This window comes from Musa acuminata, chromosome BXJ2-1 (assembly GCF_036884655.1).
Source record: "Musa acuminata AAA Group cultivar baxijiao chromosome BXJ2-1, Cavendish_Baxijiao_AAA, whole genome shotgun sequence".
Classification (NCBI taxonomy): domain Eukaryota; kingdom Viridiplantae; phylum Streptophyta; class Magnoliopsida; order Zingiberales; family Musaceae; genus Musa; species Musa acuminata.
In genome coordinates this window covers 23686318-23750000 of record NC_088338.1, presented here as the reverse complement: position 1 = coordinate 23750000, position 63683 = coordinate 23686318, and the positions used below count along the sequence as shown (strand labels likewise).

Sequence of the window (63683 nt, the reverse complement as noted above, 5' to 3'; positions counted from 1 at the left end):
AATATGCTCAAACCTTTTTCGCTCATATGACCCAAACGCATATGTCATAATTTGGTGATGTCAGAATCAGACAATGATGATGATGAGACTGCAACCGAGCCTGTGATAGTAGTTCCCTGCATAATATATAAGCTACCATACCTACAAGCTTTCATAACAACAAGAGCACTTCTAGAAACTTTCATAACTCCACCTTCAGCTGTGTATTTACACCCAAGGGCCTCTAGGGTACCTAAAGAGATGAGATTCTTTTTTAAATCAGGAACATGTCTAACATCAGTGAGCGTCCTCACAATACTATCATGCATTTTAATTCGGATTGTTCCTCTACCAACAACATCACATGCTGCATTATTGCCCATCAAAACAATTCCACCATTACAAGATTCATACGTGGAAAACAAATCCCTATTGGGACACATGTGATAAGAACAACCCGAATCTAAAATTCATTCATTTTTAGACATCGTCCTGTCATCAATAGCAAAGAAAATATTTTCAACATTCTCATCAAATGCTACACTAGCTTCAGCGGACTTAGTAGTTTCTCAACAAGTTTTCCCTTTTGCTTTAATTTATTTTTTAATTTAAAGCAATCAGTCTTAATGTGCCCCATTTTATGACAATATCTGCATTCCAAATTTCTATGTCTGGATTTAGATCTAGATTTAGATCTACTACTGTCAAATTCTCTTTTATCCATTCTCCCCCTAACAACCAGACCTTCAGTCTGATTCCCTCTACTTTCCCCAGTGATATTCCTGTCTATCTGCTCCTTAGATTTCAGTGTAGATTTAATTTCTTGATACGAAACTGTTTCTTTTCCATAAATCAAAGTATCACGGAAATGCTTAAAAGATTGGGGAAGAGAACACAAGAGTAATAGGGCCTTATCCTCGTCATTAATTTTTGCATCTATATTCTCCAAATCCATAATAAAGGAATCAAATTTATCAAGATGCGAGAGTATAGATGTACCTTCAATCATCCGAAGCATATACAGACTCTGCTTCAAGTAGAGACGATTCTCCACTATCCTCTTCATGTACAAGGCTTTAAGCTTGTCCCACATGCTCTTAGTCGTAGTCTCCGTAGCTACCTCCCGTAAAATCTCGTCAGAGAGATTTAGAATAATGCTTGATCAGGCCTTCTTATCCATACCCGCAAGCTCTTCTTTTGACATATCATCCGGAATGCTCTCGGCTCCCTATAGTACCAAATCAACTCCGTCTTGAACTAGAATGACCTCCATCTTGAGTTGCCACAAGCCGAAGTTGACATTTTTATCGAATTTCTCGACAACGATCTTTGTTATTGTCATCGTTGCCAAAAGATCCTGAAACCAGGCTTTGATACCAGTTTGTTAGAGCTAGCCCTTGGAAATTTACCACAAGGTAATTTTGGCAACACAACAAAGACAATAAAGCGAAAAGATAAAAGCGACAAGAATACTAGATTTACGTGGTTCGGTCAATTAACTTTGACCTACATCCACGGACGAAAGAGAAGCAAATCACTACTATGAAAAAGGGACTATTACAAATGACTTAGGAAGATGTTCCTAGGCCATAAAACACCCGAAAATACTAAACAAGAAAAACTCAAACTATAAGTCCAAACTATTTAACTGAGTGTGGACTTAAACCAAAGTAAATACTTAGGTTTTCTTATGGTGCCACTTGTGGTGCATCTGACTTCAAAACTCAAACCCTTATTTATAGTTCCAATAGAAAATAACAAGTCTGATTTTCCCGATGTGGGACTATGAGACTTGCAAAACTAACATATATATGTATATACATATGTACATACGTATATACATATGTACATACGTATATACATATGTACATACGTATATACATATGTACATATATATATATATATATATATATATATATATATATATATATATATATATATATATATATATATATATGTATATATAGGAGGAGAAGAGTCGGAATGAGCGGATGGAACATCAAAGGGGGAGAAAGGGATGGTACATCTTTAAAACGTATAGCATTACTTGATGGGTTTGGTAAGACTCAAGAGTTTGGGTGATCAATCAAATGAAGTGGGAAGGAGAAGAAAATAGAGGAAGCAAGCAGAAAGAGGGTAGGTGAGGGAAGGAGTAGAGAAGAGATGGAGGGGAAGAAAGGAGAGGAGATAGCAACAGATGTAGTAGAAGGGAGGGGAAGAGAAGAGATGAGAAAATGGGAGGAGAAAGGAGAGATGATGAGACAGTTGGAGCGAAGAGAAACAGTACCTCTGAAAGGAGAGGAGATAACAAGAGATGTAGTTAATGGGAGGAGAGGAGAAGGGATGAGAGAAAATGGGAGGAGAAAGGAAAGACGAGATGAGAGGGTTGGAGAGAAGAGAAACAGTACCTATGGTGATCACCATTGAGATGCGACTCGTGTCCTAGTCGCTCCTACATTGCTCCGACGGGATATGGAAGGGAGGAGACAACGACGTTAAAAGGTGGTTCATTTCCTCATGGACTATGGGAGAGATGTTGAGAAGCAGCTCATCTCCTCATCGCTCCAACGGGTTGCAGAAGAGAAGTGACAGTGGTATTGAGAATCATTTGATCTACTTGTCACTCTTGCGGACTGTGAGAGAGAAGCGATGATCAATAACATTGAACAAACGGGTAGCAATGTTCATAGTACTCTCTTGCACTCTTCTGATCATCAATTCTTTATTAAAATACGTGTCAATTTATATTTGAGGCGAGTTCTATCCTTTTCTACCTTTTATATAAAGCTAGCTAAGTTAGACTTAGCACACGAGTCAACTCGTCGGAATCGCCCAATCTTATTGAGTTGATTTATGAGTCAGGCCGATTCCACCCTTTTTACGTTATTGAATCAGACCCGACTCGTCAGTTTAACATTCTTGGATAAATAGAGTTATCTCAGGTAAAATGCTACATAAGGTAATGAAGGTTGATCGTGCTACGATTTCTTATTTCTATATCAAGTGAAAATAACATTTTCATGCTGATTAACTACTATTGAAACAAATATTAATATAACAGCCTTGAGGTTGACTGTATCAGGCTAGCTTTCGTACGTGCTGTCGATGTTGCTCTGCATGATAAATTTCCAGAAGTTTTCTAGAAGTCGGATAAATTCCTCAGATACTTTGCACATCCATCCTTGAACACCCTTCAAACAATTTGGCTAAGAGCAAATAGGCCTTCCATGTGTTTTAGTCTAATCCTTCTCCCTCTTTAAGCTAATATCCCATCTGAATAGCGTCAAAAATTGATCGCCTGTTCCATCATATACGACACACCAATATGGAAGAGAGCTGGTGATCAGCGGCTCCCCTAATTGCAGCCCCCATTCTCAAAACACGTAACAGATAGGATAGAGCTTCCTCAGTAATGACCTCACCAGGAATCAGGACTGGAATACCAGGTGGGTATGGACAGATTAACTCCCCGCAGATCTCCCCAACACTTTCTCTAATATTTACCCTTCTTTTCTTCGCAAAAAAGGCATCCCTAGGGCTAAGTTGCATAGAAGAGTATGTAGCTGGAGCACGTACGCCATTCCATACATCAGACTTTATTTTGTTTCCATTAAAGAAATTCCTGGACAGATTCTTTACCCCTAAAATAAGTCTTTGAATATCTTTCCTGCTAGTCCCCAGGTTGATTACAAATGTTAGTGAGCTGCTTCCTACAAGCTCAGGTATTATGCGATGTCCTTCCCACAATACCTCATCTGCTATGTAGCCTGATATATGGAGCTGTGAGACACCAAGAGTGATACGCAAAGGATCAATAGCAGTAAAACCAGAAAGAAAGCTAGACAAATCCAGTAATGAGACACCTGCAGTTGTTCCAATTTCTTTTCTGGTTTCCAGGGACAAATTCACGGCATCACAAAAAATAGCATCTGGATTTTTCCCTAGCTGAGCTCTTGCAGAATCTAATGATGCAAGTAATAGGTAGCTTGGGCTGGAGCTCTGCAGCATTTGAAGACATTTGCTTATTCTCTCCGTATCTATAAGGTTCCCAGACATATGTAACATTGATGACTGTGTCAGAGAAGATAGAACCTTGTGGGTAGACTGGACAGCTAAGTCTGCACCTTGTTCAAGAGCAGTGCTTGGAAAGTTAGGATGAAACCCGAAATGAGCACCATGTGCTTCATCCACTATTACAGGAATACATCGGGAGTGACAAACTTTAGTAATCTCATTCAGATTACTGCATATGCCATGATATGTTGGAGAAGTGATGAGAACTGCAGCTGCTGTTTTTCCGACGTCCTCCAACTCTTTTATTGCGGCTTCAACTTGCGATGGCCTTATTCCGGCAGCAATATCCCAACAAGAATTATACTCAGGTAGAATGTATTTTGGCACTGCACCAGACAGAACGAGACCCGAGGTTGCAGAAATGTGAGCATTCCTTGGGAGAATGAGTACATCACCTGGGCAACATGTAGCCATTATGGACGCTTGTATGCCACAAGTGGTGCCTCCAACAAGAAACCATGTCTCAGACGCCCCAAACAATTTTGCAGCTTCTGCCTGAGCATCTAAAATTGCACCTTTTGGAGAGAACAAATCATCCAACTCTGGGAGTTCAGGTAGGTCATGTAGAAAAGCTCCTGGACCAGTAAGATTGGACAAATTAGGAGCTGCTTTCCCTCTGTTATGTCCTGGGAAGTGAAAACAAGCAACATCTTGTTCTGCAGTAGACTTTAAGGCCTGAACTAAAGGAGCAGAACTTGCCTCGAGCACTACTGGTAAATCAGCTAAAACATTATTAGGTTCTGATGTTCCTTGCATGCTCACTAATCTCATGCATTTCTTTCTTTTATACCTTGAGATCCTTTCCTGTCAGAAACTTAAAAGAATGTAGAGGAAAACGAAAACCTTTGAGAAAGCAAATATTAGTATTATGGACAAACCCACAAACGGTTGTATCAGCTGAACAGATCACATAATCAAATAAACATTTGTAGTTCAACAACATATCAAAAGCAAAATGTTTTGGGTGATCATCGCAAAAGAAATAAAGGCTTTAACTGCAGTTTTATAATGTAGAGCATGGGAGGAGATCCAGATTCCCAAGAATATTTCATTGTCATCCACTAGAGATAATCACCTCCAGGACAACTTTACAAAAGATTCCAATAAGAAAGAGAACTGTAACACATTGATCCACCTATACCTGTGTTCTGTAAGTTACTCAGCAGTATAATTCTCAGATTAGAAAATACACGAAAAATAATGATAGTGCTCAAGTTTTTCTAGGACACAATCCAGAACGCCTCACTAATTCTAAGACAATCACCCATACTTATTCATAGTCTAACTCAACCCCTTAATCATCCTTTAGCATGAGGTATGGCACATAAATACAATTATTCAACCTACCAAGTAGCAAAAGCAGCAGTATTTGGGCTTAAAGAGCTCAGAGTTCCCTTGCGAGAAAAGGTTGATATGGTTCAAGTAAACTGTCTAAAATTCTAAGAAGGCCTATTTCAACCAACATCTCCTTATTGCTAAACAGGGCTTCTAACCACTTCAGTTATAAGCAAACTTCATCTGAGCTTGATCACATGAGGCTCTGTTAGTTGCAGAATCACTGAATTAGTGACAGAATGTTTTCCTGACCATATTGCCTTGTTGAATGGTGTGCACATGCAAACAACAACTTAAATAAAATAATGATGACTGGGGTTGCCCTTTCTTTCCAAAAGCATCTCCCACTTTGAAATCCTACCATGATTGGAAAGGAAAAATTTTGTACATAGAGACTAACACTGAAAAAACCCACTAAGATACCAATTTCATGATTATAATAATGTCGGATCACCACTTTCCCTAAAAACTTAAGCTACAAGGAAAGGACCTAAGTTACATGTAAATTATAAGGAATTTTATTACTGTTACAATTCATTACATGTCATTCCCCACTTCTCATGCTCACCTGCCAATTCGAATTGGAAATATAGCATAATTCTCAATCTTTTATCCCAGCAAATACTATGACTCATTAGATGTTTTCTTTATGGATGGAAGTTCATAGAACAATCAAGTGCTTTAAAATAGTTTCAGCATGGATGACACTTCACTGTTTGATTCAAGCACTTGTTTCTGGCATAAGGTATCAGCTAACTACTTCCCAAATATTGTTGCATTATCATATGTGTACTTGGTAGAAGCTAGTCCTTCATGCCAACTCAATCCCTCATGTGATCCATATTGGTAAATCAAATGTTCCTTTGACTTAGTATTACTGCTTGCAGCCAGTGGAAACTATAACACATCTTGAAAGTGATGTTAGTTCATGGTGCCCATGCCAATTTAGAAAAAAAAAAATGGAGAACAATTTCTATCAAATCTCAATTGCAATCAGGACACCATGTACGAGTAAGTCTTGGCCACCTTATAATACCAAGTTGTATGTATCTATAACTTTCACGTCCGTTTTAGTACTGATTGCTACATCTATCCATCTTGTAGCAGTTTGGACTTGATGGTACTTCACAAATATCTTTGGTCTCCAACTTCATGGTTTGCAGCTTCTAAGTATAAAATTACAAAGGTTAAGATCAGTGAACAAGATGATACTAGATAAGCAAATACTTCTTAGTAAAACAGAATGAGGTGCTACCTTCTTCCTCGTTGTATTCACAACAAAGTGACTTATCTTTCCACAATAATAACTCATGCAAATAGTACTATGAAAATCGAATGAGATGCCACCTTCTTCTGCTTGGTATATTCATAAGCAAAGTGACACATTTTTCCACAGTTATAACAACTCACCGTACTCCTAGTCTTTCCAAAGTTCTTTTCTATGTTCTTAACCAGTTTCTTTCCCTTCTTATTCCTAAACTTCTTTTCAAGTCCCAAAGCCCTCTGTCACCACATAAGCATGTTCAGAGACCTTTGTAGCTCCAAGAGGCTTGTAAATTAGTACCATATGGTGAGCCACATCAGCGAAGGTCTTAGTGTTGCAAATGTGAACCTTAATGTGCTCCCAAATACTGAGAAGAGATTAGATAACTTTTTGGACTTGCTGCTAATAAATGAGGGTATGACCAGCTGAGATATTGGAAATTTCTCTCATATGATAATTAAGAATGTGGATAGAGACTTTGTTGTAAGAATCAACCTTTTTAGCTGGTTCCTTTGATCACAATGGTAACCCAAGCTTCTCTTTCAGAATGCCCAAATGGCATAAGTAGTATGAAGTTGTTCAAGTTTACCTATAAGGCCATCAACCACAGAGCTTATTAAAATTCCATGTACAATGGAACCCTTTGCTTTCCAAAAATGATATTTTTTTTTATCACCCATTTATCTATTCAAGTCATTCATGTGTTCAATGCAATGCTTCTTGTTCTTCAAGCACTTTAGGCATATACTAGATCTTTGAAGGTTAAATGTGTAGTTATCCCTATCCAACTGTAACACCCCGGTGTAGTCCTACAATGCTAGTAGGCAAAGACATTGACTTATAAGGGTTTGTTAAGTGTACTATTAAAACTTTGGCCTAAGCATCTTACGCTAGTGGTTTAGACTCAACGAAGTTAATGGATCAAATATCTCATTGAATCGAGTAACTAGTATCAGACCCGACCTAACGGTCTTGGACATGATGAGGGAGTCAAGTAAAAAAGGATTGTTTGTGGATGGGGCAGAGGGCATGTCATAGCATAGATCCACCATTGGGTCCGGTCTCACATACACCTTGCTAACAGGTCAATTATCGTTAACTTAAGTCTAAGAATTTTATATTAGTGGTTTTCGCTTAACAAAGTTAACAGGTCAATTATCTCATCAAGTCAAGTTATAACAAATGATATAAGAGTCTAGTATTTAATATGGTGAGGGTGCTTATCAAGAAAGGGCTCTCGATGGATTGGGCTAAAGGGCACACATAGCATTAGTATGGAGCCACCATTGGGCTAGGCCTTATATGCATCATGCAAGAAGTTGTTCTAGGTTATGTTGAGCTCTAATAAGAGTGTCAAACCTTCAAAATGGGGTAGAACACCATTTTAGTCCCATGTTAAGAGTGAAAAGACTTAAATTAACTTATAAGGGGTGTATACTATTAATCTAGGCTTAAGCATTTAGGACTACTAATTTAGGGTTAACAAAGTTAATGGGTTAGTTATCTCATCAGGTCCGATCGTAACAAATGACATTAAAGCCTAATATTAGTTATGTTGAGAGGCTCAAATAAAGTACTGATGGAAATCATCAACTTAGCAACCATATACCCTGATAGCTAAAGAGCTATGATACATATGAAATGCAAATTGACACCCTCCAACGAATTGAAATAAGATGGATCGTTTATAATTGAAATAAGGGAAACTATTTTAATCACTTTATCAATGAAAATTTGATGAAATAATTAAAACAATATTTTGATACCCTTAAAACGCCACAAACTAAGAAGTTTGATAAGTTGAAAGGAAAAGCAAGGATTTTTGGGTTTTGAATGCCACAAGCAGAAAAGCTTGATAAGTTTTAAAGTTCATGCAAGAACTTAAAAACAAAAAACTCACCAGTGTTGAAAGATGATTATACTTCTCAATTGGCTCCTTACAAAGGGAGTCAGCTTTGTTTATACAGTACAAAGGCCAAGTACAAAGTGAATGAATCCATTAAATGACATTCATATTCCTAATTCATGAATGTAGATCACTCATGAATCTGCTTTGAATTGATTTGAATAATTATTCATGAATAAACCCACAATTCTTAATATGGTCCAATATGACTGAATGGCCTTTATTCTTCAAAATGGGCTAAAATTTCGTCCTTCTCTCAAAGCTGGACTTTCTCTTCATGATTTGGACTTACGTGAATCATGTTGACCATTTTAGTCTCTTCTTGTATCTATAGAACTTTAACCGAGTCTTGACCAGCTTGCTCCTTCCAAATGTCTTACAATAAACAAGTTAAGGCTTCTTTCATCCTTTTAGCTTTTAGCTCTTGTCATTGGTCCTCCATTAATAGTTAACGGGTCTTTGGTAGAATTATGATCAACTTGATAGTTCATATCATTCCCCCTTTCCTCGAAAGGATTCATCCTCGAATCACTGCCTTCATCACCTGCATCAAACAAAGATAAATAAGAAACATTAAAGGTTTTACTAACATTATCATACTCACCTGGTAGTTCCAACTTGTATGCATTGTCATTGATTTTTTGAAGAACTCGAAATGGACCATCTCCTATTGGCATTAGTTTAGACTTCCTTTGGCTAGGAAATCTTTCCTTCCTAAAGCATACCCAAACCTAATCACCAAGTTCAAATACTACTTGCTTTCGGCCTTTATTGTATTGTTTCTTATATTGTAGAGTTTTCTTTTCAATTTGTGTCCGGACTCTTTCATGCAATGCTTTGATAAAATAAGTTTTTTGCTTACCATCCAAATTGGCCTTTTCCAAAGGTAAAGGTAGCAAATCCATAGGAGTTAATGGGATTGAACCCATACACAACTTCAAATGGGGAATGATTTGTTGTAGCATGCACACTTCTATTATAAGCAAACTTCACATGTGGCAAACATTCCTCTTAATTTTTTAAATTATTTTGAATTATGGCCCTCAAAAGTGTCGATAAAGTTTGATTTACCACCTCTGTTTGTCCATCTATTTGCGGAAGACAAGTGGTTGAATACAACAGCCTTGTACCCAACTTGCTCTAAATTATTTTTCAAAAGTGGCTAAGGAACTTCACATCTCTTTCACTCATAATTGTCTTTGGAATACCATGTAATCTTATAATTTCTTTGAAGAACAGCCCCATAACATATGTTGCATCATCTGTTTTGTGGCAAGGAATAAAATGTGTCATCTTGCTAAACCTGTCAACAACAACAAAAATAGAATCTCTCCGTCCTTTTGACCTAGGTAAACCTAAGACAAAGTCCATGTATATATCAACCCAAGGCTCACTAGTTATAGGAAGAGGAGTATACAATTCATGAGGTATTACTTTAGATTTAGCTTGTTTTCAATTAATGCATTTCTCACACAATCTCTCAACATCTCTTTTCATGTGTGGCCAAAAGAAATGGTCACTTAACACATCTAAAATTTTTCTAACCCCAAAATGCCCCATTAAACCTCCACTATATGCCTCTCTTATAAGTAATTCTCTCAATGAACATTGAGGAACACACAACTTGTTTTCTTTGAAAAGAAAACCATCATACCTGAAGAACTTGTCAAAACCCCATTTCTCACATGTCCCATAAACATTAGCAAAATCATGATCAAAATTGTATAAATCTTTAATGTACTCAAAACCCAATAATTTTGCATCAAGTTGAGAAATTAAAGCATACCTTCTAGAAAGAGCATCAACAACCACATTTTTCTTTCCTTGTTTGTACTTTATGATGTATGGAAATGATTTAATAAACTCCACTCATTTTGCATGCCTATAGTTTAGCTTTCCTTGTCCTTTGAGATATTTTAAGAACTCATGATCGGTGTGTCTAATGAATTCCTTGTACCAAAGATAGTGTTGTCATGTCTCTAACACTCTTACTAAAGCGTAAAACTCCTTGTCATATGTCGGGTAGTTAAGACTTGCTCCACTTACCTTCTCACTAAAGAATGCAATAGGTCTGCCTTCTTGCATTAAGAATCCTCCAATACCTATTCCACTCGCATCACACTCAATCTCAAAAGTTTTAGCAAAGTTAGGTAAAACAAGCAAAGGTGCTAAACTGAGTTTGTCTTTAAGCAAGTTAAAAGCATCATCTTGTTTTTCACCCCATCTAAATCCCACATTCTCTTTTATGCATTCAGTTAATGGTGCAGCAATTGTAGAAAAATCCTTAATGAATCTTCTATAAAGACTAACAAGACCATGAAAACTTCTTACATCATTAACACTAGTGGGTTTTGGCCACTCCCTAATTACCTTCATTTTTTCATGATCAACATGTATTCCTTTATCGTTAACAACATATCCAAGAAAAGTAATTTCATTAGTGCAAAAAGTGCATTACTTTAGATTAGCATATAACTTTTCTTTTCTAAACACATCGAAAACAACTTTTAAATGTGTTACATGCTCATCTAAACTTTTGCTATACACAAGTATATCATCAACATAAACCACTACAAACTTTCCAATGTAAGCACGCAAAATATAATTTATCAATCTCATGAAAGTACTAGATGCGTTAGTTAGGCCAAAAGACATCATCAACCATTCATATAAACCATGTTTAGTTTTGAAAATAGTTTTCTATTTATCACCCTCACGCATTCTTATTTGATGATATCCATATTTTAAATCAATTTTTGAAAACACACAAGAACCATGCAATTCATCCAACATATCAACTAGCCTAGGAATAGGATGTCTATACTTTACCATGATTTTGTTGATGACTCTGCAATCAACACACATTCTCCTAGATCCATCCATTTTAGGTACCAATAGAACAAGAACTGCACATGGACTCATGCTTTCTCACACATACTCCTTTTCCATAAGCTCACTTACTTGTTTTTAGATTTCCTTAGTCTCTTCGAGGTTGCATCTATATGCTGGTTTATTTGGTATACTTCCACTTGGAATGAAATTAATTTGATATTTAATTCCTCTGATTGGTGGCAAACCATTAGGAACTTCGGGAAAAATATCCTCATTTTCTTACAAAAGATTAATAATAATACTATGCAAACTCTTGTCAATTTTGTTAGAAGCAATCAAAACGTCCTTGTACATAAGTACAAGTAAGGGCTGCCTCATGGTTAAGGCTTTCTTCACATCACTCATTTTAGCATAAATACTCAATTTTCTTTCACTCAAGCTTTCCTTGTTTTCTCTCCCCTTATGTTTCCTAATACTCTCATTTTTACCACTCAACTTACCGTTTTCTTTTCTCTCTCTTTCTTACTCCCTCCCCAGAGTTTTGGTTAATAAAGACTCAAGCTCTTCATATTGTTGTTTTATGCGTATTTAGTCTTCAAAAATTGTCTTTGGAGGCAAAGGTCTAAGTTGATATTTATGTTCTTCCATAATAAAAAAATAACGATTTTTGAACCCATCATGTATTACCCTTCAATCATATTGTCAAGTTCTCCCCAACAACATATGACCAGCATACATAGGTACCACATCACACCCAACTTCATCCTTATATCTACCAATTGAAAAAGAAACTAACACTTGCCGATTTACCTTTACCACACCACTATCATTTAACCATCGTAACTTGTAAGGTTTTGGATGTTTGATAGTAGGTAATTTCAGTTTCTTCACAAGCAAGGTGCTTGTCACATTTGTACAACTTTCACTATCAACAATCACATTACACAACTTATTAGCAATCAAACAATGAGTATGAAACAGATTTTCATATTGTTCACCATGTTCATCGTTTTTATTTTACAAACTAAGTGTGTGTTGAACAACTAGATTTTCACTTTTAGCATACTCTACATCATCAGCATCCTCTGGAATGCCATCATCATCCTCTCTCTCACTTTCAGATTCCTAAATCTCATCCCTAATGATCATAACTCTCTTATTAGGACATTCACATACCACATGTCCATGCCCAAGGCATTTAAAATACTTAATGCCTATAGTTTGAATTGGTTGATTCTCACCTTTACCCTTGCTGCTTGATTCATTTTTGCCTTTAGTTTCATCAATTTTAGGCTTAACAATGGGTTTATCATCCTTTTTACTCCAATTCGGTTTCCAAGAGGAAGAAGAACCCGAATAAGGTTTTGAATCATACCTTGTGCCTTTTCTTTTGAGTTGCCTCTCAATCTTCATGGCGACATTCACCATGTCCTCAATCTCCAAATAATGTTGTAACTCCGCAAGATCAGCAATGTTCTTATTTAATCCACTCAGGAATCAAAACATGGTAGCCTGATGGTCTTCCTCCACATTAGCCCTTATCATGGCTATCTCTATCTTCTTGTGATATTCATCAACACTCATGGAACTTTGTGTCAAAGTTTGCAGCAGTTGATGCAAATCCCTATAGTAATAGCTAGGGACAAATCTCCTCATGATTTGTTTCATCTCCGACCAAGTCTCCATAAGCCTTTCCCCATTTCTACGCTTGTCTTTTACATAATTGATCCCACCAAACAATAGTGTAATCAAAAAATTCATCGGTGACTAATTTTACCTTTTTCTCTTCAGCGTTGTTGTGACCAAGGTATACAGTTTCGAATGATACCACCCAGTACGAGCGGTACATACCGGTTTGACAGTAAACCAGTACACAGACCGCTCGCTACCGGGCGGTATTTTTTTTATTTATAAATAATATATATATACATATATATATACATATATATATATAATTATATATATTATTTATAAATAAAAAATACCACCTCGACGACGTCACCTCATTTTTTCGACATCGCCTTGTTTTTCTACGATGTCGCCCCCGCCTAGGGAGAAGAGAGGTGACATCGTGCATTTTTTAAAAAAATTTGTATATATAAATAAAAGATTATATATATATATATATATATATATATATATATATATATATATATATACTCGGCGACGTCGCATATTTTTTTAAAAAAAATTATATATAAATAAATATATATATATATAAATAAATAGATATATAAATAAAAGATTATATATATAAATATAGAGGCGACGTCGCCTCGTGTGGGGGAGAAGGGAGGCGACATCACCGAATTTTTTTCTTTACTTATATATATATATATATAACGAACGGTATATCGCTTGGTATACAGTAAATACCGTACTGAGAGAAGGTCAAAACTCCAGTACGGTACGATATTTCAATCCTTGGTTGTAACATTCAAAGATCAGCTCCACTTTTCGTTCCCACTCTAAATAGGCATCTAGATTATTTATTCCCTTGAAAAGGCAGAATTTTCATTTTGATGCTGCCTTTGTTTCTGTAATATCCCTCAATTTCTGAATTTTCGTATAAGTTTCTAATTGTAATGTAAGTATCTATTTTAAATTTGATAAAAAGTCAAAGTATGAATCTGAGAACTTATTCATAAGAGTTGGAGGATTTGTTAAAAAAAAAACTGAGGACCAATATGTAAACCCTGAGGACCTAATCGTAAATATAATAAATAAAATGACTAAACTGCAAAATGCACAAAATGACAAATCCCACCGTTTAAGCCTCTCTGCCTTCGTTCTTAAGGAAGCAGAGAAGGCAGCTGCGTGGATGATCAGGGAAAGAAAGAAAGAAAGAAGAAGAAGAAGAAGAAGAAGAAGAAGACAAAAAAATTGGGGCTTTAAGGTTTCTTGCTCAAATCTTCTCATGTAGGGTCAAAATTCTCAAAGGCAAGTGTTCTAACCATATCTTACAGAAATATTAGTCTCTGTTCTTATGTTGATTCAAAATAATATGTAGGATTTCTATTTAGAAACTGATATGTCTCTCCTTGGACATAGAACCATGGATTCTGAAATTTTTCGGTAAACTGACCCCTATACACGGTTCCAGCTATAATTTTTAGTACGAAATGCAGATTTGAGCAGGACCTAGTTTGTTTGAAATTAGACTCTTATATCTTTCTTTTGACACAAACTTTGAAGATTTTGAACACCGAATACCTACCCAAACGTCTGTTTCAAATGAGCCAATAGAGGCTGCAAAACAGGGATCAAAAATTTCTGACCTTTCGGTACTAAAATACCTATAAGTTCCTGCTGGAAATTCTGATTTATACAAAACTGACTTCATTCGAAACTAGACTTGAAAACCTTTCTTTTGAAACATAGAGTGATAAATTTGGAATTCATATGCCTATCCTGTTATCTGTTGAACCCAACCCTATGAATTCTGCAGAACAGTGATTTTGTTTTGACCTTTGATTACTAAATCCATGGTAACTCCGTGTTGGAAACCCTGTTTCATATGAAATTTGTTCCATCAGAATATAGATTGATATATTGTTCGACCATAGCTTTCTTGAGGGTATTGGAGCATAATTGACAATCTGAAATAATTGTTCAATGTGCCTCTTGATTTTTGCCCGAAATCGAACTTTGATCGTTTTCGCATCTCTTGTTTTCATTCGCTTGGGAATAGATTTCAGTCAGTTCCCTTCACTCAATTAGGCTTATACTAATGCTTGAATTCTCATTTGCTCTTGTCTATAAACTATTTCCATTCTTGAACATATTGTGTAACTTTTATGCTATATCACACTGACTCGTAAAGGCACATGTACGTTTTGTTGTTCCGCGTGTGCTTCCGATATGTGCTAATTATTGTTCATACTGTCTTTTGTACTCTGGTGTTTGTGGGATTGTCTGGACCTTTGCTAGAAATGGTAAAGGGTATGTCTTTAGAGCCTGCGATGCTCTGCCGGCCCCCTCTGGCTTCACCTAGACGTGGGTGGATGGAGCTCCCAGACGTGGGAGACTTCTGTCTGGTGGTCATTCAGAAATGGATGAATCACGTTCTGTCTGAGGTCCCACTACACCTTCTGTATGTTTGATATGATATCCAGAGCTTTGGTTATGTGTTTCTGTACATGCTTTGGATAAGAATGATATGATTGCAACGTCAAAGACGACGTTTGAGCTTCTGTACAGTATTTGTTATTGATATGCTCTGAAATGTTTCATTTATTACTGACATGCTCCAATTACTCTATGCCCCATCTGTTATGAACCAAGTATGTTTGATTGAAATGACCTTGTGATTCTGCACCTAATGATATTATGTCTATGAGTTCTTATATCCTGCCTTGTATTGTGAAACTTTATCTCTTTGGAAATTGTCCTCTTTTGATATGGATATGTTAGTCACTTGCTGAGCTCTATATGCTCACCCCGTTTGTTGATAAATTTTTCAGGATAGCGTATCGCTTGCTTAAATGTTAAGTTTGGGCTGAGGCAGTGGAAAGTTAGAAGATTTTGGGCAGATCTTTATTAGCATATATGTATTTGTTGTATAAGCCACTCTGCATCTAATGAAATGTTGGCGATGAATCTAAACCTGTGGATTTTGTGTAAGTTAAAGGATCCCTCATGTTTAGGATTTTAGAATGTTAAGTTAAATTCATGTAATGATATGAACTTATGGTAATCGTTGGTTTGGTGACTGCATAGACTTCCCCACTTGTGAATTTATGTTGTGGTTATTAATTTGAAGAGTTGGGTTCAGATTTTATGAATCATCGAGCAATGTGTTGTATGTTTATAAACTGCATAGGTTTATAGATATGAATTTAATAGAATGTTTTCAATGTCCTCAAATGTCAGTTTGGATCCTGGATTAGTTTGTGATGAAAATTTTTTATATCATGGATATTTTTGAGGGGCGTGACAGAGTTGGTATCAGAGCCAGGTTTGAGGATCACTGAAATATTTGATATGTTGACATGCAAAATATATTGAGGTCTAGTGAACTATAGTGATCGGTGAAAATTTTCTTTGATGCATTTTTGGAGTCTAGGATGACGAGGACATTTAGTCCTCCTACTTCATCTGGTTTTGACTAATTAAGTGGGATGAAAGGGGTAATCGGGGATATTGAATCAGAGTGGCGCAGCAGAAGCATGGTGCACCTAATTTCATTAGTGGTAGAAAAATGGATGATACAAACGGAGAAGATATTTGATGCACAAAATTGTTCTGATGATCAAAAGATTTCATTTGCTACCTTATATTGGAAGTAGAGGCTGATTATTAATGGCAACAATGAAAAGAATTTTTGGAGATCAGTGGCAAGTATGATAAGGATAAGTTTACAAATAAAAAAAAATATGATTGGAAATGAATCAGAAAGTGATAACAAGAGGGTCAAGATATCTGAATTTGAAAATGGAAGTCACCACAAAAGACTCAATCATGTGTGAATTGCAAGTTAAATTATGAAACAAGTTAGTGCTTTCGGGTGACTAGAGCCTATTTTGCTTGTGGAAAGTTGGATTATAAAATAAAAGACTGCCCTTTGAACAAGAAGAAAGAGTCACTGCCTCTTAAATCATCAACCCATGTCAGAGTGTATGCTATCACTGAATATGATTCTAAAACTTCTGAATCAGTGGTCAAAGGTAATATGCATGTTTATGAAAGAATACAAATATTTGTTTGACCATGGGTCCTACCTACGATTTGATTTGTAACATGTTGCTTATCTCTTGGGCATTCAACCTAGACCACTGCATTATGTGATATATATAAAATATGATCATTGGAGGTTCTTTGATAATGAACTTGAATCTGGTCCTCTTGTCTGATTTTTATTGGAGAACTTGAACTTTTGCTGATTTAGTTCTCCTAGAGATTTGGAACTTTGATATTATACTTGGTATGGATTGACTATCTTCTTATCATACCAGTATGGATTGGTATATAACAAATGATCACTTTTTGTATATTTGATCAGTCGATCTTTTATTTTGAGAGTATTGGACATGATTTATCTCTTTGCCTAATGTATCCCAGGATAACTTGCTTGGATTACCTCCAAACGTGACTTTGCTTTTGATTTGGTCCTTGGGACAATCCCAATATCTAAGCCTCTCTACACAATGATATCATTTGAGTATGTAACACCCCTCATTTCCGAATGTTCGTATAAATTTTTGGTGATAATGTAAGCATCTATTTTAATTGACAAAAGAAATAGAGTATGAATTAGAGGTAACCTATTTGTAAGATTTGGGAGATCTGTTCAAAAAAAAGAAAAAAGAATCTGAGGACCTATATGTAAACCCTAAGGACCTAATCGTGAATATGATAAAAACAAGGACTAAACTGCAAAATGCACCAAATGACAAATTCCACCGCTTAAGCCTCTCTGCCTTCGTTGTTAAGGAAGCAGAGGAGGCAGCTCGTGGGTGATCAGGGAAAGAAAGAAAGAGAAAAGAAGAAGAAGAAGAAGAAGAAGAAGAAGAAGAAGGAGAAGAGAAAGAAAATTTGGGGCTTTTAGGGTTTTTGCTTTAATCTTGTTACTTCGGGTCAAAATTTGCAAAGGCAAGTGTTCTAACCCCATCCTACAGCAGTATTTTACTCTGTTTTTATGTTGATTCAAAATAAATTGGAAGATTTTTATTTAGAAACTGATATGTTTCTCTTTGGACATAGAACTATGGATTCTGAAAGTTTTCGGTAAACTGACCCCTAAGCACTGTTTCAGCCCTAAGTTTTAGTACAGAATGAGAATTCAGGCAGGAACTATTTTTGTTTGAAATTAGACTCGTATGTCTTTCTTTTGACACCGATTTTGTAGATTTTGGACACCGAATACTTACCCAAAAATTTGTTTCAAAAGAGCCTATAGACGCTGTAAAACAGAGTTCAAGATTTCTGACCTTTCGATACTAAAACGCCTATAACTCCCTGTTGAAAATTCTGATTTGTACCAAACTGATTTTATTTGAAACTAGACTTGAAATTCTCTCTTTTGACATATAGTTTGAAAATTTTGGAGTCCAATTGCTCACCCTATCGTCTGTTGAATCCGATCCTATAAAGTCTGCAAACCAGAGATTGTGATTTTGACCTTATGTTACCAAATCAGAGGTAACTCTGTGTTGGGAGCCCTGTTTCATATGAAATCTGTTCCATCCGAATATAGACTGATATATGGTTCAACCATAGCCTTCTTATGGGTATTGGAGCATATTTGTTATTCTGAAATATTTGTTTGGTGGGCCACTGGAATTCTGTCCGAAATCGAGCTTTGGTCGATTTCGCGTATTCTGTTCCATTTCCTTTGGATACTTGAATTCGCCTAACCTTCTTATTGGAATTGAGCTGGTTATGATTGCTTGGAATCCCTGTACACTCTTGCTTTCAATCCTTTCCCTAAAATGAATACTTTTGTGAGAGATTTGTTCCTTGCATCACATTGTTTTTGAAAAAGGCACATGTACGTTTGGTTGTTCCGCGTGTGCTTCCGTTATATGCTGCATTTTGTTGAAACCGCCTTCTTGTACTCTGGTGTGTGGGATTGTCTGGACCTTTGCCAGAAATGGTAAAGGGTATGCGCTGATTTGCCCGCTATGTGGGGTCCCGCTATGTGGGATATTGCTTAGAGCCTGCGATGCTCTGCCGGCCCCCTTTGACTTCACTTAGACGTGGATGGATGGAGCTCCCAGACGTGGGAGACTTTTGTCAGGTGGTCATTCAGAAATGGATGAATCACATTCTGACTGAGATCCCACTACACCCTCTATATGTTTGATATGACATCCAGAGTCTTGGTGAGTTATTTCTGTTCCTGCTCTGGATAAATATGATATGATTGCAACGTCAAGGACGACGTTTGAGCTTCTGTACGACATATGAGTTTGATATGCTCTGAAATGCTTCATTCACTGTTGAGTTTGCTTCGTAATGTTCCATATGTCGTTGATGTGTTTTGGAACATTTTATATGCCATTGATAAGCTCCAATATGTTTCCTTTGTTTCTGATATGCTCCAATTACTCTATGCCCCATCTGTCAGGAACCAAATATGTATGATTAAAAGGACAATTGTGATTCTGCTCCTAATGATGTTATGTCTACGAAATCGTATATTCAGCTTTGTGTTTTGAAACTGTATCTCTTTGGAAATTGTACTATTTTGATATGGATATGTTAGTCACTTGCTGAGCTCTTTATGCTCACCCCGTTTGTTGATAAATTTTTCAGGATAGCGTATCGCTTGCTTAAATGTTAAGAATGGGCTGAGGCAGTGGAAAGTTTAGAAGACGTTGGGCAGAACTTTTGTTAGCATATATGTAGTCGTGTATAAGCTACCTTGCATCTAATGAAATGTGACTATGAATCTAAACCTGTGGATTTTGTGTAAGTTAAAGGATCCCTCATGTATAGGGTTTTGGAATGTTAAATTAAATTTGTGTAATGATATGAACTTATGGTAAATCGATGATTGTGGTGACTGCATAGATTTCCCCACTTGTGGATTTATATTGTGGTTTTTATTTTGATGAGTCGAGTTCAGATTGTATGAATTATCGAGTGATGTGTGCTATGTTTATGAATTGCACAGGGTTATGAATTGGTAGATTATAGAAGTGAAATTTTTGATCTGAATGTTTTCTTAGTGACCTCAAATGTGTGTTTGGATCCTGGGTTAGTTGTGTTGGAAAAAAATTTTAATATTGTCGATATTTTGTCGGGTCGTGACAGAGGTGGTATCAGAGCATGATTTGAGAATCACTAAGAATATTATGTTTTTTTTTAGGTTTATTGACTATCATTTAGAGATTGATCAAAGAAAATGTTCTTTTGATGTTTTAGGAAGCAAGGATGACGAGATCATCTGGTTCTCCTGTTGCATCTACTACTGATCAATTGAGTGGTATTATGCGGACTTTGGAGACTATGACACAAGTGATGCAACAACAACAACAACCTGTCCAACAAGGAAGTAATGATGGAATAGAGACATCAAACCGGACGGGGTTGGGAATTGGACAGTTTAAGAAGCTTAGTCCTCCCAGTTTCAGTGGTGAATCTGATCCAATGGTGGCGGAACGATGGATGATGCAGATAGAGAAAATATTTGATGCCTTAAGTTACTCTGATGAACGAAAGGTTTTTCTTGCCACCTTTATGCTGGAAGGAGAAGCTGAACACTGGTGGAGAATGATTAAGAGGATGTCTGAAATCAAACATGAGCCAATGACATGGAAGTTATTCCAAGAAAAGTTTTACGACAAATATTTTCCAGATTGCATGAGAGAGCAAAAAGAATTGGAGTTCTTGAATCTTATCCAGGGAAGTATGACGGTTACAAAGTATGAATCTAAATTTACTGAGCTCTCTAGGTTTGCCACACATATGACTGATGATGAATCTAGAAAGGCAAGAAGGTTTGAAAGGGGATTACGGCCGGCAATAAGAAGCCGAATGTCAGCTTTAAAATTACAAACATATGCTGATACGGTAGAAAGAGCTTTGAAAATTGAAAGAGACATGGAGGAAATTCAAGAAATCATTGGCAAGAACCAAAGGGACAAATTTACTAGCAAAAGCAGGAGGGAAAATGAATATGAAGATAGTAACAAGAGGTTTAAGACATCTGGATTTGAGAAAAGGAAACCATGGGGGAGGACTCAGTTATGTGCAAAATGCGGATTAAATCATGAGACAGGCCGGTGTTTTCGGGTGACTGGAGCATGTTTTGGTTGTGGAAAGCTAGATCATCAATTAAGAGATTGCCCACTGAACAGGAAAAAAGAGCCATTGTCTCCTAGACCCTCAGTCCATGCTAGAGTGTACGCTATCACTGAACAAGATTCTAGAGCTTCTAAATCAGTGGTGGAAGGTATTCTTCATGTTTCTAAAAGAAATGCAAAAGTTTTGTTTGATCCCGGCTCCAACTTATCGTTTGTTTCAAAATACTTTGCTTGTCACTTGGATATTCCACCTAAACCCCTGGATTATATGTTATATGTAACAACTGCTGTTGGAGATTCATTGGCAACAAACTTGGTCTACCCATCTTGTTTGATCTCTATAGGAGACCACGAATTCCTTGCTGATTTGATTCTCCTAGAGATCCAGGGTTTTGATATTATACTTGGCATGGATTGGTTATCTTCTCATCACGCTAGTATTGATTGTTACAAAAAAATAATTACTTTCTGCATACCAGATCAGCCTATATTTTTCTTTGAGGGCATTAAGCATAATTTGCCTCCTTGCTTAATATCCGCACTTCAAGCTTATCATCTTATGCAAAAAGGTTGTTTTTGTTATATGGTGTGTGTAAAGGAGCATTCAAATCAGGAAACCCACTTAGATGAAATTTCAGTGGTCAAAGAGTTTCCTGATGTATTTCCTGATGACTTGCCTGGTTTACCTCTAGATAGAGAGGGTGAATTTGCTATTGATCTAGTCCCCAGTACAACCCCAATATCTAAGCCTCCCTACAGAATGGCACCACTTGAGTTAGAAGAATTAAAGAAGCAAATACAAGAATTATTAGATAAGGGTTTCATACGACCCAGTGTGTCCCCATGGGGTGCTCCGGTACTATTAGTGAAGAAGAAGGATGGAACATTGAGGCTTTGTATTGATTATAGACAGTTGAATCAGGTGACCATCAAAAACAAATATCCCATACCTAGAATTGATGATTTGTTTGATCAACTGCAGGGTGCACAAGTATTCTCTAAGATTGACCTGAGGTCAGGTTACTATCAGTTAAAGATCAAGGAGGAGGATATTTCAAAAACAGCTTTCAGAACTCGATATGGTCATTATGAATTCTTGGTGATGCCTTTTGGTTTGACAAATGCCCCTGCAGCTTTTATGGAACTAATGAATAGGATATTTCAACCGCTCTTGGATATCTGTGTAATTGTATTTATTGATGACATATTGGTGTATTCAAAGAGTAATCAGGAGCATGAGGAACACTTGAGAGATGTGTTGTCCATACTAAGAGAAAAGAAGTTGTATGCAAAGTTCAGCAAATGTGAATTTTGGTTGAATGAAGTTGCTTTCTTAGGCCATGTGATTTCAGGGAAGGGCATATCTGTTGATCCAAGGAAAATAGAAGCTGTAGTTGAATGGGAAGTACCAACAAATGTAACAGAGGTTAGAAGTTTCTTGGGCATGGCAGGTTATTACAGGAGATTTGTGGAGGGATTTTCTCGAATTGCTCAACCTCTCACCAAACTCACTAAGAAGAATATGAAATTTGTATGGGGTGATGATTGTGAGCAAAGCTTTCAAGAGTTAAAAAGAAGATTGACTAGTGCCCCTATTCTCACTATTCCAAGTGGTAGTGAGGGATTTGTAGTTTATACTGATGCTTCAAGAAAGGGCCTAGGATGTGTTTTGATGCAGGAAGGGAGAGTAATTGCTTATGCTTCTAGGCAACTTAAAGGTTATGAATTGAATTATCCAACTCATGATTTGGAATTGGCAGCAATTATTTTTGCTCTAAAGATTTGGAGACATTATTTGTATGGTCGACAGTTTGAAATTTTCACTGATCACAAGAGTTTAAAATATATTTTCACCCAGAAGGAGTTGAACATGAGGCAGCGAAGATGGATAGAACTTCTGAAGGATTATGATTGTGCCATCCGTTATCACCCAGGCAAGGCCAATGTTGTAGCTGATGCACTTAGTAGGAAATCTACAAGTTTTATGGCTAGTCTGGTCGTAAAGCAATGGAAGCTAATAGAAGAAAATTTTGATTTGAAAGCTTTGAGGAAAGAGCAAGACTCGATGATTCTGATGGCCTCCATTCAAGTGCAGTCTGATCTTATGCAACAAATTAAGGAAGGACAATTACGAGATCCACATTTAATCTACTTGAGGAGTGAAGTAGAAAAGGGATTGAAGCCACAATTTCAAATTTCAAAGGATGGCCTATTGAGATTTGGGGAGAGAGTATGTGTATCAAATGAACTAGTTATCAAGAATCAAATCCTAACTGAAAGTCATACTTCAAAGTACACCCTACACCCTGGGAGCACTAAGATGTATAGAGATCTTCGAAGTCATTATTGGTGGAAAGGCATGAAGAAAGAAATTGCAATGTATGTTTCTAAATGTTTGACTTGTCAGCAAATCAAAGAAGAACACCAAAGACCTGGAGGGTTGTTGCAACCTTTAGTTATTCCTGAATGGAAATGGGAATGTATTACTATGGATTTTGTTTCAGGACTACCCAGAACCTCGAGGAAGCATGATGCTATTTGGGTTATCATTGATAGGTTAACAAAATCTGCGCATTTCCTACCGATTAATATGACTTATTCACTTGATAGACTTGCAGATTTATATGTTAATGAAGTAGTAAGACTTCATGGTATTCCAAAGGAGATTATCTCTGATAGAGACTCCAGATTTCTCTCTAGATTCTGGAGAAAATTGCAGGAGTCGATGGGCACTAAAGTCAAGTTTAGTACTGCATATCATCCTCAGACTGATGGTCAGTCAGAAAGAACAATTCAAACACTTGAGGATTTGCTTAGAGCCTATGTTATGGATTGGAAAGGTGAATGGGATAAGGATATTTCACTTGTTGAGTTCACGTATAACAATAGTTATCATTCAAGTATTCAGATGGCTCCTTATGAAGCTTTATATGGGCGAAAGTGCATAACACCTATATGTTGGGAGGAAGTTGGGGACAGAAAGTTGTTAGCATCGGACAAGGTACAAGAAACTACCGAGAAAATTCAAGTAATAAGGAAAAGGTTAAAAACTGCTCAGAGTCGTCAAAAGAGTTATGCTGACAATAGAAGACGAGATATTGAGTTTGAAATCGGAGATTTTGTATTCTTAAAAGTCTCCCCTTCCAAAGGCATTATGAGGTTTGGGAAGAAAGGAAAATTAAGCCCAAGATTTATTGGACCTTTTGAGGTTCTTGAGAGGGTTGGTTCTGTCGCTTACAGGATTGCCTTGCCACCAGCATTGAGCCATGTCCATGATATATTTCATGTCTCGATAATTAGAAAGTATATGTATGACCCTTCTCACATCATTAAGTATGAGCTGGTGGAGATCGATAAAGATTTATCCTATGTGGAAGAGCCTATTCAGATTATTGATAAGAAAGAAAAAGTCCTAAGGAATCGGGTCATCCCACTGGTTCAAGTAAATTGGAGACATCATTCTGGAGAAGAGACAACTTGGGAGCTAGAAGAGGAAATGAAAAAGGTGTATCCTCGTCTTTTCATCGAATAGAGGTACGATAAATTTAGAGGACTAAATTTTTCTTTTAAGGGGGGGAGAGTGTAACACCCCTCATTTCCGAATGTTCGTATAAATTTTTGGTGATAATGTAAGCATCTATTTTAATTGACAAAAGAAATAGAGTATGAATTAGAGGTAACCTATTTGTAAGATTTGGGAGATCTGTTCAAAAAAAAGAAAAAAGAATCTGAGGACCTATATGTAAACCCTAAGGACCTAATCGTGAATATGATAAAAACAAGGACTAAACTGCAAAATGCACCAAATGACAAATTCCACCGCTTAAGCCTCTCTGCCTTCGTTGTTAAGGAAGCAGAGGAGGCAGCTCGTGGGTGATCAGGGAAAGAAAGAAAGAGAAAAGAAGAAGAAGAAGAAGAAGAAGAAGAAGAAGAGAAAGAAAATTTGGGGCTTTTAGGGTTTTTGCTTTAATCTTGTTACTTCGGGTCAAAATTTGCAAAGGCAAGTGTTCTAACCCCATCGTACAGCAGTATTTGACTCTGTTTTTATGTTGATTCAAAATAAATTGGAAGATTTTTATTTAGAAACTGATATGTTTCTCTTTGGACATAGAACTATGGATTCTGAAAGTTTTCGGTAAATTGACCCCTAAGCACTGTTTCAGCCCTAAGTTTTAGTACAGAATGAGAATTCAGGCAGGAACTATTTTTGTTTGAAATTAGACTCGTATGTCTTTCTTTTGACACCGATTTTGTAGATTTTGGACACCGAATACTTACCCAAAAATTTGTTTCAAAAGAGCCTATAGACGCTGTAAAACAGAGTTCAAGATTTCTGACCTTTCGATACTAAAACGCCTATAACTCCCTGTTGAAAATTCTGATTTGTACCAAACTGATTTTATTTGAAACTAGACTTGAAATTCTCTCTTTTGACATATAGTTTGAAAATTTTGGAGTCCAATTGCTCACCCTATCGTCTGTTGAATCCGATCCTATAAAGTCTGCAAACCAGAGATTGTGATTTTGACCTTATGTTACCAAATCAGAGGTAACTCTGTGTTGGGAGCCCTGTTTCATATGAAATCTGTTCCATCCGAATATAGACTGATATATGGTTCAACCATAGCCTTCTTATGGGTATTGGAGCATATTTGTTATTCTGAAATATTTGTTTGGTGGGCCACTGGAATTCTGTCCGAAATCGAGCTTTGGTCGATTTCGCGTATTCTGTTCCATTTCCTTTGGATACTTGAATTCGCCTAACCTTCTTATTGGAATTGAGCTGGTTATGATTGCTTGGAATCCCTGTACACTCTTGCTTTCAATCCTTTCCCTAAAATGAATACTTTTGTGAGAGATTTGTTCCTTGCATCACATTGTTTTTGAAAAAGGCACATGTACGTTTGGTTGTTCCGCGTGTGCTTCCGTTATATGCTGCATTTTGTTGAAACCGCCTTCTTGTACTCTGGTGTGTGGGATTGTCTGGACCTTTGCCAGAAATGGTAAAGGGTATGCGCTGATTTGCCCGCTATGTGGGGTCCCGCTATGTGGGATATTCCGGTATGCGCTTATTTGCCCGCTATGTGGGGTCCCGCTATGTGGGATATTGCTTAGAGCCTGCGATGCTCTGCCGACCCCCTTTGACTTCACCTAGACGTGGGTGGATGGAGCTCCCAGACGTGGGAGACTTTTGTCAGGTGGTCATTCAGAAATGGATGAATCACATTCTGACTGAGATCCCACTACACCCTCTATATGTTTGATATGACATCCAGAGTCTTGGTGAGTTATTTCTGTTCCTGCTCTGGATAAATATGATATGATTGCAACGTCAAGGACGACGTTTGAGCTTCTGTACGACATATGAGTTTGATATGCTCTGAAATGCTTCATTCACTGTTGAGTTTGCTTCGTAATGTTCCATATGTCGTTGATGTGTTTTGGAACATTTTATATGCCATTGATAAGCTCCAATATGTTTCCTTTGTTTCTGATATGCTCCAATTACTCTATGCCCCATCTGTCAGGAACCAAATATGTATGATTAAAAGGACAATTGTGATTCTGCTCCTAATGATGTTATGTCTACGAAATCGTATATTCAGCTTTGTGTTTTGAAACTGTATCTCTTTGGAAATTGTACTATTTTGATATGGATATGTTAGTCACTTGCTGAGCTCTTTATGCTCACCTCGTTTGTTGATAAATTTTTCAGGATAGCGTATCGCTTGCTTAAATGTTAAGAATGGGCTGAGGCAGTGGAAAGTTTAGAAGACGTTGGGCAGAACTTTTGTTAGCATATATGTAGTCGTGTATAAGCTACCTTGCATCTAATGAAATGTGACTATGAATCTAAACCTGTGGATTTTGTGTAAGTTAAAGGATCCCTCATGTATAGGGTTTTGGAATGTTAAATTAAATTTGTGTAATGATATGAACTTATGGTAAATCGATGATTGTGGTGACTGCATAGATTTCCCCACTTGTGGATTTATATTGTGGTTTTTATTTTGATGAGTCGAGTTCAGATTGTATGAATTATCGAGTGATGTGTGCTATGTTTATGAATTGCACAGGGTTATGAATTGGTAGATTATAGAAGTGAAATTTTTGATCTGAATGTTTTCTTAGTGACCTCAAATGTGTGTTTGGATCCTGGGTTAGTTGTGTTGGAAAAAATTTTTAATATTGTCGATATTTTGTCGGGTCGTGACAGAGTAAGTGGAATTATAAAAGCAACTAAAAGGACTATTAAATAAGGATTTTATTTGGCTTAATATTTCATCATGGGGTGCTCCGGTGTTAGTTAAAAAGATAGAGGGAACATTGAGGCTTTGTATTGATTATGGACAGTTGAATCAGGTGACCATCAAAAACAAGTATCCCATACCCAGAATTGATGATTTGTTTGATCAACTGCAGGGTGCACGAGTATTCTCTAAGATTAACCTGAGGTAAGGTTACTATCAGTTGAAGATCAAGGAGGAGGATATTCCAAAAACAGTTTTCAAAACTCGATATGGTCACTATGAATTCTTGGTGATATCTTTTGGTTTGACTAATGCCCCTGCAGCTTTTATGGAACTAATGAATAGGATATTTCAACCGCTCTTGGGTGGCTATGTAATTGTATTTATTGACGACATATTGGTGTATTCAAGGAGTAATCAGGAGCATGAGAAACACTTGAGAAATGTATTGTCCATACTAAGAGAAAAGAAGTTGTATGCAAAGTTCAGCAAATGTGAATTTTGGTTGAATGAAGTTGTTTTCTTAGGCCATGTGATTTCAGGGAAGGGTATATCTGTTGATCCAAAGAAAGTGGAAGTTGTAGTTGAATGGGATGTACCAACATATGTAAATGTAACAGAAGTTAGAAGCTTCTTGGGCATGGCAGGTTATTACAGGAGATTTATGGAGGGATTTTCTCGAATCGCTCAACCTCTCACCAACCTCACTAAAAAGAATGTGAAATTTATATGGGGTGATGATTGTGAGCAAAGTTTTCAAGAGTTAAAAAGAAGATTGACTAGTGCCCCTATTATCACTATTCCAAGTGGTAGTGAGGGATTTGTAGTTTATACTGATGCTTCAAGAAAGGGCCTTGGATGTGTTTCGATGCAGGAAGGGAGAGTAATTGCTTATGCTTCTAGGCAACTAAAAGGTTATGAATTGAATTATCCAACTCATGATTTGGAATTGGCAGCAATTATTTTTGCTCTAAAGATTTGGAGACATTATTTGTATGGTCGACAATTTGAAATCTTTACTGATCACAAGAGTTTAAAATATATTTTCACTCAGAAAGAGTTAAACATGAGGCAGCGAAGATGGATAGAACTTCTGAAGGATTATGATTGTGCCATCCGTTATCACCCGGGCAAAGCCAATGTTGTAGCTAATGCACTTAGTAGAAAATCTACAAGTTTTATGGCTAGTCTGGTCGTGAAGCAATGGAAGCTAATAGAAGAAAATTTTGATTTGAAAGCTTTGAGGAAAGAGCATGACTCGATGATATTGATGGCCTCCATTCAAGTGCAATCTGATCTTATTCAACAAATTAAGGAAGGACAATTACGAGATCCACATTTAATCTACTTGAGGAATGAAGTAGAAAAGGAATTGAAGCCAAAATTTCAAGTTTCAAAGGATGGCCTATTGAGATTTGGGGAGAGAGTATGTGTACCAAATGAACCAGATATCAAAAATCAAATCCTAAAGGAAAGTCATACTTCAAAGTACACTATGCATCCTGGGAGCACTAAGATGTATAGAGATATTCAAAGTCATTATTGGTGGGAAGGCATGAAGAAGGAAATTGCAATGTATGTTTCAAAATGTTTGACTTGTCAGGAAATCAAAGTAGAACACCAAAGACCTGGAGGGTTGTTGCAACCTTTAGATATTCCTGAATGGAAATGGGAATGTATTACTATGGATTTTGTTTCAGGACTACCCAGAACCTCTAAAAAGCATGATGCTATTTGGGTTATCATTGATAGGTTAACAAAATCTGCACATTTCCTACCGATTAATATGACTTATTCGCTTGATAGACTTGCAGATTTATATGTCAATGAAATAGTAAGACTTCATGGTATTCCAAAGGAGATTATCTCTACTAGAGACTCCAGATTTCTCTCTAGATTTTGGAGAAGATTACAGGAATCTATGGGCACTAAAGTCAAGTTTAGTACTGTATATCATCCTCAAACTGATGGTCAGTCAGAAAGAACAATTCAAACACTTGAGGATTTGCTTAGAGCCTATGTTATGGAATGGAAAGGTGAATGGGATAAAGATTTATCTTATGTGGAAGAGCCCAATCAAATTGTTGATAAGAAGGAAAAGATCTTAAGGAATCAGGTTATCCCTCTGGTTCAAGTAATTTGGAGACATCATTCTGGAGAGGAAACAACATGGGAGCTAGAGGAGGAAATGAAAAAGGTTTATCCCCATCTCTTCATCGAAAGAGCTATAATAAATTTAGATGACTAAATTTTTCTTTTAAGTGGGGGAGAGTGTAACATCCCTCAATTTCTGAATTTTCGTATAAGTTTTTAATTGTAATGTAAGTATCTATTTTAAATTTGATAAAAAGTCAAAGTATGAATCTGAGAACTTATTCATAAGAGTTGGAGGATTTGTTAAAAAAAAATCTGAGGACCTATATGTAAACCCTGAGGACTTAATCGTAAATATAATAAATACAATGACTAAACTGTAAAATGCACAAAATGACAAATCCCACCGTTTAAGCCTCTCTGCCTTCGTTCATAAGGCAGCAGAGAAGGCAGCTGCGTGGATGATCAGGGAAAGAAAGAAAGAAAGAAGAAGAAGAAGAAGAAGAAGAAGAAAAGAAGAAGAAGAAAAAATTGGGGCTTTAAGGTTTCTTGCTCAAATCTTCTCATGTAGGGTCAAAATTCTCAAAGGCAAGTGTTCTAACCCCATCCTACAGAAATATTAGTCTCTGTTCTTATGTTGATTCAAAATAATCTGTAGGATTTCTATTTAGAAACTGATATGTCTCTCCTTGGACATAGAACCATGGATTCTGAAATTTTTCGGTAAACTGACCCCTATACACGGTTCCAGCTATAATTTTTAGTACGAAATGCAGATTTGAGCAGGACCTAGTTTGTTTGAAATTAGACTCTTATATCTTTCTTTTGACACAAACTTTGAAGATTTTGAACACCGAATACCTACCCAAACGTCTGTTTCAAATGAGCCAATAGAGGCTGCAAAACAGGGATCAAAAATTTCTGACCTTTCGGTACTAAAATACCTATAAGTTCCTGCTGGAAATTCTGATTTGTACAAAACTGACTTCATTCGAAACTAGACTTGTAAACCTTTCTTTTGACACATAGAGTGATAAATTTGGAATTCATATGCCTATCCTGTTATCTGTTGAACCCGACCCTATGAATTCTGCAGAACAGTGATTATGTTTTGACCTTTGATTACTAAATCCATGGTAACTCCGTGTTGGAAACCCTGTTTCATATGAAATTTGTTTCATCAGAATATAGATTGATATATTGTTCGACCATAGCTTTCTTGAGGGTATTGGAGCATAATTGACAATCTGAAATAATTGTTCAATGTGCCTCTTGATTTCTGCCCGAAATCGAACTTTGATCGTTTTCGCATCTCTTGTTTTCATTCGCTTGGGAATAGATTTCAGTCAGTTCCCTTCACTCAATTGAGGTTTATACTAATGCTTGAATTCTCATTTGCTCTTGTCTATAAACTATTTCTATTCTTGAACATATTGTGTAACTTTTATGCTATATCACACTGACTCGTAAAGGCACATGTACGTTTTGTTGTTCCGCATGTGCTTCCGATATGTGCTAATTATTGTTCATACTGCCTTTTGTACTCTGGTGTTTGTGGGATTGTCTGGACCTTTGCTAGAAATGGTAAAGGGTATGTGTTTAGAGCTTGCGATGCTCTGCCGGCCCCCTCTGGCTTCACCTAGACGTGGGTGGATGGAGCTCCCAGACGTGGGAGACTTCTGTCTGGTGGTCATTCAGAAATGGATGAATCACGTTCTGTCTGAGGTCCCACTACACCTTCTGTATGTTTGATATGATATCCAAAGCTTTGGTTATGTGTTTCTGTACATGCTTTGGATAAGAATGATATGATTGCAACGTCAAAGACGACGTTTGAGCTTCTGTACAGTATTTGTTATTGATATGCTCTGAAATGTTTCATTTATTACTGACATGCTCCAATTACTCTATGCCCCATCTGTTATGAACCAAGTATGTTTGATTGAAATAACCTTGTGATTCTGCACCTAATGATATTATGTCTATGAGTTCTTATATCCTGCCTTGTATTGTGAAACTTTATCTCTTTGGAAATTGTCCTCTTTTGATATGGATATGTTAGTCACTTGCTGAGCTCTATATGCTCACCCCGTTTGTTGATAAATTTTTCAGGATAGCGTATCGCTTGCTTAAATGTTAAGTTTGGGCTGAGGCAGTGGAAAGTTAGAAGATTTTGGGCAGATCTTTATTAGCATATATGTATTTGTTGTATAAGCCACTCTGCATCTAATGAAATGTTGACGATGAATCTAAACCTGTGGATTTTGTGTAAGTTAAAGGATCCCTCATGTTTAGGATTTTGGAATGTTAAGTTAAATTCATGTAATGATATGAACTTATGGTAATCGTTGGTTTGGTGACTGCATAGACTTCCCCACTTGTGAATTTATATTGTGGTTATTAATTTGAAGAGTTGGGTTCAGATTTTATGAATCATCGAGCAATGTGTTGTATGTTTATAAACTGCGCAGGTTTATAGATATGAATTTGATAGAATGTTTTCAATGTCCTCAAATGTTAGTTTGGATCCTGGATTAGTTTGTGATGAAAATTTTTAATATTATGGATATTTTTGAGGGGCGTAACAGTTTCTGTCCACACCATCAAAACGTCCTCTCGTATTTGTCTCCTAGGATTAACATCTTGACCAATTAGAGTAACTTTGTCATCATCCATGTCATCTCCACCATCATATTCATCATTGATAAAGGTTGGTTGTCTCCCACGCCATGGTTCACCTTGCAATCTATTAATTACATCATCATGCCTTTCTAGATGATATCTTACATCACCTATCACTTTGAACATACGTTCAAATTGTTGCTGCATTGCTTGAACCAAAAGATCATTTGATGAAAAACTTGTTTTTTTATCTTTATACATGTTTACAACCTGCAGAACAAAGTTAGAATAACCTCACCAACCCTCCCTCACATGTTTCACTCAAGATTTGATTCATTCCGCTCGTGTTTCATACAATTTTTGGCTTTTCTCGATACTGATCTCATTACTCTTGCCTTTTACCTCTCTTGTTTTGTTCTTTGGGTTCCTAGATTAACTAAGATACATAAACAAAAAATTCAGATTATGGCAATTCAAGGGAAGTAAAATTGGGCAGGTCTAAAAGAAAACAAAAGGTAGGCCAATTTAAAGGTGTGTGTAATGCACTTCAATCATAAGCAAATATTAGAATTCAAATATCAAATGAACAAAGAAAATTTTTCGGAATGAAGAAAGATTTCCACATCGAAACAAGAATTCAAATAAACGAAGATAGAATTATGTAATTTGCAAGAATTCCTTGAATCCATAATTTTTTTTTTAAATTCTGATCTCTTTTCCTTTTTTTTAACCTTTGATTTTCTCTCTCTTTTTTTTTACCTTTGATTTTTTTTTTTTTTTTTACTTTCTGACTTTTTTTTTCTTTTTATACTACAAAGTGCAAAAAAATAAAAAAAAACAGTAATAACAACATAAGATGAAGATGAAGGAAGAACAGCAATTATAGATATGGTGCTGAAAGAAGAAGAAGAGGAGAAAAGGGAAAGCTAAAAGATAGCAAATAAATGGATAAGCAAACCTCAAATTGAGCCGAGCTCTGATACCAAATGATAGAAATCATCAACTTACCAACCATACACCTCGATAGGAAAAGAGCTATAATACATATGGAATGCAAATTGACACCCTCCAACAAATTAAAATAAAACGGATCGTTCAAAATTGAAATAAGGAAAACTATTCTAATCACTTTATCAATGAAAAATTGATGAAATAATTAGAACAGCACTTTGATTCCCTTAAAACGCCACAAACTAAGAAGTTTGATAAGTTGAAAAGAAAAGCAAAGATTTTTGGGTTTTGAACGTCACAAGTAGAAAAGCTTTATAAGTTCCAAAATTCATACAAGAACTTAAAAACAAAACACTCATCAATGTTGAAAAATGATTATACTTCTCAATTGCCTCCTTACAAAAGGAGTCAGTCATGTTTATATAGTACAAAAGCCAAGTACAAAGGGAATGAATCCATTAAATACATTAAATGATATTCATATTCATAATTCATGAATATAGATCACTCATGAATATGCTTTGAATTGATTTGAATGATTATTAATAAATAAACCCACAATTCCTAATATGGTCCAATATGGCTGAAAAACCTTTATTCTTCAAAATGGGCTAAAATTTCATCCTTCTCTCAAAGCTGGACTTTTGCTTCATGATTTGGACTTATTTGAATCATGTTGATCATTTTAGGCTCTTCTTGCATTCATAGAGCCTTGACCGAGTCTTAACCAGCTTGCTCCTTCCAAATGTCTTCCAATAAACAAGTTAAGGCTTCTTTCATCCTTTTAGCTTTAGCTCTTGTCATTGGTCTTCCCTGAATAGTTAACGGGTCTTTGGCAAAATTATAATCAACTTGATGATTCATATCAAGTGTTATTTGTGAGCTAGGCCTAATATGCACTATGCTAGGTAACACCTCAATTTAGGCTTAAGTATTTTGGGCTAACGGTTTAAATTCAATTAAGTATTTGGACTAATGGTTCAAGCTCAACGAAATTAATAGGTTAGTTATCCCATTAGGTCAGATCATGACAAATGGTATCAAGACTTATTTAATATTAGAGTCACCATTGGGTTAAGTCCCATATGTACCATGTTAGAATATGATTCTAGGCTATGTTGAGCCTTGACAAAAAAGTGAATCCCAAAGAGATTGTAACAATCCGGCTTAGTCCTCCAATGAAAGTGGACAAAAGACATATTGACTTATAAGCATACTACTATTAAATTGGGTTTAAGCATATTGAACAAGTAGTTCATGCTTAACAGAATTAATGGATCAGTTATCTTATCAGGATCGTGACAAAAATGTTTCACCCTTTATTAAAGTAGCTATTATGAACTACACAAAACACAACAATAAGTACTAGCACTCAAATAAGTTATCATACAATAAATTTATTATGTGACAGAAAAAGCAAACTAAATATTAGATAATCAGAAAAAACAAATAAGCTATCACAAGAAACAAAACCAAAATCTCAAGATGCTCGTGTTCATCTTCTGTATTTGGATATTAGACCATCATTAAGAATTTTCTAGGAAAAATTGAAGTTATGAAATTTTGTATTTCCCACTAAATTAAAAAATTTTCAACATACGAATACAAAAATCATGTATTTGAATCACAATTAGCCACCATCCCAATGGCAGCAGCCCTTTAACCAGCCACCTCCCATGACCAATAGTGGCCAACCTGCAACCCATGTTGGCAGCAGCCCTTTAACTAGTCACCACCGACGACGCAGCTGTTCCACTTTTCTAAACTTGGGCGCACTCTATCATCTTTCAATTAAAAGAAAAACATTTTCACTCCGGTACTACCAACTAAAACAAATAGAAAATGGCTAATATCCAGAAAGGATGTACCTCCTCTAGAACTTAATAATCCATCACACAGGCATTTCGGCAAACATGTCATAGCAACATGACATGGCCAGACATTCAACAAGAAGAAACAGGAACCTAGACTTTGAACCCAAATTCACGCTACTTAGCACGATTTAACCAGTAAGTTTGTTCGAGATTAAACAGGTAAACGGAGGCAAAGACCAAGGGAGACTCACGACATAAACTCGGGATACCAAGTACTTCGGACGACTCCTACACTTGCCAAAGGAAAAGATCTAGATCTACGACTACGAAATCACGCAAAGCTTTCTCTTTCAAGTAAAAGAAAAAAAGAATTGATGCTATAAGAGAGAGAGAGAGAGAGAGAGAGAGAGAGAGCGTACGCATGGAATGGCTTGGACGAACAGTGAAGTCAGAGAAGAAACCATAGCAGATGAGCATATCCAGCAAACGTCGGAGGACTTCACAGTTCAGAAGTATATCTATTCATATTAAAACAAAAAAAATGGAGGAGTCCATATAGGTTATGGATAATTTTTCGGAGCAGTTGTTATACGACAAAGATGCGAATATAACGGCCGTTACAAGAATTATACCGGTCGTTATTCGAATTGTGGATGGCTTCTAGTAGACAAGAAAGGATGATGGTATGTCCGTGATAACGGTCAATTGTACCAGAAACTAATTACTAACCAGTGAGTATTATCACATGTAGCATTTCTAGTTGTACGGGTAAAATTATTTACATTTGACCACCATTGACTGATCAATGAAACTCGTGTGACGCGTTTATTCTGTTATATAATTTTATTGGTTTACAATAACTTTCTCCTATACATATTTCATTGGCATCATCAAACGTTTCTACTCTTAATCATAATGATTACACCGTCCTTAACGTTATTAGGGGTATCAATCTAGTTGCCAGAACCTATCACACCTATAAACCAATTATAATTACGACCAGCTTCGATCCTAGATCATATGAGTATATCAAAAGTATATATGAATCGATGGTTTGATCACAAATCATCCGGTTGATTGATTGGATATGGTAATCTTCTTGGACTAAGAGCGTGCTTTTGTGCTGCGGCTTGCAACTAAGAAGGCAGACTAAAGAAACAGAGCAAGCCAATTAGTCATTACAGTCTATCATCCTTGTCTGTTTCTCGAGCAATAAAAGCTGCAAAAAGATTTGTTTTCATTAAATATGTAGTTCTTACACCTGCACACATAGCTTCTCATTAGAGTTACAATCTTTCCCAAGTCATATCCTGTATAGAAAAACAAACACAAAAATGTTTAGGACAACGAAGTGCAAGCAGAATCCATATACATGCTTCTCCTTGCAGATAAAAGGTCAGGAAAGCAAATGGACAATTGTGCTACAAGCTTTCTGTGTAAGAAGAGTTTCCTGGCTTAGAAGTCGCTGGCATGCCACTATGCCTTTTGATAAACAAGGCGTGGAGCCTGGTGACCAAAACCGTGGTACCTATAAATAATACCAAGTACGCAATGCATCATGTGTGAAACATCAAACATCTCAATAAATCTCATGTCTGATGGCCGAATCTTGGGTGATGCAAATTTTATGTATTCTTCGTGCATGGAGGATAGGCACCAATTCTGCAATTTTCTGAAACAGCCGACAAGGCAACCGGTCCGATGCTGCAAGGGTTAATAGGAAAATAAGAGTGAGTGATGAATATGATGCTGAACAAGTATGTGAGATGCAAAATATTGATTCAATCTAGATTTCATACCTTTCCTCGTTTGCAGTGGATTAGAATAGGATGGTTCCTTATATCTGAAAACAGAAAAAGGAGAGCTAAGCATGCACCCAATATTCGACGGGAACATATGATAAGCAAGCAAAATTAAATATAAGCTGCTATAAATAATATGTTAACTTCAGTACCAAGTAAGACTCTTAGAGCCTCCATGATAGGACGGTTAGATACAGTTACAAATGACTCCTGCATATGCAGACAATGCTGTTATTGTAACATAAATTGCAATAAAGTTACTGATAGACATGCATTATTTAACAAATTTTACAGGCAAATGCATCGAAACTAAGAAAGATGCATTATTTAAAACTCATACTGGATTTTCACTGATAATATTGCAACAAAATTAAGAAAAATACTTTACTTAAACAACTTCTACAAGAAAATGCATAAATTTAGAATTTCATATCGGTGCAAACAAGATTAGAAACTACACTGGCAATTAGTTGGATTGCAATGCAAAAGCATGGTTTGCAAATGCCTAATAGATAATAGTGCCTCTTGACATGTTTTACAAGTACATCATATGACCATATATAGGAGATGCTAGATAGTATATTGCCTGTTGAATCATGTAACCACACATTCCAGATTGAATTTCACTGGTTGTTATTTCTGACAACTACGTTGTTGTTCTTTTGTTTGTCTAAAACATTGCAATAATTTTCTTTAGTTTAATCTTTGGATCAATGTAGACGACATAAATATTTATATTTATAAAATGTAGGAATACATGCAATAAACAAAAGAAGGAATTTCCAATTAAACCCTGCCAATATTAGAACTCTTATTTACCTGTTCAAATGTTTGGATCTTTTGTATACCCTGTAAGCCCAAGCTTCTATTATTTCTCCTTGCCATTAGCTACTGTCAATTGACGTTGCACTTAACTTGGATTAAGCCAGACTAAGTAATGGTTGAATTGCAAAGATTGACAAAATGAACAAACTGAACCAGACATGGGAAGGCTTTTTTTTGTTAGGATTTGATGAAAAGTATTCTTGATGAAAGAACAAAATGGTGATAGTAAGCTACTAAGTTCAGGTTCAAACGGTTCAATAATGGAGTCTGACCTCAAGGGTATTTGTTCTAACAGTTCCTTCCAGTGTATTAATATAATAGAGGTTTAGTTCAGCTCTTATAAGACAATTGGTCAAATCTTAATTGTGTTTTGGGTGTCCTGGAACTGATTTCACCTGTTTATATTTGTTGATTTTCTGGTTGGTTCTATAGAATTTATCTCTCTAAAATCAAATTGAAATTACAAATACCAGAATTTATCTATAAAGAATTGAACTTACAAAATAATGACTTGGATATGCAAGCTTCTCCACTCCATTTAAATTGATAGCATAGGTTTCAGAGTTTGCCATCAAATTGATTGTATACAAACTTTCACAAATGTTCACATGGTATTCCATTGTGACAAACATATCCTCCTAAAGTTTGTCCTACAGAAAATGTGCTCCGATCTTGTGTTAATCTATGTGTTGATAGAGAATAGGTGCTAAAAGTATATCATATCTATCATCCTTCATAACTATCCTCCTACATACTTATACTGTTGATTGGTACCTGAGGACTGATCACACCGTGCAGCTGCACAATGTGTACTGATCGAGTGTAGATATCCTATTACTTGAAACTAAAAGGCATACTGTTGCTTCAAAGAAAGACAATAAATTGGTAGATTTTATGAATTCCTAAAAAACAAAATGAATCATTCCTTCGTACAAACACATAAAGACAACGTTCTCAATATTTGTATTCAATCATCAAGATTTGTAAAAAAACAAACGAAAATTGTGGGACTTCGGTAACTTGTTTCTCAAATTCTATAACAAATTTCACTGCAAAGGAAACCTACTTTCTGATTTTCTTTATTTTTACTTGTAACGTAAATTCACGAAGGTAAACCCAAAAGGGATTCGGCATCAATAGCTTTCAGCAGCAAGGAAAAGAAATTACATGTTGAGAATTTGGGCAACCCATCAAATCAGGTGCCGGACGCAAAACACATCAGGACAATAAACTTACCCGGCTTCCTTCAATCCCAAACTGGAAAAGCCGAATCCCCTGCGACCTCACGAACTCGGCATTGACCTTTGGGTACGGTTCCGGGCACAGGTACCTGCCCAAGATACAAACGCACCGATCAAAACCCCATCTATTTCAAGAATAAGAAACCATAAATATGAACGGGAAACAAAAACAAAACAAAGGAAACCTCACACGATGGATCGCACGTTCAGAGCCTTCAAGAAGGGGAAATTTTCCTCGCTGGGGAACCCGGAGCGGTAGATCCCTCGGTCCACCACCCCGAAGTTAGAAGGCGGAAGCAGCAGCACATCCCCGCCAATGCTCCTCGTTAGGATTTCTCCCTCCCGCTGCAAGATTGGCCCTAAAACTACTGCATCCCCCTCCTGCACAGCAGCTTCCAAGATCATGTCTTTAGGGTTTCTCGAATCGTGCCAAAGGTCTCTCGCTCGATCCGATTTGGTGGTCTCGGGTGAGAACGATGGGAATTTAACGGTTCGTGGGGCAATTGGGCGACCTTTAAGGCGGTTTCTTTGCTGCTTCGTTGGCGGCGTCGCCCGTCACGCAGTCGACAAACGTTGAAGGAGGGGCGCAACGGGCGAATACCGCTGAATCCCAGGAATGGCGCCTTCACCAAAAATATAAGAACCAACGCTAATACCCCAACGTTACCAGAAATGGGCCCTAATGAACAACAATGTTATTCCAACGACCGCGAAGGTAGCCCGTCGAGTAATACCGGCAAGGTAGACAAGAATAGTGATTGTAGAAAGACGTTACCCTTTTTTTTCTTAATTTATTTTAGATTTGCTTTTCCAAATCTTTAGTTTGGCACATAAACTTACCCGTTATGTTTTCTAAATAATTGCTTTGGTCAACTCAAAGTCTTCCATGGTAAAACTTAAAAACTGAATTAAATTGATGATTCATCAAATCAAATGTTTAAACCAGGGATAACGTCCTACATTCTACAATTCGTCGGGACCGGCTCATCCAATTGATAGACCCAATCCAATTAGATCAGTTGGATCAAGATGGGTGGACCGGCTTGACGTGAGTTGACCGAAATTCAATTTGACTTGACTGCGTCAAATTTTACGATGAAGCTAAGAAGAAACTTCAGTTTGAAAAGTCAAAGTCCAAATTCCTATCTTGGGAATGGCTGTGATTGACCAGTGTAGAAATGCAGGTCTTTATTCGCATGGTTCATAATAACTCACCCACATAATTCGGCAAGCACTTCACCTCTCCTATCATGAGGAGCCCACATCTATCCTGCCTGTCCGCTCCAATTCACACATAGGCAGTTCGATGGGCGACTCCAAGGTGGAAAATATACTACTTGTTGAAGACATGGACCTTCTTCGATCCCATGTGAAGCCATAATGAAATGTGGGTACATGGATGAGACACTGGAGTTTGGTCGATTTCGATCTGTGTATCATGATAGGATCCTAGGTTGATCATAATGTTATTTAGTCGACTCGATCGAGATAGGATGTCGCAATCATTGTGGACCATATGACGAATCACTTCAATCTTCCCATGGGTAGGTTAGGATATGCATTTGTCTCAAAAATGACTCGTAATAATGGGTAATTATTCAAGTATAATTATTTAATATGTTTTTATAAGTATAAAATATATAATATATTATATTAAATATAAAAATAATTTTTTATGCTAGGATTGAAATTAAATAATTAGATCTTGTTTAACGATATGTACCTTTTGATGTCAAATCTCTGTTTGATCTGCAAAGCCATCGTCTTTAATCTAGGATCACTATGAATCTATAAAAGGAACTAGATAATTAGGGAGATAAGTTGAGGGAAAGACTCTGATCCTAACATCTCAATTAAGATAACATCTACCGGTTTTTCAACAAGCAATGCTAAATCAAGATCTAATACACCTAGTGTAAATTGCACATGTTATAACCATTCTAAATAATTTGATATAGAGAGTACAGGGACACTAAAAGCATAAGAATGTATGGACGAAAGTACAATTACAAAATATAAAATAATATTAATGTTTTGAGTTTATCAAAAAAATTGATGAACTATTGATATCATCTATATTACACCTTTGGGTGAAATATTAACATATCTAATGTTCGATAAAGATCATCTATAGAGGACTGATACCATCCTTATTGAATAGTATTGTTACCTTTGGGTATATAACTCTAAACTACAAAGATATCTAAAACAGTATCATCCTATCCTATCACATAATTATTTGAAGTAGATTCTCCTTTGGGATTATCTAAATCTCCTAATTATGTATGTCATTATGAATATTATTTTTTTAATATCATTTAGGACTAATTCCTTAATATTATTTTATAAGTTATTGGACTAGGTCATTTTGGTGGCTACAAGACTAATACAATAATATAAAATATAATTTAAAATATCTTATAAATGATAAAATTTTTATTATAATTCAAATAACAAAAGCTTATTATCTCAAGCCACTTTGGTAACTACAAGTCAGATAAAACTTAGGGAAATGAGTTACAAATAATATTAATCTAATTTTTTTAATTTAATTTATGCTAAGTAGTTCAATAATAGAATAACAACCATAATAATTATTGAACATTAATTAGCAAAAAGAAAACTCATATGATAATCATAATAACATATAAATCATGCCTCCATGTGAAAGATGAATATTATTTTATAATTCTAAATATATACATGTGAATAACCAAATGAATATCCAAGAATAATAATTAGATTTTATTTACCACATGTAAAAATATAATTAATAATTCATATGAGAAAACTAAAAAAGTAAACCGTAATTTATAGTTTTCTAATCAAAATTAAATCCAATCAAATATTCAAAATATAATCTTTATTAAATTCAATCATAATTATAATAAATCATATTTATCAATTTTATTAATTTTATAATTGAGAATATAAATTAGAAATTCTTAATTTTATAAAGGTAAAACTATAAATATTTGATAGGATATAAACTAGAATTATGAGATTTATAAAAGGCAGAACTATCAAAAAAATTAAAAGATATTAATAAAATATAAAAGGGTAAAGCTATAATTTGACCAAAAGGAAACCCTAGGGCAAAACTATAATTTTGCCCAAAAACATACTGTGCACTGCCAACGCCTATGCATGCGTCACTATTGTTGCCCGCAGGCGGCCACTACCGCCATGAGGTTGCATCTGCCTATTGAATCTCGGATTTTGATAATGAAACCAACCGATAAGTGTTTATGATTTTAATATGTGTTTTGAGTGACGCAGGATGCTTCGATCAGGATGAGACAATTGAAGTAGGAAGAATCATGTTATGCCGGAGGAAACCATGTTAGAAGATTAGACGTCATGCCGGAGGATCAGTCGACGTATCGACAGAAGGCTTCGGGCCATGGATTCGGGCATCGAGCCAAATAGAGCGGATATTATGCGAAGGATATCGGAGTTGCGGAGTCAACTGGCCGATTGGACAATAAGCCGCAAGAGAGGACGATGCGCCGAAGAATCGGACGAAGCGTCGAGGGATCAATGACATGCCGGACAACTTGATTAATGCTTAGTATTAATTGTCTAGATCGAAGTGTGTTTTTACATGTGTAGGATTAACTACGATACAAGGAATGAAGCAAAATGAAGTCTCGGAGTCAAGGACATGACTTCGTTGGGAGTTCGAGAGTTCGTCGAAAGTCCGAACGTTCGTCAGAAGTTCTGTCGGAACCAGCCGAGAAATCTCGGAGCTTACCAGAGAAGCTCGAAGCTCGTCGGAACTTGCCAAGAAGATGTTGAATCTCGGATTTTGATGATAAAATCAATTGATGGGTTAATTGATCTAATCCATATTATTGAGTTAAGTGTGCAGGATTTACTACAATAACCAGAAAACACAAAGCAAGAATACCGGAGTCAAGTTCGATGGACGTTTAAGAGACCGAAGAATCGTCGGAGATGCTGCTGGAACCAACCGAGAAGAAATCGGGAACCTGTCGAATTTTTTGGAAGTTCACCGAAGAGATCGTCGGAGGTTCACGGAGATCACCGAGAAGGCTCGGCTACTCATTAAAGTCATCACAAGATCGGGAGCTTGATGGGAGTTCGTCGGAAGAAGTTCGTCGGAAAGCTCGCCGGAACAAGACTCGACGTTCGCGGTTGAAAACTTGCTTAAGATGTTTTTAGTTATGTAGTTCACATGTAATTAGGATTAGGATTAAGAGGTAATCCTATATCCTGGTTAGGGGCCAACTGGGTCCAAAATTAGACTTGGTTTGGGCTGAAATTAAAGCCCAACCTGTGAACCGAAGGGTCTCGCGGTGGCACCGCCAGATTGGGCGGTGGCACCACCCAGCACCCGAGAGCCAGGCGGTGGCATTGCCTGGTTGGGCGGTGGCACCACCCAGCACCCGAGAGCTAGGCGGTGGCACCGCTTGGCTGGGCGGTGGCACCGCCAGTCCACTATCAGTGTCAGACACTAATAGGCGGTGGCACAGCCACTGACAGGCGGTGGCACCGCCAGCATCGGGAACCAAAGAGAATTCAAATTTTGGAGCCCAAATTTGAATCCTCTTGAGGCCTATAAATACCCCTCAAATTTCAGTTGAGATTACAACTTTTTGAGAAGCAATTGATTGAGAGAAAGGTCTTAGAAAAATCTTAGCAAGTCTTGTTTTCAATTTGCTAGTGTTCACCTCCTTCTTTCTTGCTGAAAATCTGTAAGAGAGTGAACCGCTTGTAAAAAGTTGTAAGAGGGGTATTTGCCCTTCCCTTTCAAGAGATTTGCTAGTGAAAGGTGGGAGCCTCATCGAAGAGGGCCTCGCAAGTGGATGTAGGTCATTTGACCGAACCACTTTAAAATCGACGTGATCTCTGGTTTGCATTTCATTATTGCTATTTACATTACTGCAAACCTTCTTATGTGCTTTATTTACTCATTACCTTTGCTGCACAACTTTACGAATACGCTTTCAAGTTAAGCACTTCCGAGTTCGATTTTTATCGTACGAAAGATTTATCAAAACCGACGTTTTAATCCGTTGCACTAATTAACCCCCCCTCTTAGTGCCGCTCCGATCCTAACAATTGGTATCAGAGCTAGGCTCACTCTCATATTTGGTTTGATGCCCAAGAGAGATGGCTTACTCCGGCATACATGAGGGTCATTCCATCACACGTCCACCCATGTTTAATGGGTCGGATTATACTTATTGGAAGACTCGTATGAGGATCTTCCTCATTTCCATGGATTTCGAGCTTTGGACTATTGTTGAAAATGGATTTCAAAAATCTTCTCTTCCGATGAGCGAATGGAATAAATCGGAGAAAAAGGTTTTTGCTTTAAACACAAAGGCTATGAATGCCTTGTTTTGTGCACTAGACAAAAATGAATTTAATCGTGTTTCAATTTGTGATTCGGCTTTTGATATTTGGAGAACTCTTGAGGGCACTCATGAAGGCACTAACCGAGTGAAAGAGTCCAAAATCAACATCCTTATGCACTCTTACGAACTTTTCCGAATGAAACCAAGTGAGTCCATCGGAGACTTGTACACCCGGTTCACGGATGTCATTAATGGACTCAAAGCTCTTGGTAAAGATTTTACTAACTTTGAACTAGTAACTAAAATCTTAAGATCCCTCCCTAAAAGTTGGGATCCAAAAGTTACGACCATTCAAGAGGCCAAAGACCTTAAAACATTCCCTCTTGAAGAACTCATTGGGTCTCTAATGACCTACGAAATGATATGTCAAGCTCATGACGAGCTTGAGAACCCCCTTCCAAAGAACAGGAAGGATATGACACTCACATCATAAGAAGATCACTTGAAAGGAACATCAAGTAATGAGGACAGTGACAATGACATTGCACTTTTGACTCAAAAATTTAAAAAATATTTAAGAAAGAACAAATTTAAAAATAATACAAAAAATAAATTCGAACACAAGAAGGACCAAGTGATTTGCTATGAGTGCAAAAAATCGGGACACTACAAGAACGATTGTCCTCAAGCCAAAAAGAGAACATCAAAGAAGAAGGCGCTCAAGGCAACGTGGGATGATTCAAGCGTATCCGAAGAAGAGGAGTCCAACACCGAGTAAGTTGCTCATTACGCCCTAATGGTCATCGGAGAAGAGGTAACAGATTTAATTGATGCAGATTTACCTTATCATGAATTATTAAATGCCTTTCATGAGTTATTTGATGAATGTAAGACAATTAGTAGAAAATACAAATTGCTAAAAAAGGAGCATGATAGTCTCACTTGTAATGTCGATAAATTAAAGACTGAATATCATGATAGTTTAGCTCCATGTACAAAATGCCATGATCTAGAAACTCTCCAAAAGGAGAACTTGCTACTTAAGGACACCTTAAAGAAATTCGAGGTTGGTAGCAAGTCTTTGAACATGATCCTTACAAATAAGGGTCACGTTCCTAAAAGAAGTGGAATCGGATTTGTGAGAAGTCCTCACCAAAATCCAACCACTTTCATTAAAGGCCCTATCTTACATGTTCGGCACCAAAGCAATTGCAACTTTTGTTGCAAATATGGACATAAAACTTATAAATGTCCATTCAAGAAAATTAGTCCGAACAAACTAATTTGGGTTCTTAAAGGAACCATGATCAATTTTATGCAATATGATGAACAAGTTAAATTAGTTTTTAAGGCACCCAAAAGAAAATGGGTACCTAAAAATAATCCCTTCTTATAGAAACATACAGCATCACAAGCTAGGAGCAAGAGATGATATCTAGATAGTGGATGCTCAAGACATATGACTGGGGATCCATCTCATTTCTCTATGCTCACTAGAAAAGAAGAAGGGTATGTCACATTCGGAGACAACAACCAAGGCAAAATCATTGGCAAGGGAACTATAGGTAACAAATTAAAATTTTCTATTGATGATGTCTTACTAGTTGATGGATTGAAACATAATCTCTTGAGTGTTAGTCAATTATGCGATAAAGGTTATATTGTTAGATTTGAATCAAATGTGTGTATTATTGAAAAACCAAACCATAACATAACTATGATTGCATTAAAACAAAATAATGTCTACACCATCAATCTTGATGAACTAAGTAATGAAATGTACTTCTCCTCTTTAAATGATGATGCTTGGCTTTGGCATAGGAGACTAGGCCATGCAAGCATGAAACTAATATCTAAGATCTCATCTAGAGAATTAGTGCGAGGAATTCCAAATATAAAGTTTATTAAGAACAAAGTATGCGATGCATGTCAACTAGGTAAACAAATAAAAACTAGTTTCAAACCAAAAACTCAAATTAGCACCACTAGACCATTACAATTGATTCATTTGGACTTATTTGGACCATTTGACATGACAAGTCTAGGAGGAAGCAAATATGCGTTTGTAATTGTGGATGACTATACTAGATACACTTGGACCTATTTCTTAGCTCACAAAAGTGATTGTTTCAAGTGTTTCTCTAAATTTTGTAAACTCACTCAAAACGAAAAAGGTTTCATGATTTCATCAATTCGGAGTGATCACGGTGGCGAATTTCAAAATCGTGACTTTCAAAATTTTTGTGAAGTTAATGGATACAATCACAACTTCTCCACTCCGAGGAATCCCCAACAAAATAGAGTAGTTGAAAGAAAAAACAAAAACATACAAGAAATGGCAAGAACGATGTTAAATGAACATAGTTTACCTAAGTATTTTTGGGCTGAAGCCGTAAATACGGCTTGCTACTGTTGGGAAATCATGGGGGCGACATCACATGCGCAGCGGAAGAACAAGAAAACAAAATCCCTGATTCCCAAAAAGATGTTCGTCGTCGTGCGAAGATTGGTGCGCAAAAATCTGCGAAACATAAAACTGCGTATAGAGTAGATTGTGTTACCTAGGAAGATCATATATCCTTGTTTCCTTGTAGATCCTTAGGAGAGGGTAAAGGAGGTCAAGCGTCCTCCTCTCTAGCGGTGATCCACACAGTAGGGTTGCGACGACGCTCCTCAAAAACTCCAGGCCTGATCTGAGGTGGAGAGGAAGAGGAGAGTAGGAAAGGCAAGCAAAGGCTCTAGCCTATGAGGCTCTGAATCCCTCCTATTTATAGAGGTCCCCTATCAAACCCTAATGGGTCCTCCCCTAGTGGGTATTGGATCTGCATCCAATAAGACAAGGGCTCCGTCGGATATCTCATATCCGAACCTCTACTCATCGCAATCCCTACCATATGTGTGTGACCCTCTAGGCCCAATATCGAGCTGGCCGTGAGTCATACCTGTCAGAGCTCCTTCTAACTCAGTGAATTATTATCTCTGTAATAATTCACTCGACTTATCGACTACGGACGTACTAGGCCACTACGCCGTAGTCCCCAGACGATACACGGGAATCCAATCCATTGGACCTGTCTGTCCTCAGTTACCGTGTACCTATAGTCCCTCATCCATCTAATATCTCAGAGACCGTATATTGAGCATGGTGCTGTCAAACCCATACGGTTTCTACTCGAGTCTCGCTCTAATCGGATTCTCCCGGAGAACTCTTTCTCTCTCAACCCGAATGACCCTGGCCAAGGATTTGTCTGAGCAAGAACACACGGGATATTCCTCTCATGACGCCGAGAGTGGATGATCCTCTATCGACACTCAATAGCCCTTGTAAGGTCGACTACCACTCCCAATGACCAGTTGTACTAGATCTGGGACAGCCAAACCTATAAGTCTGGTATCAAAGAGTGGAGCACTCATACAGGACATCCTTGGTGTCTCAAGTCTAAGGACTAGATACACCACTAGGACTACGGAATCGCTGTCTGACAATAAGGCATCATCAACCATCCAGCATTCCGTAAGCGGATCAATCAGTGAACTCATTCTCCAATGAGCACTTGTACTGTATCCCTAGTGTCCCTACACGAGCAGCTATGAGACCAACTGCATCCATCATATGGACGGGTATACAACACACCAGTCTTTCCGGTTATCACGATGTCCCTCTCGAGTAACCTATGACCGGGATCATTTAGGATATGTGTTTAAAGATGAATCGATCTCATTATCGTGATCTCATCATGATCCGATTCCCATTGCACAAATCCAAGGACATCACAATATATGTATGCATTTATGCAATAGTTATAAAGTGATATACGCCAAAATATAATAAGCAAAAAGATTATATATCAAGTCACACGTGCCATCACTCACGTGATTGGCTTGCTGGGCACCTATGACTAGCAATCTCCCACTTGACCTAAAGTCAATCACCTATGTGTCTGATCCCCATCAGACCCCTGTGACGCTCAAAGACAATCTGAGACAATGGCTTTGTCAGTGGATCTGCAATATTATCTTCGGATGGAACTCTTTCCACTGCTATATCTCCTCGGGCTACGATCTCTCTGATAAGCTGGAACCTCCTCAGAACACTTCTGATGAGACCCGGGTTCCCTTATTTGAGTAATCGCCCCATAGTTGTCGTAATATAAGGAAGTCGACTTCTCGCTATCCGGAACGACTCCCAAATCTGTGATGAACATCTTCAACCAGACTCCCTCCTTTGCTACATCTAATGCAGCAATGTACTCCGCCTTTGGGGTTGAGTCAGCAGTGGTATCTTGCTTGGAACTCTTCCAACATATTGCTCCTCCATTCAAGGTATACACATACCTTGAATTCGACTTGCTATCATCGACATCAGATTGAAAACTTGAGTCTGTGTAGCCTTCAACCTTAAGGCTATTACCTCCATATACTAGTAAAAGATCCTTAGTCCTTCTCAAGTACTTAAGGATACACTTTACTGCTTTCCAGTGCTCCAAGCCTGGATCCGCCTGATACCTGCTCATGACACTCAAAGCATGCACTATATCAGGCCTAGTACATAGCATGGCATACATGATAGATCCTATTGCTGAGGCATAAGGTATCATATCCATGTTCGCCCTTTCTTGGAATATTCTATGCCCAAAATTTTGACAATGGTTTCTATGTACCTGGACTGGGATAAGCCAAGCATCCTTTTGGATCTATCTCTATAGATTCTAATCCCCAAGATATAGGATGCTTCCCCTAAGTCCTTCATGGAGAAGTGTCTAGATAACCAAGCCTTTACTGTGGATAGCATTCCTACGTCATTCCCAATGATGAGGATGTCATCCAAACACCAAAAAGGTGATAGCGCTCCCACTTACCTTCCTGTACACACAAGGCTCATCTTCATTCTTAACGAAATCATAAGATCTGATTGCCTCATCAAATCTTATGTTCCAACTTCGGGAAGCTTGCTTTAGTGCATAAATGGATCTAAGCAACCTACACACCTTATCTGGGCAGTTCTTGGACACGAATCCCTCAGGTTGCATCATATACACCTCCTCCTCGAGGTTCCCGTTGAGGAATGCGGTTTTCACATCCTCTGCCAGATCTCATAATCATAGTGTGCTGCAATAGCCAATAGAATTCTGATGGATTTTAGCATTGCTACGGGTGAGAAGGTTTCGTCGTAGTCAACACCTTGCCTTTGACGATACCCCTTAGCCACTAGCCTTGCTTTATAGGTCTTTACCTTTCTATCTACTCCGATCTTTTTCTTAAAGATCCACTTACAACCGATGGGTACAATACCTTCGGGCGCATCAACTAGGTTCCAAACCTTATTGAAGTACATAGAATCCATCTCAGAATTCATGGCTTCTTGCCACTTCCCGGAGTTTATACTCATAATAGCCTCCTCGTAGGTCTGAGGATCAATATCCTCAACATCCTCTCCTCTAATATGTCCCACATATCTCTCAGGAGGATGCAATATCAGACCTGCGTAAAGTTGAAACTTGTGTATTAGGTACCTGAACAGACTCGGGCTGTAGAGTGGTGCTTGAGCTTGGTTCTCCAACTTCGCTCAACTCTATCATTCTCCCACTATCTCCGCCAAGAATGTGTTCCTTCTCAAGGAACACTGCTCTCTTAGCTACAAAGACCTTTTGGTCCTTGAGATGATAGAAATAATGCCCACAAGTTTCCTTGGGGTATCCCACAAATTTGCATCGCTCTGTCCTTGATTCTAACTTATCGGGGTTGTATCTTTTAACGTGGGCAGGGCATCCCCAAATCTTAACAACCTTAAGATCAGGCTTCTTCCCTTTCCATATCTCATATGGTGTAGACACTACCGACTTAGTTGGAACTCTGTTCAGAAGGTAAGTTGTGGTCTCTAGGGCATATCCCTAGAATAAGATGGGTAGGTCAACGAAACTCATCAAGGACCGTACCATATCTAATAGCGTACGATTCCTCCTTCCAAAGACACCATTGAGCTGAGTTGTATAAGAGGTGTCCATTGGGATAATATCCCATGGTCCTTGAGGAACTGAGTAAACTCTGTACTTAAGTACTCACCTCCTCGATCTGATCGAAGAGTTTTGATACTCTTTCCAGTCTGGTTCTCTACCTCATTCTTATACTCTCTGAATTTCTCAAAGGCCTCGGATTTGTACTTCATTAAGTACACATATCCATACCTTAAGAAATCATCAGTAAATGTAATGAAGTAGGAGTAACCTCCAATGGCATGCACATACATCACTATGTATGAGTTCCAACAACTCAGTGGCTTTCTCTCCAATTCCACTAAATGGAGAGTTTATCAATTTTCCACGAATGCAAGGTTCACAAGTTGCATATGACACGTAGTCGAATGGATCTAGATATCCATCATTTAGTAACTTTTGAATCCTTCTTTCATGGATGTGACCTAGCCTACAATGCCACAGGTATGCACTGTTCACTTCATCTCGTTTCCTCTTAGACACATTTACATTCATGATATGTGGAGTAGTGTCTAACATAAATAAACCATTATGCAATGTTCCTTTCGTGATGATCTTATCATCTAATAATATCGAACAACTATTGTTCTCAAAAACAAATTTATATCCACTAACTGTTAAACATGAAATGAAGATAATGTTTTTGATAATAGAAGGAACAAAATAACATGCATCTAATGCAATAAAAGCTCCACTAGGCAGATGTAGGGAGACCTCGCCAACAGCTAATACAGCAACTTTTGCTCAATTACCCATCTTGAGGTCCATCTCGCCTCTCTCTAGTCTCCTAGGCCTTGCCAGAACCTGCAACGAATTGCATATATGATAAGCACTACCGGTATCCAATACCCATGTGTTATCATAAGAGTCTGACAAATGGAGACTAATCATGAATGTACCTGAAGCTTCATCAAGCTTTTGTTTCGCCCTTTCTGCAAGGTACTCTTTGCAGTTCCTCTTCCAGTGCCCATCTTTACCACAGTGGAAGCATTGGCCTTTGTCCTTTACTGGGTCTTTCTTAGCAACCTTTGCTTTACCTGGTTTGCCCTTGCCCTTTCCCTTCTTAAGGGACCTTTCTGCTTTCCTTTTCTTTCTAGTCTCACTAGTGTAGAGAACTGGCTTCTCTTTCTTAATAGTACTCTCTGCCTCCCTCAACATATTGAGGAGCTCTGGGAGAGTCACCTCAAGCTTGTTCATATTAAAATTCATTATGAACTGTAAAAAGGAATCTGGTAGGGACTGAAGCACAATGTCTACACACAAGTTATCCTCTAGGACCATTCCTAGACCTGTGAGTTTCTCTATCCACTCAATCATCTTTAGGACATGGTTCTGAACCGGTGTCCCCTCAGTCATCCTAGTGCGGAAGAGGCTCTTGGATATCTCATATCGCTGAGTCCTTCCCTGTTCCTCAAACAATTTACGGACATGTAGGAGAATGGATCTGGCATCCATCTTTTCATGTTGTCTCTGTAACTCAAGAGTCATAGAGCCCAACATACAGCACTGAGCAAGAGTGGAGTCATCAATGTACTTCACGTAGCGAGCGATCTTATCCTCGTTTGTCCCTTCTTCGGACGTAGGCATCACTGTATCAAGGACGTACACGATTTTCTCCACTGTGAGAACAATTCTCAAGTTACGGAGCCAATCCGTATAATTTGGACCAGTGAGGCGGTTGACATCAAGTATGCCACGTAAGGGATTTGAAAGCGACATTTTCTGAAAATAAAGATGCAGCAGAAATGAATAACATGCAGATTTTGCAAGAAATAAACTATCAAGATATGGACTTCTATCTTAATATGCTCCCACTATTTTACTAACGAGTCACGCGACACCCTCAGCACGTGAAACGGAAGTCTCCGGTAGACTTCTAGTGGGGATCAGGATCCAATCAGCGTCTTAGTGTAACCTCGAGGGACTCGACCAATCACACTAAGCCTAAAAGGTAGGCAACTCTTGCCGATCACAACTCCTTGTGATTCCCGTCCTCTTCGGCCTCCGAATCACCATAGCCTCGAGAGACTCGACCAACCATGATGCTCGATTAAGTCAACACCTTCGTTACAAGATGAGTCTGATTTGATGATATACCCTCGAGGGACTCGACCAAGTATACCATGCCCTCAGGTCACCGGTGACATCTCTATGTCGTAAGCAAGATAGTGAATCGCGATATAGGTGAGTCTCGAGGGACTCGACCAACTCAACCTACACCGGGAATCGGTTCCTACTTATAACGATGGAAGGCCACGTGGGTCAATCTAATTGCCTCACATTTACCGACTTAATATTATCGAGAGATGTTTCTAAGATTTGGTCTCCTAATATTACATGTCACACATATACATATTTAATATATATCTACATCGCATGCAAATATATATACTTATCTAGTATGTGTATAATCAATTACACCAGATGATCATGGACCACAACCTAATGTGATTAGGCCCGAGCCAGTAGGCCTAATCACTCACATCAAGATCTATGTGTGCAACGGTGCATCTCCATGCCCTATGATCGTCCATCTCATCCTCGTCGGTTCCGTCGACATCTTGATGCATCTTCATGCATCGCGATCGTCCGTCTCATGAGTCCCGCTATCGCATCCATGCTCCCGTTGCGCCTCCTCATGTGATTACAACTTAATCATAGGCACGCAGGCCCGACAATAAACGAGAAATATAATGGAGGCTCGTAGACCTTAATAATAATGATCACAAGTACACACATCACACGGTCCATGATCATCCGTCCACACATCATACATCATATGTATAAATAATCATCATGTAGGACTACTAGATAATAATAAAAATAATAATAAACTAAACCTTTTAATTAATTAATATTTTCTGAAATCAGGGATATATAGGGAATTTCTGAATTCATAGGGGTATTTTCGTAATTTGGACAAAAGACAGAAACTGGAATTTCTCAAATTCCGAGGGGCAAAACCGTCTTTTGGCCACAAAACCCTAATGCCCTTTCCCCCTTTCGCTGCTGCCGCCGCCGCCACCCTGCCGGCGGCAGCCTGTGCGGCGGGGCGAGGGCACTGCCCTCGACTGCAGGCGGCACGCCCGCTGGCGGCAATGCCGCTGCGGGTGGGCGCACCCTTCGGGCGCCGCTGCCTCCGCAGGCGGTGCTGTCCCGCCGGGCGGCCGCCCCTGTGGGGGGGGGGGTTTCGCTCGCGGGAGCAGCGGCGGCAAGCGCCGCTGCCCTGCGGCGCCTCACCCCGCGGGAGAAGCGGCCGCAGGCGCCTCTGCCCGCGGGCTGCCAGCCCCGCCGGACGCAAGCTCGCTGCAAGCAGGCCGCCGGCCGGCTGCTGCAGGCACAGCGCTTGCGCATGCGCCGGCGCTGTGCTGCCTGCCTTCGGCTGCGCTGCACGCACGCAGATCGAGGGCAGCAACTGTTGCTGCCCTTCCTTGTTTTTGCGTCAACGATTTTGACGTCAAAATTCTTCCTAAACACAACACACATAGTTCAAAACCAATCATTCGCACGAACAACCTGGCTCTGATACCACTGTTGGGAAATCATGGGGGCGACATCACATGCGCAGCGAAAGAACAAGAAACCAAAATCCCAGATTCCCAAAAAGATATTCGTCGTCGTGCGAAGATTGGTGCGCAAAAATCCGCGAAACATGAAACTGCGTATAGAGTAGATTGTGTTACCTAGGGAGATCGTATATCCCTGTTTCCTTGCAGATCCTTAGGAGAGGGTAAAGGAGGTCAAGCGTCCTCCTCTCTAGCGGTGATCCACACAGCAGTGTTGCAACGACGCTCCTCAAAAACTTCAGGCCTGATCTGAGGTGGAGAGGAAGAGGAGAATAGGAAAGGCAAGCAAAGGCTCTAGCCTATAAGGTTCTGAATCCCTCCTATTTATAGAGGTCCCCTGTCAAACCCTAATGGGTCCTCCCCTAGTGGGTATTGGATCTGCATCCAATAAGACAAGGGCTCCGTCGGATATCTCATATCCGAACCTCTACTCATCGCAATCCCTACCATATGTGTGTGACCCTCTAGGCCCAATATCGAGCTGACCGTGAGTCATACATGTCAGAACTCCTTCTAACTCAGTGAATTATTATCTCTGTAATAATTCGCTTGACTCATCGACTACGGACGTACTAGGCCACTACGCCGTAGTCCCCAAACGATACAGGGGAATCCAATTCATTGGACCTGTCTGTCCTTAGTTACCATGTACCTATAGTCCCTCATCCATCTAATATCCCAGAGACCGTATATTGAGCATGGTGCTGTCAGACCCATACGGTTTCTACTCGAGTCTCGCTCTAATCGGATTCTCCCGGAGAACTCTTTCTCTCTCAACCCGAATGACCCTGGCCAGGGATTTGTTTGAGCAAGAACACATGGGATATTCCTCTCATGACGCCGAGAGTGGATGATCCTCTATCGACACTCAATAGCCCTCGTAAGGTCGACTACCACTCCCAATGATCAGCTGTACTAGATCTGGGATAGCCAAACCTATAAGTCTGGTATCAAAGAGTGGAGCATTCATATAGGACATCCTTGGTGTCTCAAGTCTAAGGACCAGATATACCACTAGGACTACGGAATCGCTGTCTGACAATAAGGCATCATCAACCATCCAGCATTCCGTAAGCGGATCAATCAGTGAACTCATTCTCCAAAGAGCACCTGTACTGTATCCCTAGTGTCCCTACACGAGCAGCTATGAGACCAACTGCATCCATCATATGGATGGGTATACAGCACACCAGTCTTTCCGGTTATCACGATGTCCCTCTCGAGTAACCTATGACCGGGATCATTTAGGATATGTGTTTAAAGATGAATCGATCTCATTATCGTGATCTCATCACGATCCGATTCCCATTGCATAAATCCAAGGACATCACAATATATGTATGCATTTATGCAATAGTTATAAAGTGATATACGTCAAAATATAATAAGCAAAAAGATTCTATATCAAGTCACACGTGCCATCACTCACGTGATTGGCTTGCTGGGCACCTATGACTAGCAGCTACATCATGAATTGAGTCCTAATAAGACCATCCCTATCAAAAACTCCCTATGAATTATAGAATAACAAAAAGCCAAATATTTCCTATTTTAAAGTTTTCGGTTGTAAATGCTTTATTTTGAATGAAAGGGATGCCTTAGGAAAATTTGATGCTAAATCTGATGAATGCATCTTTCTTGGTTACTCTTTCGTTTCTAAGGCTTTTCGGGTTTTTAACAAAAGAACCTTAGTAATAGAAGAGTATATTCATGTAGTTTTTAATGAAATTTCTAATTTAAAGAAAAATCATTTTGATGATGATCTTGGTTTTGATAATTTGAATTTAAATGAACCCCCTCCTCAAAATAGCAACTTGGATGCACCTTCTTTCGAAATTTCCTTACCCAAGTAATGGAAGTATATAGATGCTCATCCAAAGGAGCTAATTATAGGAGATACATCAAAAGGGGTTCAAACTCGTTCCTCTTTCAAGAATTTTTGTGCTAACACCGCCTTCCTCTCTCAAATCGAACCTAAATGCATTGACGAGGCCTTAAAAGATGATTTATGGGTTCTTGCAATGTAAGAGGAATTAAATCAATTTGAGAGGAATAAGGTATAGAAGCTTGTTCCTAGACCAAGTGACCATTTAGTTATTGATACTAAATGAGTCTTTAGAAACAAGCAAGACGAAAATGGTATCGTGGTTAGAAACAAGGCTAGATTAGTGGCCAAAGGTTTCAACCAAAAAGAAGGTATCGATTACGAAGAAACCTTCGCTCCCGCAGCTCGATTAGAAGTCATAAGGATGCTCCTTGCCTATGCTAGTAGTAATAATTTTAAACTATTTTAAATGGATGTCAAAAGTGCTTTCTTGAATGGTTTTATTTCCGAAGAAGTGTATGTCGAACAACCTTCCGGATTTGAAAATTCTCTTCTTCCTAATCATGTATTCAAATTGACTAAGACTCTCTAAGGCTTGAAACAAGCTCCTAGAGCTTGGTATGAAAGGCTCAGTTCCTTTCTTATTTTAAATAATTTTACCAAAGGCAAGGTTGATACTACATTGTTTATCAAATATTTTGAAAATAATTTTCTTATTGTGCAAATTTATGTTGACGATATTATTTTTGGCTCTTCGGATGAATCACTATGTGAATCATTTGCCAAATGTATGAGTCATGAATTTGAAATGAGTTTAATGGGTGAATTAACTTTCTTTTTGGGATTACAAATCAAACAACTTAGTGATGGTATATTTCTTAACCAATCTAAATATACTTTAGAATTGTTAAAATGATTTAACATGGATAATTCAAAAGCAACAAACACCCCTATGAGTACTTTGATTAAGTTAGATATGGATGAAAATAGTAAAAATTTCGATAAAAAAACATATAGGGGAATGATAGGTAGTCTACTCTACCTCACCGCGACTAGACCGGATATTATGTTTAGTGTAGGACTTTGCACTAGGTTTCAATCTAATCCTAAATTATCTCATCTTAAGAGTGTTAAAAAAAATATTTAGGTATCTTAAAGGAACTCCAAATTTAGGATTATAGTATCCAAAATCTGAAAAATTCGATTTAATAACTTATGCAGATGTCGATTTTGGCGAATGCAGGATAGATAGAAAAAGTACATCCGGAACATGCCAATTTTTAGGACATACACTTGTTTCTTGGACTTCCAAGAAACAAAATTCAGTTGCACTATCTACGGCGGAAGCCGAATACATTGCTGCAAGTGCATGCTGTACACAAGTTGTTTGGATGAAAAATACATTAGAAGACTATGAAATTCACTTCAAAAATGTTCCCATAAAATGTGATAATACTAGTGCCATATATCTTACCAAAAATCCAATTCAGCACTCTAGAACTAAGCATATCGATATTAGGCATCATTTCATATGCGATCATGTCCTTAACAATAATGTTGTTTTAGAATTTATTGACACAAAGCATCAATTGACAGATATTTTTACAAAAGCCTTAAATGAAGACCAATTTGAATTCATTAGAAGGGAACTAGGCATGTTAAATTGTCCCTGAAAATAAGCTTGTTTGAATATATTTTCCAAAAAATGTCTCATCCTTTTCCGTTTTTCTATGGATTTGACTTCATCATTCTCTTTCGATTCAAAATGACATATTGAAGTACAACTCATTATCTTAACCTATCTTGAGTCAAACACCTCTGAAAAACAAAGGGGGAAGAAAATTTTTTTTTTCTTCTTCTTCCGTAGCGCGCCAGCGGTGGCACCGCCAGAATCGACGGTAGCACCGCTTGAGCGCTCGGGCGCCAGGCGGTGGCACCGCTTGGTTTGGCAGTGGCACCGCCCGAGACACCCTATAAATTCCAAATGGTTAGGGCCGGCGGTGACACCGCCCCCAACCCGTGCAGACCTCCCTCAAACTCTCCTAAAAGCTTCCTAACTCTCATTCTAACCTCTAGAAGTCTTGGAGAGGGATTCTTATTGGTCCAAGCTCTCCATCCTCCAAGAAACACTCCATAAGGTAAAATCTTTCCTTCCCCTTCTTCTTGTTTTACCTACTCATTACAATTTCATATTTTTTTTCTATCATCTTGTCTAGACAATGGCCCCTAAGAGAACAAAAGGGAAAAGGATTGAAGGAGATTCATATGACCACGATCTTTTTAGATCCAAAGAAGAGGCCCTTAGGTTTCCAAAACTTGAAACAAGATGTATCCATAAGGGTAAACACGTTGATCTCGATGAACTAGGAGACTTAGAACCCATTAGGTGGTTTGCTCATCTAGAGGCCCTACCTCTCCTACAAATAGATGAACCAATTTATCCCAGGTTAGATAGGCTCTTTTATGCAAACCTATGGGTAGATAACGATAGCCTAAGTACTTACCTTTTAGGAACACAAATTAGGATTTCTGATAATACTTCTTGTGAACTAATTGAAATCACTGAAAAAGATAGGGGCTGCTATTTTAGAGGTAAATGGGATGTTAATATAATAGGAGCAACTTACACAGAAGCTATCGAAACTATTTTTGCAAACTCGGACCTCGGAATAATACCCAAGAGTTGCGAACACTTACTACCTTTTAACTCTAAGATTCTTCATCATATCATAACAAGCATACTATTCCCTAAGCAATATCATCTTGATGAAATGAGTCTAATAGAGATAAGCACCATGTATTGGATTATGACCGATCAACATAACTGTTTTGGATACTCAATACAGCAACACATGTAGGATATTACAGCTAAAGATACTATGTTGCCATATGGGGGGTGAATCACTAGATTTCTTCGTGCCTATGACATTTGCATCCCACCCGATGAAGAAACAATTCAAAGGGATAGATATAACATCATCAATAAAAATCTACTAAAGAGACTTAGGTGCACATTTAACAATGGAATATGGGTAAGGAAACCTAGAAGGACTGATCCTATTCCTCCACAGTATAACAACCAGAAACACCAATTTTTAGGGGAAATGAATCTCCTCCTCCTAGTCCCTTTGGCGCAGCACCTTCAGCTCCTGTTTCATCCTCTGAAGGACTCATTATGGTAGAACTGTCTCAGATCAAATTCCAACAAGACCAACTCAAATCGCAGCAAGAACAAATTCAACTCTAGCAAATTGAAATTTTGAAGGAACTACGACAAATGAATCAAAAAATAGATGTTATGTATCAGCACTATGGATTACCTCCTAAGGATTAATTAATGTATCTTTTAATTCTGTTCTGTTTACTCTTAATATCAAGTTCGAAGCTTGTCATCTTTTGAACGAAAACTGAACCTTCTTCTTAGATGTATTTTTAAAGTCTGGATATATATTTTTGGCAAACTTGAATGATTAATCTTAATGCTGGATTTTTTTCTCTATTGATTTGATGATCATAAATTGTGTCTTTCAAAGTATCATCTCCTTTTTGTTGATGACAAAGGGGGAGAAAAGTGATGACTTGTACCATTTTGATAGCATGACTTATATGAATTACAAAAGCTTGTGTGATATGAATGTCTTATATGCCTTGCAAAATCTTTGAAAAAATCGCAAGATTGATTGATCATATTGAAAGCATGCCTTACATCTATATCATGAAATTCATGTTGAAAATCTTTATCTCCTGTCGCAGTAAAAATCATCCCTTATCATTTGACTTATGATTTTCATAGAAGTTTCGTATTTACTATTACTTAATGAGAATAACGATAAGTTCTACGGTTAGAACTTATCGGTTTATGCTTGAATTCAATGGGATGGAATTCAAGTGATTTTTTATCTTCTCATAATATGGCATATAGATAGGGGGAGTTATGTTTAACTCCGTCATCAATTGATTGTCATCATAAAAAAGGGGGAGATTGTTGAATCTCGGATTTTGATGATAAAATCAATTGATGGTTTAATTGATCTAATTCATATTATTGAGTTAAGTGTGCAGGATTAACTATGATAACCAGAAAACATAAAGCAAGAATACCGGAGTCAAGTTCGATGGACGTTTAAGAGACCAAAGAATCGTCGGAGATGCTGCCGGAACCAACAGAGAAGAAATCGGGAACCTATCGGAATTTTCAGAAGTTCGCCGAAGAGATCGTTAGAGGTTTGCGGAGATCACCGAGAAGGCTCGGCTACTCGTTAAAGTCATCACAAGATCGGGAGATTGATGGGAGTTCGTCGGAAAGCTCGCCGGAACAAGACTCGACATTCGCGGTTGAAAACTTGCTTAGGATGTTTTTAGTTATGTAGTTCATATGTAATTAGGATTAGGATTAAGAGATAATCCTATATCCTGATTAGGGGCCAACTGGGCCCAAAATTAGACTTGGTTTGGGCTGAAAATAAAGCCCAACCTGTGAACCGAAGGGTCTGGCGATGGCACCGCCAGACTGGGTGGTGGCACTGCCCAGCACCCGAGAGCCAAGCGGTGGCACCGCCCAGCACCCGAGAGCCAAGCGGTGGCACCGCTTGGTTGGGCGGTGGCATCGCCAGTCCACTGTCAGTGTCAGACACTAACAAGCGGTGGCACCGCCACTGACAGGCGGTGGCACCGCCAGCATCGGGAACCAAAGAGAATTTAAATTTTGGAGCCCAAATTTGAATCCTCTTGAGGCCTATAAATACCCCTCAAATCTCAGCTGAGATTATAACTTTTTGAGAAGCAATTGATTGAGAGAAAGGTCTTAGAAAAGTCTTAGCAAGTCTTGTTTTCAATTTGCTAGTGTTCACCTCCTTTCTTGCTGAAAATCTGTAAGAGAGTGAACCGCTTGTAAAAAGTTGTAAGAGGGGTATTTGCCCTTCCCTTTTAAGAGATTTGCTAGTGGAAGGTGGGAGCCTCATCGAAGAGGGCCTCGCAAGTGGATGTAGGTCATTTGATCGAACCACTTTAAAATCGACGTGATCTCTGGTTTGCATTTCATTATTGCTATTTACATTACTGCAAACCTTCTTACGTGCTTTATTTCCTCATTACCTTTGCTGCACAACTTTACGAATACACTTTCAAGTTAAGCACTTCCGAGTTCGATTTTTATCGTACGAAAGATTTGTCAAAACCGACGTTTTAATCCGCTGCACTAACTCTTAGTGCCGCTCCGATCCTAACAGAAGATCATTGTGAAGTCTAAGAGCTTGCCGAGAGTCCACCGGAACATTGCCGAGAGATCGTCGGAGGTTCGCCGGAAGATCACTAGAATCTCGCCGGAAGAATAGACTTACGGTTTTGTTTAGCTCAGATTATGTCTTAGATTTCGTAGTTAGCACGCAATTAGGTTTGAATTTGGGCCAACCCAATTAGGGGCCATCTAGGCCCATGTAAGGATTGTGTTGGGCCCAATAAGAGGCCTAAACAGTGCTTCAAGAAGTCTCACTGTCGTAGCACAGTCTTCAAGACTGTGTCAGGCGGTGGTACCGCCCAGCACTACCCCCCAGGTGGTGGTACCGCCAGACCTGGGCGGTGGTAGTGCCCAAGGTAGTGTTAGACTGACACTAGGCGGCGGTACCGCCCGTGCTTGGGGAACCCGGAATGGGAAAGTTTTAGGCTCCAAGCTTGAATCAACTTGAAGCCTATAAATACCCCTCTCATCCCTGGTTAAAACACAGAAGCACAAAGAGTCTAAAAGCAAAGAAACACTGCTACAATCTCTTTAGAAATTCCCTCCTCCAAGTCTAAGTGTTAGAATTTTGTTTAAGAGAGGAGAGTGAGTACTTGTAAGGGTTATCTCCTACACCCGGTAAAAGGAGAAAAGAGGTGTAAAAAGGAGTTTGATCTGTTAGGATCAAGAGCACTAAGAGGGGGGGGGGGGGGGGGGGTGAATTAGTGCAGCGGAAAACCTTATGCAATTAAAATCGAAAACTACTTTCGTTCGATAGAAGTGATTTTGGTAAGAAAGCCGATTCATAAATTACTTCAACTTTTGACTAGGAGAGATGCAGCAAAGATATGAACGCAGTTTGTAGTTATGATGAAAATCAGAATATAAGCGCAAACTGAAATACGACATTCGTACGATAAAAGCGATTTCGGAATAAAAGCTGATTCGTAAACCACTTTAACTTGAGATAAGGCGAGATGCAGTTAAAGCAAAGATATAAAGGTAGTTTGCAGTTATAATGGCAATCAGAACGTAAGCGCAAACTGAAATACGACGTTCGTATGATCAAACTGATTTGCATTTTAAATCCCGATTCGGAAAGCACTGAACTTTGAAATACGTTTGTAAAAACACAGAAGGCAGTAAGCTATTAAGGAGGTTTGCAGTAAAGATAAGATGCTCAAAGTAAATGCAAACCGAGATTTAGAGTGGTTCGGTCAATCTTGACCTACTCCACTTTTGGCTTCCTCCACCGACGAGGTCACCGACGTCAACTAGAGGCCTTCCTTCAATAGGCGAAGGCCAACCACCCTTTTACAGATTCACTCCTTTTGACGGGCTTAGGAGACAACCCTTACAGAATTTTCTCTCCTCTCTTTACAACTCAGAACTTGGAAGAACAGAGGGAGAAGAACTTTTGGCCTTTACAACAATTTTAAGCTTTAAGAATCACAGAAAAGGATCAAGATTTCGGTGTTAGTTCATGCCCTTTCAGTGCTGAATGGGTGGGGTATTTATAGGCCCCAACTCAGTTTAAATTTGGAGCTCAAAACTGTCAATTCCCGGAATTCCGGGATCAGGCGGTTGCACCTCCTGACTGGAGCGGTTGCACCGCCTGGCAGAGCTCGAAGACTGAGCCTCTAGGCGGTGCTACCTGCTGTCAGGGGCGGTTGCACCTCCTGACAGAGCTCGAAGACCGAGCTCAGGCGGTTGCACCTCCTGACTGAGGCGGTTGCACCGCCTGGCAGAGCTCGAAGACTGAGCTCAGGCGGTGCCACCTCTTGTCAGGGGAGGTTGCACCGCCCAGTCTCGCTCGGAGACTGAGCCCCAGGCGGTACCACCGCCTGGCTGGAGCGGTTGCACCTCCCATTCTCGCTCGGAGACTGAGCCCAGGCGGTGCAACCTCCTACCTTGGGCGGTTCAACCGCCTGACAGAAATCAGGGTCCGAATGGGTTGATCCATTCGGCCAATTCGGGTTTTTCAGGGGCCCAATTGCCCCAAGATTAAGTTAATGGGATTACCTCCCATTTCCAACTTAATCAAAGTGCTAACTACGATTTTTCCTAAGACATTTACTACAACTTGCTCCGGTGCGTCAATCGCTTCTTCCGGCGAGCTTCCGGCGAACTTCCGTCGATCATCCGATGAACCCTCGGTGATGCTCCTGCGGACTTCCGGCAAACTCCTGGACTTGCGACGATTCACTTGGCGAGTTCCGACGAGCTTCTTTGGCAAGCTTATGGACTTCTCGGATTTGTTCCCGCAGAACCTCCGACGACTGTCCGAACTTCCGTCGAACTCTCGAACTCCCAACGTGATCATTGTCTTGACTCCGGCGCAACTCCTGCTGCATGTCTCACTTTCATCGTAGTTAATCCTGCACACTTATTACAACATATAGATTAGATAACAAATGACAATTGACTTCATCATCAAAATCCGAGATTCAACAATCTCCCTCTTTTTGATGATGACAATCAATTGATAATGGAGTTAACCTTAACTCCCCCTGTCTATATGCCATACTTGAGATAAGTCATTCTTGAATTCAAGACCTAAGAATTCAAGAGACATATTGATAAGTTAAATTATTTGAACTTATCAATACTCCTATCATGATGTATCTCTCTAAAGATGATGTCAAGGCTTGACATTCATTTTCAAATTTTACATAACAATTTTGAATGATGGTAATTGTTGCAATTCATCATATTGTAAGATATCAACATGTAAAGCTGTGAAGTAAGATTTTAATATCATTACATGATGTACATATTTCAAATATTTTAGCAAGTGTTGCATTTCTTCACATGGTAAGATATCAACTCAAGGCATAATGCAAATTAATGCATGACATCTGTTTATGTCTCTTGGTGATGCAAGCATGACATAATCATAGCATCAGTGTTTATAGCATCAATTCATATATTTCTCCCCATTTGTCATCAACAAAAAGCATGGTAGTTGTGATACCAGGAGAATAATATAAGTAAGTTATCAAGCATATAAAGGAAGGCATG

At 38.2% G+C, this 63683-nt stretch overlaps 2 protein-coding genes across 4 annotated transcripts; both read right to left on the bottom strand.

The window, feature by feature from the left end:
* Positions 1-2939: 2939 nt before the first annotated feature.
* Positions 2940-35426, bottom strand: LOC135583316 (uncharacterized). 3 transcript variants are annotated; one of them, XM_065093805.1, is made up of 3 exons: positions 35291-35390; positions 8553-9102; positions 2940-4867 (listed from the first exon to the last, which is right to left on the bottom strand). In XM_065093805.1, exon 3 carries the CDS (start codon positions 4822-4824, stop codon positions 3286-3288), a length of 1539 nt encoding a protein of 512 aa, XP_064949877.1. In that variant the 5' UTR covers positions 4825-4867; positions 8553-9102; positions 35291-35390; the 3' UTR covers positions 2940-3285. The 3 variants fall into 3 exon arrangements, with proteins under 3 accessions (XP_064949877.1, XP_064949876.1, XP_064949875.1); XM_065093804.1 differs by lacking the exon at positions 8553-9102 and having other exon boundaries at positions 35291-35426; XM_065093803.1 differs by lacking the exon at positions 8553-9102 and having other exon boundaries at positions 2940-4857; positions 35291-35426.
* A 665-nt stretch (positions 35427-36091) lies between these two features.
* Positions 36092-39369, bottom strand: LOC135599078 (tyrosine-protein phosphatase DSP3-like). Its single transcript, XM_065093802.1, has 5 exons — positions 38930-39369; positions 38735-38828; positions 36826-36883; positions 36671-36714; positions 36092-36575 (listed from the first exon to the last, which is right to left on the bottom strand). The coding sequence occupies exons 1-5, from the start codon at positions 39142-39144 to the stop codon at positions 36348-36350; spliced, it is 639 nt and encodes a 212-aa protein (XP_064949874.1). The 5' UTR covers positions 39145-39369; the 3' UTR covers positions 36092-36347.
* Positions 39370-63683: the final 24314 nt, after the last annotated feature.

Coding starts and splice junctions, on each gene's coding strand:
- LOC135599078 (XM_065093802.1), bottom strand. CDS start 39,144: ATGATCTTGGAAGCTGCTGTGCAGGAGGGGGATGCAGTAGTTTTAGGG. Junction 36,715..36,825: donor GGCTCTAAGAGTCTTACTTG/GTACTGAAGTTA, acceptor TTCTGTTTTCAG/ATATAAGGAACCATCCTATT. Junction 36,576..36,670: donor TCCACTGCAAACGAGGAAAG/GTATGAAATCTA, acceptor TAACCCTTGCAG/CATCGGACCGGTTGCCTTGT.
- LOC135583316 (XM_065093803.1), bottom strand. CDS start 35,335: ATGGTTTCTTCTCTGACTTCACTGTTCGTCCAAGCCATTCCATGC. Junction 4,858..35,290: donor TCGTCCAAGCCATTCCATGC/GTACGCTCTCTC, acceptor AGTTTCTGACAG/GAAAGGATCTCAAGGTATAA.